At 31.9% G+C, this 72,089-nt stretch overlaps 3 protein-coding genes across 5 annotated transcripts; 2 read left to right on the top strand and 1 right to left on the bottom strand.

Moving 5' to 3' along the window:
* Positions 1–4,526: 4,526 nt before the first annotated feature.
* Positions 4,527–38,238, bottom strand: LOC127719896 (glycosyltransferase 8 domain-containing protein 1-like). Of its 2 annotated transcripts, none has more exons than XM_052226252.1 (9): positions 38,120–38,238; positions 21,413–21,511; positions 20,354–20,546; positions 15,798–15,915; positions 14,465–14,552; positions 12,857–12,957; positions 11,741–11,907; positions 10,044–10,156; positions 4,527–9,388 (listed from the first exon to the last, which is right to left on the bottom strand). In XM_052226252.1, the coding sequence occupies exons 1-9, from the start codon at positions 38,142–38,144 to the stop codon at positions 9,219–9,221; spliced, it is 1,074 nt and encodes a 357-aa protein (XP_052082212.1). In that variant the 5' UTR covers positions 38,145–38,238; the 3' UTR covers positions 4,527–9,218. The 2 variants fall into 2 exon arrangements, with proteins under 2 accessions (XP_052082212.1, XP_052082211.1); XM_052226251.1 differs by having other exon boundaries at positions 21,413–21,526.
* LOC127719895 (28S rRNA (cytosine-C(5))-methyltransferase-like) lies at positions 33,815–54,887 on the top strand. 2 transcript variants are annotated; one of them, XM_052226250.1, is made up of 8 exons: positions 33,815–33,939; positions 46,138–46,326; positions 46,782–46,881; positions 47,620–47,737; positions 48,355–48,496; positions 52,018–52,133; positions 53,119–53,297; positions 54,016–54,887. In XM_052226250.1, the coding sequence occupies exons 3-8, from the start codon at positions 46,788–46,790 to the stop codon at positions 54,879–54,881; spliced, it is 1,515 nt and encodes a 504-aa protein (XP_052082210.1). In that variant the 5' UTR covers positions 33,815–33,939; positions 46,138–46,326; positions 46,782–46,787; the 3' UTR covers positions 54,882–54,887. The 2 variants fall into 2 exon arrangements, with proteins under 2 accessions (XP_052082210.1, XP_052082209.1); XM_052226249.1 differs by lacking the exon at positions 33,815–33,939 and adding an exon at positions 38,276–38,398.
* Positions 54,888–61,378: 6,491 nt separating this feature from the next.
* LOC127719898 (uncharacterized) lies at positions 61,379–69,178 on the top strand. Its single transcript, XM_052226253.1, has 6 exons — positions 61,379–61,459; positions 63,284–63,386; positions 64,292–64,434; positions 65,521–65,651; positions 66,261–66,327; positions 67,276–69,178. The coding sequence occupies exons 2-6, from the start codon at positions 63,313–63,315 to the stop codon at positions 67,404–67,406; spliced, it is 546 nt and encodes a 181-aa protein (XP_052082213.1). The 5' UTR covers positions 61,379–61,459; positions 63,284–63,312; the 3' UTR covers positions 67,407–69,178.
* The last annotated feature ends 2,911 nt before the right edge of the window (positions 69,179–72,089 follow it).

The raw sequence follows: 72,089 nt of genomic DNA on the forward strand, positions 1-72,089 counted from the left end.
TGGACTGTCTTTTTCATTTGAAGTGGTGGGTTTACTATGTTCAGTTTTAGTAATCAAAATTTTGTAGAAAATGAAAACCTAAAGCAAGCATATCAACTGGTAACTCTTTCCAATCGTTTTCTTGTTTTAAAACAGCGTTATAACTTTCTGACAGATTGTTAGTGATACCAGAGTATGGGTCATATAAACCTTCAAATTGTTCTAAAACCCATTTTCCTGATCTCTCTAAAATATCAGTTTTTAGCTCTTTTTCAAAATATGACACAACTTCGGATGTCCATTTAGATGTCAGATCTTTAGAAAGCTCTAAGAACTCATTCTCAGAGTCACATTGTAGCATCTGTTTTAACTGATGATGATATAGCCTGATATTATCAGGAGAAACTTTATTTTGATTCAACCAGTACTTAAAATAGCACTAGTCTAATAACTTTTAATAATGAACATCTGTACTACTAAATAGAGTTTAATACTACTAAATAGAGTTTAATGGCGACTACCCTTGCGGATATTGCGCCAGATTACCTTATATAAAAACATTTCAAATAAATGTTTTAAAATTTATTATTATTTAGGAATTAACCTGTATTATATATTCATATTATAGTAAATTGTGAGTTTTTTTTTTTTTTTTTTTTCCCTTAAATTTAATCTTTATATTTAAATCTGAACTATGGTGTGTATTTTAATTATCTTAATTATCTTGTGGTTAATTTATAGTGAGAAGAAAAATTTTTGTGGACTTATTTTTCTGTTATTTGTAACTTAGCCTGCTTTATTTATACATATTAAATGATTTGGTAAGTAGGTGTGTTTGTTGTTTATACATGAGAACTGTAAGTATCAAATACTCTTGGATAGACATATCTGACTTTTCCAAATATGCAAATCCTAGAAGGGGTCTGACATATTCCCGTACATGGTATATACATTAATACAATTATACCGCGGCTCGTACGTCCTTGGTAAATTGTGATTCTCTGTATATTGAATTTGACTAAAGATAGCACCTTCACTTATATTATAAAAGATTCTTAAACTTACGTTCTAGAATAAAAATATAGTATTACCGTGTATGTATAATTAGGATCTATAAGATTAATGTATTGTTTTGACATTTTTGTGTGTAATAAATAGTAAGTGTTCATGTTTTGCAGTTATGTACAGTATAGATACCAGAGAGTGCTATCTTGGTAGTACTTGATTTAGTGTACTACTTTAAAAAAAAAAAAAAAAAAAAAACTTTCGTAAAAGTTTTAGTGTATATTGTCAAATTCAACGGGGTTATATTTCTAATATTTAGAAATCATAAACTGATAAATGATACCTTCCAGCTCTGTTACAACTATTAAAAAGCCAATATTTAGAAATAAAAAAACTAAAAAAGGTAAATATTAATATATATATCTACCAAATTATTTATGAACATCTGTATTAAAATGCAATCTATATATACCCAGAATGACACGTGCTCACATGTAATCACCGGATTAATTAAGTTGATTATCACACGCCTATACGTTCCAAGTTATCTTTGATTCTTGCGGTAAAATTGAGATCTAATCTAATTTTACTTTTAAATATACAATCAATTAGTGTTTCGATGTGTTTTGTTTTCAATTGTATTCCTAATAAATAATTAGAACATAAAAAACTAAATATCTTCTCATAGGTACTCATTACCACACGCTCGGTTTACGGTTGACATAACAGAATACACAAATACACTTACACCCCAGTTCTATTGTTATACTTCATAGTTTCTATTTCTGAAACATGTGTAAATTGAATAGATCTATTGTTATGAATAACAATGGATTTTGACCACAGGGTGTGACGAGCGGGGTTTCTGGAAACCCCTGCTTCTACATCCCGCAAACAAAGTCCATTGTTATTCGTAACAATAGAAATTGATTATTTTTTAAATAGCATGAACATAAGAAAATACTAATAGTGTTCACTACAAATTGTTTCATGATATTAAAAAAAAAACATTTTAGGAAATTCCAATAAGCATCTATATATATTCCAATAAGCATCTTATACATGGAATACAAAAATAATCCTTTAAATACTCTTTTGCTTGAAGGTAATTTTTTTTTCCCAGTCATATGTCTCTTATCTAAAGCATTGATCTTTTTAAAAAAATGGGGATTCTAACCCCCGGATCCCCCCCCCCCCCCCGGTTACCCAGTGGCCGATCCGGGGTTGGGGGTTCCGCGGGTTGGACCCGACTTTTATTTAAAATATCAATGCATTTGAATGGTTGGACCCCACCCCCCCCCCCCCCCCCCCACTTTTCTCTTGAGTTGGGAACCCCCGGGATCAGCCCCTGATTGCCCCCAAAAAGGGAGTACCTCTATATTAAATAGTGTATGTTGAGCGTGTCTGATAGTCGGGTTTTTAATGCAGACACCCCTATCCCTTAGTATGCTCGAATATGAATGTTTGTTTATTCTCGAGAAGAGGGGAAGGGGGCTTTCGTTTTTGATAAAATCGTAAGATATAAAATACAGTTATGATTACCTTAATTAAACTGATACAGGTAATTACTTTCGGTTATAATATTGTCTTTGTCTTTAGTCTCTTATACCAAATCCAACGCTTTCCACAAAATGTCGTACGTCTTATACCCGTCCATATTGACAACTGTATACCAGGAGTATGATGTATTTTTTGTTTGTAATAAGAATACACGAAACAGTCAACCTTGACCTGCTGATCCATATTAGCACATGGATTTAACGGGAATATGCAAAACAGCTTGACATTTGTAAAATATACTCACTTGTCAAAGTTTGAATGAAGATAGCCAAAGAAAGGTTACTAGTGGGGTTTCATGTAATAAAAAAAAATATTTTTATAAATCATTGTTTGATATTGTCAATAAATATGCTATCGTTTTTTTTTTCATTTGATAATCAATGTTAACAAATATGAGGTTTATAATGGGGTGTAAGTTAGTTATACACCTCGGGATATTTAACTTTATATTACGATTTTGAGGTAATTTCAACAAAATTTCTAACGTAATCGGCTACTGTCCTGGCAGATTTTTTTAACTTTAAAAATCGAAAATTATATTAAATTTTAGATCTTTAGAATGATTATTCCCTAAACTTTATAATCGTACAAAAATATTATGCCAGACAGTTGTTTTGGAGAAATAATTTCAATTATAAGTAAATTTTTCTCGGAAATTTCAGCCATTTTTTTCTTAAAAATTAACTGTCCTGGCAGATTTTTTTTAACTTATAAATTTTTTATTTTATTTTTTTTTACAGATAATGTAAGTAAATACCCTGTTCTTTATTATACAATTTAAATTTCAACAATATGTTGAGTAAAACAAAAGTAACAGATGAAAACGTATCAAAAATAACTGTCCTGGTTTTATCTGTCCTGTTTTTAGACCTTCCCCGATTTGGTGTGGGGCGATTTGCCAGTGGGGCGATTTGTCCTGCTTCCGTACTCACATGTGCAGGCAGAGAAGAGTGCTGAAATAATTTTAAATACAGTTAACCAGCCAGTGACAATACGGATTCGATTGCACATGCATCATCTTTACCCCAAAAATGATTAATGCCGTTTTGCCTACTTGTTTGACAAGAGATAATTTTTAAAAAGAAAAAGGATGACAAGCACAATGCCTCACATGGCGCAAAATGCCAGGCATGCGAAAAGCAGAAACTTCCAACTTTCCAGACCGAATGCAATTTGTATGGCATGAATTAAATACAGCTATGTCTAATGTATCTAACTAAGCATCCAGTAATGTCTAACTTATTTTAAATAGAACAATAAATGTAGCAAAAGATGTAGGTTCTGTGAAAAATCATAATTAGGATTCTAGACTCAGTTACTAGTACCACATATTCATTCTTTTCCAACATGCTGAATATATTCAATCAAAGTATTTAGAGGTGCTGAGGAGGGGGGAAAAGATCGCTTTATGAACTTTAAATAAAACATTGCCATTATATTAAGCAAAAAAAAAACATTAATGGGCATTATTGAACTTTATGCAATCCCCCTCCCCCTGCAATAAATGGCTTGTATTCTCAATGAAAAACTATCCAAGTTTGTAGCCAGCTAGTGTTTTTCTTCAGTGCATGTATAGTGATCAAAATCAAGTAAATAATCATACTTAACCCAGAGGATATCCTGAAATAGCAAGGAGGTGTGAGCTACCTGTAGAAGACCTCACTGTTCTTTAGACGAAGAGCAATAATAAAAGCATATTGCCTTTCCTTTAGTTTTGTTGAATGCATGTAAGGATTTTTATTATATTGTGTTTAACATTAACCTCTAATAGCCTTTGATCTAAATTCTTTTTAAGCTGATAAATCTATACAAAAAGTTGACGACAAAATTATATTTGCAATAGTTTTGTGTAAATTAAAAATGTTCTCTATCATGAAGAAGAATTTAGTTACTCAAAACATGTGCTTTCATATGAAGTGAGAAACAAACTGAATACATGTCTTCATAACTTGATGTATTTTGGGAATAAAATTAACAAGACATTTTAATTCATTGCTGCTTTACTTCCCTCAAATATTTTGGCACATATCTTTTTGTAAAATATAATATTGTTTGACAATACATGAAGTAATGTTAATGACAATTAATTACATGAACAACAGTTTATATTAATTTAACACACACAAGAATATTTACTGTGGATTCATTTTTTTTCATGGGTACCAATTTTTGTGGACCAAGGAAAACTTGCATTTTCATGGATATTTGATTTCGTGATTTTGCCAAAGTCTGCATAAATTCCTATAGAAAATAAGTAATTTGTTGGACATTGGAATTCGTGGTTCCCCGTTAACCACGAAATCCACGAAAATTGGTATCCAACGAATAATAATGAATACAGTATTTACAATAAAATGAACTACACATAATGTTTATAACACACAATACAGTTATCAAAATCTTTAAAGTGAGAGATTATATAATTGCTGATCAGACCTTTAAACACCGCATACATTTATCTGAACTAGAAATAAAACTTAATTCTGCTGATGAGGTAGTTTCTAATAACCTATGACCTTTGGATGGCATTGATTATCATGACACATGCTTTCATATTCTGCTTTAGTTATAATCCTAACTGTTATGGTAGCTGTGGACTTTAATATATATGTTTAAGTCTAAACAATATTGAATAATTATTTTCTTAAATGACAATAGAGTTATACTAAGGTATGAAAAGATACAACCAATAAGGATAAAGGAAGATTGGCACGAACAATATAAAACATTGACCTAACATGGCAAAAAAAACAAAAACAGAACTATAGGTCACTCTATGGCTTAGTTGCAAAGTGCTAAATCATCCAGTCACCAAATGTCATACCGGAGAAAACAACATGACTTAATACAGGTATATAAAGATGTGCTGGAGTCATAGACTATTATTATGATATCAACCCTCCCCTTATTATTTTAATCAAAGAAAGAATAAATGAAAGAGAGAAATAATAATAAAATCAAACTTGAAAAAGTATAATTATGTTTATTAGTTGTAGATTTGAAGTGAACACAAGGTGTTGTCTTAATCTTTTTTTTTTTTTCAATTTGGCAATGAAGGTTAAAAATTTAAAATGTAAAACTGTAACAGAAAGTCTTTCCTGTAGAAGATTCATAACTCTTACAAATAAATGACAAATAAAATGAAAAAGTTATCTTAGTAAAAATCTGTAAAAAACACTTCAATATTAAAGTGTTCTCCTCAGAAATTTCTGATATCATCCTGGTTAGCAGGAAATTATGAAATACCATCTTGTTTCTGGAAATTATAGCGTCACATCCATAACACTACCTATAAGAAACTTATTTCAGATAGCATCACATTACCATGATGCTAAAAGGCCCTGGGGAGAACACTATAATTTAATCATTTATTTAAAGAGAAGGAACAAGTTTTATTAGAATATATTCTTAAATTTAAAATGATATAATACATTACATATACTATTCTTAACAGATAAACAACTGTTATGTAAACAAATAAACATATTTGATCATTTTATAATATAGCACCGTTTTAACATTTATTTTTACTATGAATAATACTGAAAATTCTATTAAAACTATATATTCTAACAGGACTGGTCTTAAAAAAACATCCCACTTTAAGTGGGAAATACAAAGTTTCATATACTTTTCTTTTTATAACTATCTAATGTAATTGCTGCATGAATATCAAAATGAAGAGATATAAAGTATATAATATACACAGTTAAAACACACAACCAAAGCTTGCATGGTCTTAAATCTAATTGGAAACTCACACCATTATGAGGAGTTTAAGCCTGACCAATAAAATTAAAGGCAAAATACTTTATGAACCAGGCTTAAAATCATTTTTGATACTAAATAACTACCATTCTTCTAATTTCTCACTATAAAAAGACACTACTAAAAAGTTTACGTTAATGAAATCTACTTCTGGTATGATTATTCGAATTCAAATATTTTGCTGTTATTTTTATAATGCTTTAGCTTATGACTGAAACTAGATTTATTATATCTAATTTAACCATCATTATTTTTCCAAATCATTGCAAAATTTTAAACAGGAGTACATAAGTATTACCGGTAGGGAAAATATAAAATACTTAACAGAATAAGGGAGACTAATGTTCCTTTATTACATAAAATATAAGTCTACTTCTTCTCAAAACATTAGGCTTGCAGAAGTCATCATGAGATTTATTACCGGTATTCAAAAAACATATTCACGACTTCAATCGTAAATGAATTTGAGGACCATTTTTCAGATAATACATTATTTCCTTCATCAGCATTTAGACATCATATATGAAAAAAGACTAGTAGTTTAAATTTTCACACTAGAATACAATTGCAAGAAAGGTGTGGAGGTGAAATATGAACTTTTGGAGAGAAACTTCCTTAAATACACAAAATATTGCACAATATATGCCTTTTATACAAAAATTAAAAACAATAAATAACATATGTTTTGCCATTGTCACAGTTAATGAATAAGTGCTATACAAACCCAATTTCAATTTTACAATTATGACCATTTTATGCTAGCTGTGTATTCTCTACTGTGATTGCCTTTATATTGTCCCCACAGGAAAGTCAGTACAGTTTGTTATTGTTCATTTTTTCATTTAAATTATTTTATAGATATCATGTAGGGCTAGATGAAATCTTTGAAAACTCTAAGAATATAAATTGATACCATTCAGAAAGAAAATTGAAGCTCAAAATAGAGAATTATAAACATTTAAGATAATTTTTCAAATTTGTTTTTTGGTATTAAATAATCAAACTGCATTTTTGTAATTATAAAACTGATAAATGACCATGCTGATCAAATGAAACTGCATATTACTTTTCAATTCAAACTTGATCCAAACGTACATTTACATTGGGCATTTTCTTATAAAATACATCAAAAGTATGTGCAATAATGAAATTTTTGACACAGAAATAGGTCTCACTTTTAAGGGGAATACCATTTTACCATATTTAATCAGCTTATTGACCTTTGGACTCTTTTCAGAGGTGGTCAAACTGTTCATCTATTATATTTTTTTACAAACAATGGCATAATGAATGATCGACAAAGCTCAATGAAATTAAAAAATACAAGAGGCTCTCAAGAGCCTGAATCGCTCACCTGTATTTCAGAGGAGAAGATTTTTAAATGTTAGCAAACTTGATGAACAAATTGTGTAAAATTGTCTTTAAAGGGCAATTGACAATTTTGGTCATATTAACTTTTTTGTAGATCTTACTTTGCTAAACATTATTGCTGCTTACAGTTTATATATATCTATAATAATATTCAAAATAATAACAAAAAACTGCAAAATTTTGTTAAAACTACCAATTCGGTGGCAGCAACCCAACAATGGGTTGTTCGATTAGTCTGAAAATTTCAGAGCTGATAGATCTTGACCAATTGAACAATTTTATCCCTGTCAGATTTGCTCTAAAAGCTTTAGTTTTTGAGATATAAGCCAAAAACTGCATTTGACCCCTATGTTCTATTTTTAGCCATGGCGGCCATGTTTGTCAATGGATCAAAACTTCGGATACATTTTATAAACTAGATACCCTAAGGAACATTTAGTTAAAGTTTGAAGGTATTTTGCCCAGTAGTTTCAGAGGAGAAGATTTTTGAAATAGTTTACGACGACAGACAATGACACACGACAGACAACAACGACAGACGACGGACGACAACGGATGCCAAGTGATGGCATAAGCTCACATGGGGCCCTTCGGGCCCCGGTGAGCTAACAAGGATCAATTAATTTCCATATTAAATTTCTAATGTTGAATTTAAATACTGTAAATAAAGATATTTGTGTGATGATCTTAATAATGCATATATTTAACTGGATGTATATCACAATGATAAAAATTGGTACCGTTAAAGTTATAAAAGGCTAATTTCTATTATAACTAGTTATATTAACTACAGGAATTGAATACCACATTATATGGTCAGTGGTGGAAGATTGACAATAAGTGAATACTTTCTGATTTGAGTATTCTAATTTGTGAAAAGGGAGATAAATCATGCACACTTTTTTAAATGAATGATTAAAAACTATACTTTGTTGAAAAAAAATGTGCATTATGTAAATACATAATCATACACCCCTAAAAATCATTGAAGTAATTTAAAAAGAAAAGGACATATGTCTTTATTACAAACATAAACTAAGTAAAATATAGCTTGTACTAGACCATATCAGTTTGTAAAACTTAATTGATAATCTGTACTGTGTATGATCTTATAGAGTCAAACAAATATGGCTCATAATAAACACATCACTTAAATTAAACTCATATGATGAATGATATATGTGATATGAATGAAAACAAAGTCATATTTCTAACAATATGATTGACCAAGATATGGCACAAGTTACAAGACTGTAGGTATAAAAAAATTCATAACACAACATCCATCAACTACAAATTTCCCATGGAATTTCTTAAAAACTATGTAATAAATGAAAACCTGGGCTAAAATATCCAAGATATATGCACCTGACATGCTTTATAAAGTTGATATAAAATTCTGGAATTTTTTTATAATACTATTGTAATAAAAAATATTATACAGATGAAAGAATCAGCTCAACTATTCCATGGAGAGACATTATTTTCAAATGCAAATGAGATACTGGTACATTTCCAATTTTATCAAAACATGTTTAGTTTTTTCTTGCAGGTTTGAACTTTCCAGTTGGATCTTCTATGTAGTACTTGTTCCAAACATCTTTATGCTGTGAGACACGCCCCCATGGCTTAAATCGTCCATTCCAATGTAGTAACTTGGCCATTCGTATAAACTGTTTTGTGTAACTTGTTCCTGATGTCCAGCCTAAAATAGTACAAATATCAATGACAGTGAGAAAATATAATATTCTATTCAAGTCATCCATTTTGCTGGTAAAAATGGAGATGAGATTGATTCCAATTTAGAAGACCTCGATGTACTATGCAAGAGAATTGTCATAGTGAAATGTCATTGATTTCAGGAGGTTTTCTGAGCAATAGGCATACATTCCAATGCACAGAGGTAAACTATATAAACCTTCTTTTGTTATGATAGTGCATAAAAAAATCACTGATGTTTTTGAAGTACTTTATTTATTCATCTTTAGTTTACATGAAAACATGTTTTTTTAATTCCAAGAAAGCATTATTTTGATATAAGACAAAAATATATAAAACCATTTTATTGGAAAAAAACATCTTGTTATAAATTTATACAATAATTGTCTGTTCATAACATTAAAGAGCTTAACAATCTAGGTAAATACCTTTATTTAGCTGATAAGATTCATTATTCATAATATAGTGCTCATATTTCATAATTTATATAATTTGTTGTCATTCTCCGCCAATGATTCAATGATTCAAACTATTTGTAATTGTAAAACACATATGTAATTATTCACTGATGCTATTATATTTGTATATGTAAATTCTATAAGCTGTATTGCTTTTGAATAAAAGACTATTACAATTACTACCTAGATATCTAACATGCCATCCAGGATCTATATTGGTATATTTCTTATAAAAGACAATCATCATTGGAGGTTGTGAACCTCCTCCTCCTCTTTCATTCCCATAGATTTCCTCTCTGAAAAATAAATCAGCCTTTCTTCAAATAAGTGTTGTCAAATTTCTATTTATTAATTGTTGTTTTTCATCACAGTTCGGCTGCTAACTAAAAATGAAATTATTCTGTTGTTGTTTCTGATAAAAATGTAATGAAAAAATGTGTTGGACGGATGAACGCAGGTAATAGCTATGTAGCCCCCAGTCCTAGAGTGGGGGTATACCAAGGGTCTGGAAACGGTCATATATGCCAGTCATGTCCTAAGATGAAACTATTTGTCCTAAACGAGTAATAGGGATTTAGGACAAATTTTATTTTTTTAATGAAGTAATTTCGGTCATTTCATTGACTCAATGATTGAAATCGGATTTCTTAATCGCCATTTTGCACTGTCTTGTGTAAGTTGTGATCACTTGTTTTTGTTTATAATCCCTTTCCTGTAATGAAACTGCCACTCCAGTAGTTTGATAATCCTGAGGGCCCTCCTAATATCTATATCAATGCCTCCGGGAAACATTGGCTAATGATCGCTAATCACTTTTTACCTGTGGTTTTAATTCACACCTGACAGTGATCACAAGCTCAGAATAATATCTTAACAAAAATTGAAATTCCCTGACAAGTGTATTTATTATTTAATTACTTTTCAGCAAAGACAATCATCAAATCTGATTTAAAAATTAAACCTAAATTTACGGAGAAAAAAGTATTTTTTCATGTGCTTTATTTACTATATAATACGCATGCGTGAAATTGTCTTCAGCAAATTTAATGTTTAATCGTAAAATGCAAATTGATTTCATGCTAAATTAAACGAGTGCAACTATTATCTGTTACATTCAAACACTTTTAAAGGTAATAAAATAAAAAAGTCATAAAAAGCCGGTGATTTCCTGTCAATTTGATAAACAAAACAAATCCCGGAAAGGAATCAGGAATTATTCGTACTTTAACTTTATCGCAAACTTCCGGTTTTAACTTTTGTCAAATCGAAAGAAACGTAAGCAATGTCTGAGAGATTTACAATTTTGAATCATTAAAATCATTTCAATTTTAAACTATTGGCTTCCCTAAACTGTTCTTCATGGTAATGGTAAGACATTTACTTAGTAAATGCGATGAAACAGCAATACAAGTTCGTTGATGCGATGAATCTAGTCAAGTTGTCATCGACAATTTGGAAAGGGGCACCAACTTTTCTATCATCTCAAAATGACCGAAATTGTGTGGAAAAATTTCCGGATCCTTGGGGTATACCATAATACAATACCAAGGAATGCTCTCCTTTAAGCTTCAAGAACTTCAATAATATAATACATAAACAATAACGAACAATAACGAACACTACATGGTCTAGAAAAGCCTGTCTTGGCACAGGGACCAAATACAGTGTGATAAAACCAGTCAGCGTTGCAACAGCTGTTGGTTGAATACCACAGATAAAAAAAATAAAATTCAAATTTTGAATACTGCAATCTAGAGAACATTTTCAAATTTCTAGCTTTCTTATTTCCTAAATCACATCAAAACATATAAACCCTTTTTATGGTATTGAATACAATATATTTAAACCCATTTATCCTGTAGAAATCACCAAATACTTACTTTGTATTTAACTCCAACCAATGTTGTAACTGATTTGTTATATTGTATTTCCTCCAGAGGTTAAGGTCTGCTATAAATACACCAGTATTAAAGGCACACTCTGTTGGGTCAATCTTCATTTCTTTAATGTTTTTACTTTTAAAGTCAATATAATCAGCATAATTATTCTAAAACATAACATAGGGTAATCAATGACAGATTTAAGTATATATGTATATCGTATAATAATTATCTACGCTAAATTGATAAAAAGACAAAATTATGATGCAAACATGCAATGATATATTTTTTTTTATAAGAGTAACAATCTAATGCAAAGATCTATTTTGGGAACTTTTCAGTTTCATTTTGTTCGTATGACAAATTATGTCTTGTAATGTAGAAATAAAATATTTGCAGATGACGCTATCTTGTAACATTTTAGATCACAAGGTCACAGACAAAAGATAAGGCATGTTGCCCTTCCCCAAAATGTTTGTTTGGACTCTGGCCTTAAAGTGGTGCTTATGACATTAAATGAATCAATAGCTACATTTAACAATGCAATGGTGTCTTTTTTTTATTTGATTTTTTAATTCTTACAATTGCATGGCAATCTAATTAGTTGTTGATGGAGGATATATCTTTTTGATGTATTCAAGATGAAAAAATTGACCATCAGAAAGTATACTAGAAAATCAATGCCAAATCCTAAATTTTCTGGAAAAAAAGTGTTCGTTGCAGCATCATGATATAATCCACTCTTAAATTTCTGACAATGTAACTGGTTATTTCTGAATTCCATCAAATTAAAAGGTTCAATCCCTTATTCAGGAAATAAAGGTACTTCTGCCCCTCAGAAGATGAGGACAGAAGTGATCACTACAATTCAGACAAATAGTTGTTCGTTTATGAATTTTTAAATTATAAAGAAACTAAGGTTTCAACTCCCTCTGGCAAAGTTGGCCATAGATGGATTTGGCTATTTTCATGTCCTTTTTGGTTCTTATACATCCTTGGCTTTCGCATATTTGGTTTTGAGCGTTACTGATGAAAGTAAATCCAGAAAAGAGCTTCTGGCGCATAAAATTTATAATGTTGTTTTCATTTTTTGTTCAGTTTAATCCCACTTCTTACCTTCATAAGAGTTAGCCTCCTAGAAGCACTGCTACATTCACTGGAGAAGCCAACTGCATGGCCGGGTGATAATTTCATGTCATACAATTCTTTTATATCACCTATCAAAACACAAATACTGATTAGGTTCAGTGTAGGTCATATTTTATTATGAGAAGCATACAAAGCTGCTAATTTTTAGGTAAATATTTACCATGGTTTCAAGAAATGAAATAATAAATGTGGCAAAGTCGGTAAACTCAACCTCCCAAAATTGTTTGCAAACAGACGATGCATATACTCATCTGTGTTTAGATCTTAATGAGTCGAAGGTAACTTCTTGTACCTAAAACTAAATTAACCTGTTAATGTGTTTCTATTTATCGATTCCCTCTTCATGCATGCAGGTATTCATACATCCTCGGCATACAATTTTTTTTGTTTTAAGCATTCCAGATGAAGGTAAATCAAGAAAAGTGATTAGTTTTCTCATTTGAATTGTTTTACATTGTCATTTTGAGTCCTTTTATAGCTGACTATGCAGTGTGGGTTTTACTCATTGTTGAAGGCCGTACAGTGACCTATAGTTGTTAATTTGTGTATCATTTTAGTCTCTTGTGGAGAGTTGTCTCATTGGCATTCATACTACATCTTCTTTTTTTTATATTCAGATGCACCATTTTATAAAGTTTTCATTATCGATGCCTGTTACCTTTTAAAAGTGTAAAAACAGGGGGTCTATACTTAATTTATATGATTGTCCATCTCATTTCAATCAAGGAACCTTATTTCCATCTACGAGGCAGTTATCTGAAAGTCTATGTTAATCAATATACGTTTTTTTTTTTAGACTAGACATTTAGGAACTTGACATATCATTAAGACACCAGTCCATTGTAGAAGACTGCATGTCGACATCTACATGTTTTAGTTTTTGTTTTGTTGTGTTGCTGGCTTATTGACAATATAAGCTATATGTATCTCAATTTAACATAATAACATCTGATGTTTTCATATACCCTTGATCTATCTGGATCAGACAGAAAATAATTCAAAAGATTTATAACATAATTTGACCATCTGAGTGTTACTGATTCCATCTTCAAAATTATTCCTTGCAAAATGCTGGATTATTACTATAAGGTCTGATTAACATCACATTCACAATTTTCCAAAAAGGACAATTTAATGGTCATAACTTAATTCCAATTTTAATCCCTTTCCTATAATTTTACCAAGGTGCCCCTAAGACTTAATCTGAACTGAAGGCCGTACTTTGACCTATAATGGTTTACTTTTACAAATTGTGACTTGGATGGAGAGTTGTCTCATTGGCACTCATACCACATCTTCTTATATCTAAGGATAACATTGGTACTGTGGATTCCTTTTTGTTGTTGGGATACTGATACCAATTTTTGTTGATTTTGTGGGTTTAGGTAAACCACAAATTTAAATATTCAACAAAGAACAATTCTTTATAGACTTTTATACAAATTTTGGCAAAACCACAAGTTTAAAATATCCATGAAAATACAAATTTTTCTCTATCCACCAAAATTAGTACCCATAAAAGGTACCCATAAAAATAAACAAATCCATAGTAATAGCCAAATTTGTAAAACCAACCTTGTACTATACTATCATCGTCTATGAAGAGTACTCTACCCTTAATATCAGGGAACAGTTTTGGTAAGTAATACCTGGCATAATTCAACTGAAATAAAAAAACAATGTAATAAAGTACAGAGCATCTTGAAGTTTTAGTATGTTGTGCAAAATGTTTGAATCCAAATAAATTTTAGTGTGAATAAAATTTGGTCGTACGGTTCTGGGTTTTACCTTGCTGTCACTTCATGAACTTAGACTGACTGAAGATTGTAAATCTACTGTCCAATAGTAGGTAGCTTTATAGTGTTTCAGCAAAATTTCAAACCAAGTTTACTTGATGGCACGTGTAGTAGTCATTTAAACCTTATCCAAACAAATGTTTCAACAGGTTTTTTTTAAACAAAAAAATGGAAATTGGCAATCCAAAGTTATATGATGTACCGTAAGAGTTTCCTCATTCAGTAAACATTAAACAATAGAATTGGCTAAAATTCAATGAGAGAATTGCTTTCCATTGATAATTCTGAAATATCAAATAAAAAAAGGCGGTTACAGACCTTAATTTCTTGAAAAATAAAAAAAAACGGAAATTGTCCTATCAAGTCAGTATAATTATCTGCCCTTGATTTTAAAAGGATGTTTTCTCAAAATTTTAAAACACTTTACAACACTTAATTTTTTGATAGTTTAATCCTATAATTTCAAGTTTTAGATATATATTTGTTGTATATTGAATGATACCAGGTAAAATATTTTTAAAACAAAAAAGTTTTTTTGCAACATGCCTAGAAGGGATGCTCAGAAAAAGACAGTAAATCTACCTTAAGGTTGCATTTCTGTAAATATAGACGATGCAATTTCCCTTAGGAACTCCCTTTACGGCTAAAACGGCCACTTTTACTATTGAAGTTTCGTGAAAAATTATATCCTAGAATGGAAAGTTGATATGCACTACTATTTTATTCAAAGGTCAAAACATAGGGCTGTGGGCATATTTTCAACATTTATATGCCCGAACTTCTATGATTTAAAACTTATACTTAAATTCTGTACTACCCCTTCCCTTACTTTAAATATTTCTCAGAATTCAAAATTTGTTGCATCCTGTGTATATATACTGGTAACATTCAAAAGTTATGTCTCTATGAGATGAAACATAGAGATCATAGCTGGGAACCAGTACGTAATCAAAACAAAATATCTATGAATATTATATATCTCCCCAAAAGAGGCGTGGTTTGTGAAACAGCTGTACTTACAAAGTGCAACCTGTAGGCAGATTATCTTTTACAGATGACATAATAGGAAAAATAAAAAACAAGCAAATATTCCATGTATAATAAAATCTTACAGGTTTAGCTAGATCCTGACGTCCACCACGGACTTTAATCTTTCCTTTCACCCAACTTTCAGGAAATACTTTGATTTGGTAATGAATATCCTTCAGCTTGGTTGTTTCTATCCATATTCTGTTTAAAAGATGCATATTATAATTATAGTTTAACAGTTTGATCAATGACATATTGTTCATCCATTTCTGACCATTCCTTTACAAGTCTTATGTTATAAAAATTCCACTTTAATCTCCATGTTATATATGTTGATACCTGAACTCAAAAAGATTTTACTGTAAAACCAGAGAGGACAATGGACATATGACAGATGGAAACTTCAGAACAAAGGCATGATAATACATCTATATACTGTGAATTCATTATTATTCTTGGGATACCAATTTTCGTGGGTATGGGTTAATCACAAATCTAAATTTTTAATGAAGTACATTGTACAAATATTTTAAGACTTTGGGAAAACCACAAAATCAAATATCCATGAAAATACATTTTTTTTTCTCAATCCACCAAAATTGGTATTAACGAAAAGAAATGAATCCACAGTACAGGTCAAGGCATCTGTATACAAGGTATAAAGCATACAGGTCAAGGCATCTGTATAGAAGGTATGAAGCATACAGGTCAATGCATCTGTATACAAGTTATGAAGCATACAGGTCTTCTACCTAATGAAATATAAAGCTTTATACAAATCGTTTACACAATCACTGCTGATGCCTGATAGCATCCCTACAAAAATGTATGTCTGGTATTCTGCGACAGGCGAGAATACCAAAATTTTATAACCATATTTAACTTTAAGGAAGCCTCCTTCAGAGCTATGATAAAAATCATTTTGTCCATTTTTTCTAGTGCATGATAAATCCAAAACGCTAACACATTTAAAAAAAAATAAATGTGGATAGTGTCCACATGTGGACACAGATGATGCCCCTGCTTGTGTAAATGCTCTTTTGTTCCGACATTGGAAAGTTCCGGGCAGAAAGAACTAACTAGCCGAAAAGTTGATTACAAAAGTCAAATGGAACTTATCAACTAGCCACAAAGTTCCTCTTTGGCAAACAAGTCAAAACCGGAACTAACAAACTAGCCCAAAATTTCCAACGGAACTTATCAACCAGTCACAAAGTTCCATTTGGAGAATTGATGCAAAGAACCACATGAGGAGGGGGTATTCTTCCCTCTCTTGAGGGTACTATGAATACTAAATTTGCATGATAATGCAACTTATTTCGTTTTATGTGAGGCTTTGTGAGCTATGAAATACAACTTAAATTTTGCATATTTGTCCCCAAAGAAACCCCTTTCAGTGCATTGGATGTTCTTGTAAATTAATGATTTGCTCTTATATATACTGATACTCATTCTTCCCCCTCTTTCTTCAAAAAGGACGAAATATGGTATATTTGGAAGGATGTAACTAGTTGTTCTGTTCCGCCAGAACTATTCAACTAGCTACATTGTTCCGGGACTTTTCAACTAGCTACTTTTTTCCAGAACTTTTCGACTGCACTCGGAATAAAACAACTAGTTGGAAAGTTCCATCGGAATGAAATAACTAGTTGAAAAGTTCCGCCTAAACAAAGTAACTGACGGAACATAGTGGCTGTTACATTTGCATAGCATAGAGTTATAAAGGGACATAACTGAAGAACGGTAAAAGTGACGCTACTCAAATTTGAACTTGATCTGAGTTTTGTGGTAATAAGCATTGTGTGTAAGTCTCATAACATTTGGTTGAGGCTAACTTAAGCAGAGAACAGAAACTAAAAATTCAGCAATTTTTCTATTTGTAAACACGCATAACTCTAGAATGGTTGTGTTTAAGTTTTATGACATTTGGTTGAGACAAACTAAAGTTAGAGAATGGAAACGAAAAATTCAGCAATTTTTATGTTTATAAAGGGACATAACTCAAGAATGGTAAAAGTGTTCTCACCAAATTTCGTACTTAATCTGTATTATGTAGTAATAAGCATTGTGTATAAGTTTCATTACATTGGGTTAAGGCAAACTAAAGTTAGAAAAAGGAAAAAAAAAATTTGTACTTGATCTTAGTTTTGTGGTAATGAATATTGTGTATAGGTTTCATAATATTTGGTTGGGGCAAACTTAAGTTACAGAATGGAAACTAAAAATTTTGCAATCTTTCGATTTATAAAGGGGCATAACTCAATAATAGTTAAAGTGACACTACCCAAATTCAACTTGATCTGTGTTTTATCAGTGGAAGTCAAAATTAAACATTGCATTGTATAAAGCATTGATTGTAGTTGATTCAACTATAATCATGGACAAAGGAAGATAACTCCAATTTTAATAAAATGCTTAGCTGAGATCAGCTGGATACGACCGCAGAGGTCCAACCCTGAACAGTTGGGGCAAAAATGGACACAATATTCGCACTTGATACAGGTCTGAATTTGGATTGTAATTAAATATTTGACACATAATAGGTTTCTGACACAGAATAACTGTAGTCAAAGAACTTAGAATTGGTTATATGATTTGAATTTATATTCAATTTTTTGCTTTTGTGCAATACACCATGCTGTTGCGTATTGAAATTATTTTTCAAAAAAAAAAAAATATTTGAAGAAATTTTCTTTTTAATTTCTGAAATCTGAAATGAGAAAAAATTGCACCCCCCCACCAATTTTTTTTCACCTTCCCACCTTTTTCCAAAAAAAAATTCTTTCCCTCAAGATATGGTCATAATCTCAATTCAAATTTCCAATGGAGTTTGCAACCATAATTACCAATCTAAATACATCATAAAAGTCTTAAAATAGAAAATGACATACATAATCATGGCTAAAATCAATATTCCTTTAATAGTAACTTCTAAAAATTAATTGACAGCTAATCACCTCAAGACATCTTTATACATAATTTAAAAGCAATGTAAGGGAGGTAATCCAATTTTTTTTTTTAATACTTTAAATGTACCGTTAAAAGGCTTGTATAGTCCACGGTTTTATTCTCCAAAATTGAACCTGCCAGAAGGGGTGCGGACTATAGAGTACAATAAGCCAGAAATAAGAGAAAAAAATCTATTTCGCGAGGTGGTTTGTTTACGTTCCGCCATGTTTGTTATTGATATTGTAGAGGGCGCTCTTATCATTTTTCAAACCAATAATTTAGCCTAATCCATATTAATAAGTTATTCTTATTCAATATCAAATTAATACTGATAAATTTAAAAATTAAACGCTTCATTACAAATTTCTCGTTTCTTTTCAATGCATTCCTTAAAATAAACTGATATCTGCTTGAATGAAACGGTACAAAAAAAGTATAAAAGACAACCGTAAACCAGCTTACGATGTGTAAACTACAAAACGCAATCGGTTATTATTTGTTCCGTTTTGGTGTTTCATACTGACTAATATGTTTTGTATTAGCTTAAGACCATTCAAACATTGATGTGATCGATATAATAAATACTGTTTTACATAAGGATGAAACTGTTTTACTTTCAAAGTTGTATTATAGTGATATCTATTATGTACGGATTTCGACTCTCATCGTTTTTTTTCTTCTTTTACATGTGCTATTCAAACTTCCGGTTTAAACATACACAAGTTTCTAAATTGTTTTTTGTATGATTTAGACTTATTTTAACAATCATGAAGTGTTCTAGAATCATTTACAAGCAGTTTCAGCTTCTGTTTGATGATGGAAAACAGGTTTTTCCAAAAAAAATACCGCAAACGACCACACACGATGTGAAATTACCAGAGTTTCATTAGACCTTTCCTAACAGTTACAAAAAGTTTTTTTTCCTGAAATTTCGTGGGGAGAAGGGGGTGCGGACTATGTACCTGATTACGGTATTTGGATTACCTTCCTTACACTGCTTATAAATTGTCCATTAACCAGGAAACCCTTGTTTTCCCCTCTTTTTAGCCCCTAATTCCTAAACGGTTTGAGCCATAACCCCCCAAAGTCAATCCTAACCATCCCTTTGTGGTACAGAAACTTGTGGTATAATTTCAGAGCGATTCATACACCGTTCCACAAGTTATTGTCTGGAAACTATAAAAATGCTTATTTGGGCCCTTTTTTGGCCCCTAATTCCTTAACTGTACCATAACCCCCAAAATCAATCCTAACCTTCCTTTTGTGTTATTGATCCTTATTGTAAAATTTCATAGAGATCCATTCACTTAAACTAAAGTTATTGTGCGAAAACCAATGTGTCTTCTGACAACGACGACGCCAACGTCATACCAATATACGACCGCAAACATTTTTTGCGGTCGTATAATAATAACTTGATATTTAGAAGAAAATTAAAATTTTGCCTCTTTTTCCATTTATAAAGGGGCATAACTCTAGAACGGTTAAAGTGACACCACCAAAATTCAAACTTGATCTGTATTTTGTGGTAATAAGCATTGTGTAGAAGTTTCATAACATTTGGTTGAGGCAAACTCAAGTTAGAGAACGGAAACCAATTTTGGGACGTACGTACGTATGTACATACGTACAAGGGTAATCCTTAGTGCCCCCACCGCTACGGCGGGGGCATAAAAAAAAAGTTATCTACCTTAAGTGGTCTTGACTTTCTGCATCCACTACTAAATGAAAGAAAACATGGTGTTTTGTGTTGCTATAGATACTGTTGATCAGGGCAACCATTCCACCAATCGTATTTTTATCTGATGTTATACACACATGGACGGCATCTTTGTGTAAACTGGAATTACTTTTGTAATCATCAGCCTCTTGACGATAAATACCTGTAAATAAATGTTAATTCAGGTGGTACTGGTATATGACTTTGAAAAAATAATAATGAATTCTATGTTATCATTTTGTTACTTCCAAACTTTCAATTTCAGTTGAATAAATAACACTTGTGTTTTATCAAAAGAATGAATAATTATTTTTCCTTCGCCACTTATTTTGTAAAAAAAACGGTTCATTGAAGATTTCCATTTAAAAGTTATATACTCTTGAGATGGCTGACTGCAGTCACTACTATGAAGCTTTTCATCACTTTGATGATTTTATTTACAGTACAGCAGTAAATTATTTGATTTTGTACGGAAGTAGTCAGGTTATAATAATAATAGTCCTGAGATATGTTCCTAACTTCTTGATCTTTTTTATTTGTTGTTTTTTTTTCATTCCCTTTTTCATGTTTTTTTTTCTCTTTCTGTCAAATACATTTTAATGCACATTTATAGTGATGTTTGGAGATTAAACATTCCAAATGATCCATTTTTGTACATTTTTAATGTAGGTATTTTCAAGTAAAATACAGTATACCTGTAATAGTACTGACATCCATAGATAGAATGGCACCAATATTTGTTGATCATTTTGATTTGGTAAACTTTCCAAATGAAGTTATTATATATATATATATATATTTACAATTATAACTGACTATACAGTATGAGTTTTGCTCAATGTTGAAGGCCGTACTGGGGTGAATAGTTGTCTCATTGGCAATCGTACCACATCTCCTTAATTTTGTCTTTAAAATCAGTCTGTAATAAATAAAAAGTGTGGAGAAATGTAGAAGAGTTGTGTGAATCAAGTCTGGGTTATAACAAATTGTTTTTAAGACATCATGTCAGAAGCAAACGTAAATATTTACCTTTATCTATAGCTCTTTTAGATTTCAAATGAGGTAACAGTTCAGGGAACCAAATGACCACCATAAATCCTAACCATACACATACAGTCAGCAGGATAACTGAAAAACAAAAATCTACATAGATTTATTAACAGGCATAACAAAGTACTAGATCAGAGAACCAAATAAATAAAACCTTAAAAATATCTACACTTTCAGGCATGGTCGCCTTTTTTCATGACGTCACAATAAGAAATTCAGAGGAAAGCAAGAAAAGGAGTAAGTTCGTTAAGGGCCATATTTGGCCCTGATTATAAAGTTCAATGTTACAAGATAAAAAATGTTTTAAGTTGACTTAAAGACATGTGAGAAAGTTACATAGAACTATTTGTGTCAAAGTTTTATTCTAAAGCGTTGATTTTTACATCCCAAAAAGGTCAAGATAAGAGATTTTGGCGAAATTTGACAAAATCGGCTGAATTTCAACCAAATTTAGGACCAGGAAACAGAGTGCATGCGTCGACAAACTAAATATTCAAGTTAGACATGTAAAATGTCTTTACAAACATTATTTTAAAAGATCTTATTTGTCGACGTATGCGCTCTATGTTTCCTGTCCAATAATCAATGGAAATTTACCCATTTTCATTTATTTTTTCGTGGAAAATCAAAATGAGTACTATTTGTGACGTCATGAATAAAACGCAGATACGTAAATTTTCAAAAAAAGGCTTATTTCCTATCTAGTCACTGTATTAGCTATGATTCAATGTGATATTGGTCAATAAATCCTAATTTGAAATTTAAGCTAAAAAAAGGGGCCATTTTAGGGCCTTATCAAACCTACTCCTTTGATGTAATAATCGAATTTTGATCAATGAAGAACATGTTGTTTGAATAGAGAATATCATATAATGGTTTTTTCAATATCACATCCGTATCAACCCGAGACACCAATATAATCCTATTCCCTCTGCTCGAGGGATTATATTGGTTGAGGGTTGATACAGTATGTGATATTGAAAAAGCCATATCATATATATAGAGAATATTATATGGCTTTTTCAATATCACATCCGTATCAACCCGAGACACCAATATAATGCCAAGAGCTCTGCTCGAGGGATTATATTGGTTGAGGGTTGATACGGTGTGTGATATTGGAAAAGCCATATCATATACACTTTATTATATACATATACCTCACGTAGATGTTTTTTTATGTGACATGACGTCATACAGGTAAGGAGGTTTGAAATGACGTCATACAGATTATAGATTTGACATGACGTCATACAGATTAGGGGTTTGATAAAGCCTTTGCAACAGTGACTGCAATCGATGACGTGACGTCATACAGCTTAAAGGTGTGATAAAGCCTTTGCAACCGTGCTGAAATCGATATCATCACGGGTGGCTGATACAGCACGCTTGCCAATGATTGTATTACACATACAATTTATCTGTATTTACTACTAAGTATATAATAAATATATATATCTCACATAGATGTTTTTCATGTGACATTACGTCTTACACGATACAGATTATGGATTTGACATGACGTCATACAAATTAGAGGTTTGACATGACGTCATACAGATTAGGGGTTTGATAAAGCCTTTGCAATAGTGACTGAAATCGATGATGTGACATCATAAAGATTAGGTGAGATAAAGCCTTTTCAACCGTGACTGATATCGATATCATCATGAATAGCTGATACAGCACGATTGCAGTTGACCGTATTACATATGCAATTTATCTGTATTTACTACTAAGTATATAATAAATAAATGGGGAATGTGTCCATGGGACACAGATGATGCCCCCACTTGCATATCATATAAAGTTATAAAGGGACACAACTGAAGAATGGTAAATGTGACGCTACCCAAATTCGTACTTGATCTGAGTTTTGTGGTAATAAGTATTGTGTATAAGTCTCATAACATTAGGTTGAGGCTAACTTAAGTTAGAGAACAGAAACGAAAATTCAGCAATTTTTCCATTTGCAAACAGGCATAACTCTAGAACGGTAAAAGTGACACCACCAAATTCAAACTTGATCTGTGTTTTGTGGTAATAAGCATTGTGTATAAGTTTGATAACATTTGATTGAGGCAAACTAAAGTTATTGAACGGAAACGTAAAATTCAGCAATTTTTATGCTTATAAAGGGGCATAACTCAAGAAGGGTAAAAGTGATGCCACCCAATTTCAAACTCAATCTGGGGAGAGTCTTTTTACCACAGAACACCACAGAATACCACAGAACACTAAAAATATACCACAGAACTCCTAAATAGTAACAATTCAGACATTATAGTTGTTGTTATTGCTAATTATGTCTATAATATGACTTTTATTATTCAAATAAATTAAAATTTTCAATCTAGTGTCGACTCACTACATGTATCATTACGCCCCCAATTGACTTGGCCTTTAATTGGGTCCATACTAAAAATTAATGTAAGACCAATCATTGAGAAAACCAAAGAATTTTACCACTATAATGTTTTAAATAACCTATAAATTATAGATTACATGTATTTGTATTTAATTGTTGAAAATTGAAGTTCGAAGACTGATTTCCGTTTGTGTGTGTGTGTGTGTATCTTCCTCAAATTTCAAGTGTAAAATTCAAGAAACAAGTGTAGATAAACTTTGTCTGTGGTCAAATATCAATAATAAGAGAGATAAAATTTAAGTGGAAAATTTTAATTTGATAACATCAATAACAAAACAATTCAATAAATACATGGTTAAGGTGATTAATGTCTTTTTTCGGCTCTTTCTGTTCTTGGTCTCTTTCTCTGCATAGGTTTCCTGGCTACTGACTTAGCCTTGTTGACAACAGAATAAAGTCCATCTGAGGAAGTTATGATATTATCATGTTTTCTTTTCTTACTGTCCTGTAGGAAATTAGTGAAGAGCTTTCATTTTTCCTCATCTGATTTGGTTTTCCAGATGGCATCAGCTAAAGTATACTGTTTGTATGAATGAACAAGCATGTAGTCCCCAGAATGATGAAGGGCCGACCGAAGATTAATGAACTGGAAGTCCACCATGTCAAATAGTTTATCAACCAAATCTGGGGCATGTTTGGGCTTCCAGTTGACTGCCACTTTCATCACCTGGTTCATGGATTCTGCATTGTTGTTCGTCCACAATTGTTTGGTGCCCAAACGTCTATTAGGTGCATTAACGAATTCTTGAACTCTAGACTTAAAACTTTGTTCGTAATACTTCAGGAACTGAGGATAATTTGCACATAAGTCCTTGAGTTCTGAATCTGCCCTTGCAAATTGCAATGTGTCGTCTGCACTTGCAATTCCGTGATCTCCAAAGATTGTGTTGATGATGTTTTTTCTTTCTTGGGTGCTGACACCAACACGATCTTGAAGGTAATGTTGTACATTGTCTTTTAAATGTTTCGTACACAATCTTCGTTTGGCGGTTAGGAATGCCTTTTCTATCGCCTTGGTCATCGCCTTTTCATCATCACTGCCGAACTCTATATTTTCATGGAGACGAAGTTCTACATCATTAATGGCTAGTTCCAGTGTGGCAGAAATGTGTGAAAAGAAGGCTCCGTATGTTGTGTATGAAGCATCCTTGTGTAGAAGCATTGGTCCTGCAAAGATTGGATGGTCTTTGGTTTCTTTTCTATTTAGAGTGGTAATAAGCATTGTGTATAAGTTTCATAACATTTGGTTGAGGCAAACTAAAGTTAGAGAACAGAAACCAACTTTGGGATCTACTAGTGGATACTGGAATTCCAATTAATACTAGGAGGATTCTGGATCTTACAGAATTATAAATTGTATTGTAACTGTCTAACAGTTACACTGGGTAACAAGAGTAACAAATTAGAATCCAATAAAATGCTTCGCTGGGCGCAGCTTGATACGACCGCAGAGGTCGAACCCTGAACAGTTGGGGCAAGTATGGACACAACATTCAAGCTTGATACAGCTCTGAATTTGGATTGTGATTAAATATTTGACACAGCATAGGTTTCTGACACAGAAAGAATGTGGTCTAAGAACTTGAATTTTTTTAATTTACCTATTATGGTCCAATGTCCAAAATCAAAATACATTATTTCAATATAATTTGAAATGATTTGTACTTTCAAATTGAAGTTCGAAGACTGATTTCCGTTTGTGTGTGTGTGTGTGTATCTTCCTCAAATTTCAAGTGTAAAATTCAAGAAACAAGTGTAGATAAACTTTGTCTGTGGTCAAATATCAATAATAAGAGAGATAAAATTTAAGTGGAAAATTTTATTTGATAACATCAATAACAAAACAATTCAATAAATACATGGTTAAGGTGATTAATGTCTTTTTTCGGCTCTTTCTGTTCTTGGTCTCTTTCTCTGCATAGGTTTCCTGGCTATTGATCACTTAGCCTTGTTGACAACAGAATAAAGTCCATCTGAGGAAGTTATGATATTATCATGTTTTCTTTTCTTACTGTCCTGTAGGAAATTAGTGAAGAGCTTTCGTTTTTCCTCATCTGATTTGGTTTTCCAGATGGCATCAGCTATAGTATACTGTTTGTATGAATGAACAAGCATGTAGTCCCCAGAATGATGAAGGGCCGACCGAAGATTAATGAACTGGAAGTCCACCATGTCAAATAGTTTATCAACCAAATCTGGGGCATGTTTGGGCTTCCAGTTGACTGCCACTTTCATCACCTGGTTCATGGATTCTGCATTGTTGTTCGTCCACAATTGTTTGGTGCCCAAACGTCTATTAGGTGCAACAACGAATTCTTGAAATCTAGGCTTAAAACTTTGTTCGTAATACTTCAGGAACTGAGGATAATTTGCGCATAAGTCCTTGAGTTCTGAATCTGCCCTTGCAAATTGCAATGTGTCGTCTGCACTTGCAATTCCGTGATCTCCAAAGATTGTGTTGATGATGTTTTTTCTTTCTTGGGTGCTGACACCAACACGATCTTGAAGGTAATGTTGTACATTGTCTTTTAAATGTTTCGTACACAATCTTCGTTTGGCGGTTGGGAATGCCTTTTCTATCGCCTTGGTCATCGCCTTTTCATCATCACTGCCGAACTCTATATTTTCATGGAGACGAAGTTCTACATCATTAATGGCTAGTTCCAGTGTGGCAGAAATGTGTGAAAAGAAGGCTCTGTATGTTGTGTATGACGCATCCTTGTGTAGAAGCATTGGTCCTGCAAAGATTGGATGGTCTTTGGTTTCTTTTCTATTTAGAGTGGTAATAAGCATTGTGTATAAGTTTCATAACATTTGGTTGAGGCAAACTAAAGTTAGAGAACAGAAACCAACTTTGGGATCTACTAGTGGATACTGGAATTCCAATTAATACTAGGAGGATTCTGGATCTTACAGAATTATAATTTGTATTGTAACTGTCTAACAGTTACACTGGGTAACAACAGTAACAAATTAGAATCCAAAAATGACAGATGGGCTCACAGGCTCATTCCAGGAGCCTCTAGTCTTTATATATATACATTATTTTTTCCCCTTTTTTGATTGGTTTTGTTGATAACATTTCTTTAAATGCTGTATATGCAAAATATTTGCCGCATGTATACAGTATACACTAGAGCAGATCTGAAAAAGTTTGCTCAAGATATACTTTAAAAATCTTCTTTTGGACATTTGGAGTAAAGTTCTCGAGCTAGGTTTGCTAAAACAGTCTAATTCTAAATACTTGTATAGTTTTTTATTTTTTCCTAATGACAGTATAAATAATATCAACAGTGGCCGAACCAGAAACTTTCATAAGGGGGGCCCACTGACTGCCTAAGAGGGGGCTCGCTCCAGTCATGCTTCAGTGATTCCCTAAATAATAAACCAAATTTTTCCCACAAAAAGGGGGGCCTAGGCAACCTGCCCCCCCCCCCCCCCCCCCCCCCCCCAAATCCGCCTCTGATCAAGTTGAAAAATATTGAGGACTTGAATAAATATGATTCCAGTATTTATAATCCAGTTCTATCTATTTAATTTATAATTTTCTTAAACTGTAGAAATTACTTTGAATTCAGTGTGAACAGTTTTTACTTAAATCTACAATTTAACATAGTGTGAACATGTTTCATATGTCATTAATATTCATGATTTACCAAATATGGTAAGGGTTATCAAGTTTTGTAAGTACGCACATATTTTGGACTTCATAAATATTCATGATTAACCAAATATGGTTATATTGAACAAGTTTAATAAGAAAGGCTACAGAGTTCTTCTCACTCAATTCCAGATAGATCTTGATTTATATATCTTGTATTTAGGTAGACAACTTTAATTGATATTTTATACTGAAGAGAGATGTTGGGTTTTCAAATTTTGTGGCAGCCAGTTTTCCTTTCAACCAAGTAAGTACCTTTATTGGGAGATATTTGCTACATTTGAATGAATTCTTTTTTCAATTTATGTACTTGATTTATAATAGACTGATATTTCTTTGTTCTTGGATAATATAGTCATTCAATTAATCAGCATCATTCAGTCATTTGTACATTGCCAAATATTGATCAGGTAATTCTTGTTCTTATTTTCACATATCTTATTATTAATAAAATGCTTCGCTGGGGCGCAGCTTGATACGACCACAGAGGTCGAACCCTGAACAGTTGGGGCAAGTATGGACACAAAATTCAAGCTTGATACAGCTATGACTTTGGATTGTCATTAAATATTTGACACAGCATAGGTTTCTGACACAGGATGAATGTGGTGTAAGAACTGGAAAAAATTTAATTTACCTATTATGGTGGAATATCCATAAACTAAATTGTTTGTTAATTTCAATATATCAAAGAATATGTAGAATTCAATGTTTGATGTAATGTAATAAAGTTGAAATTTGGACCGTTTTTGTTTAATGTGGACCAATTTGGTAACATGTATAAATAATCAAAAATCTAAATACATGGGAGCCCATTTAAATACATCATAAAGGTATTAAAATAGAAAGTGACATCATAGTCATGGCTAAAAATAAACAAAAATCCTTAATCAGCAACATTTAAAGTAATATCTAAAAATAAAATTCCTTTGTAACCATAAAAGCCCATTTAAATACATTATAAAGATATTAAAATAGAAAATGACATCATAGTCATGGCTAAACATAGCAAAAAACCCTTAATCAGCATCATTTAACAGTAATATCTAAAAATGGAAATTACATCATAAAGGTATTAAAATAGAAAATGACATCATAGTCATGGCTAAAAATAAACAAAATCCTTAATCAGCATCAGCAACATTTTATAGTAATATCTAAAAATAAAATTCCTTTGTAACCATAAAAGCCCATTTAAATACATCATAACAGATATTAAAATAGAAAATGACATCATAGTCATGGCTAAACATAGCAAAAACCTTAATCAGCATCATTTAACAGTAATATCTAAAAATAAAAATTTCTTTGCAACCATAAAAGTAAAATAGAAAATGACATCATAATCATAGCTAAAAATAAACAAAAATTTTTTTTATTGGCAAATTTTAAATGGAGTTTATTATACTAAAACAATAAATTTGCAACCATAAACATGATAAAACCCCATTTAAACACATCATAAAAGTATTAAATAATTCAACTACATCATAAGGCTATAAAAATAGAAAATGACTTCATAGTCAAGGCTAAAGGTAAACAAAAAACCTTCATCAGCAAAATTTTATATTGGCAAATTTCCAATGAAGTTTATTACACTAAAATTGTTGGCAAATTTCCAATGCATTTATTAACAATAAAGTTATTGGAAAATTTCCAATTTACATAATTTAAAAGCAGTGTAGATGAGATATTTAAATGAGTTTGAATTACCAACCTTACACTGCTTTTAAATAATGTTCTTTACTCAATTATTTGTCTATTAAAATGGAAACCCTTGTTTTTTAACCTTTTTTCCCCTTATTCCTTAAACATTGGAGCCATTAGATTCATCATCCCCCACCTCAATCACAACCTTCAATTTGTGGTATGGTACATTGCAATACAATTTCACAGAGATCCATACACTTGAACACAAGTTTTTGTTGCAAACTAAAAAAATCCTTATTTTTGACCAATATTTGGCCCCTTATTCATAAATGTTTGAGCAATTAACCCCAAAACTCAATTCCTACTTTCTCTTCGTGATAAAAAATAACTAACTTAAAATGTAAATTTTAAACAAAAAAAAAAGGAAAAAAAAAAATTACCCCTTTTTTGACCCCCGCCCCCCTTATGATTCATCACCTCCACCCCCCTTTCCCCCCCAAACCAAGCTCAATAACAGCCTTGCCTTTGTGGTATGGTACCTTGTAATACAATTTTAGAGAGATCCATACACTTGAACACAAGTTATTGTCTAGAAACTAAAAAATGCTTATTTTAAACCCCTTTTTAGGCCCCTTATTACTAAACGTTTTGGGCAATTACCACAACACTCAATTCCAGCTTTCCCTTTGTGAAATGGAACCTTGTAGTAAAATTTCAGAAAGATCCATACACTTACACACAAGTTATTGTCATGAAACTAGAAAAATGCTTGTTTTTTGCCCCCTTTTGGCCCCTTATTCCTAAAATTTTGAGGCAATTAACCCCAAAATCAATCCCAGCATTGACCCTTTGTGATATGGAATCTTGTGGTACAATGTCAAAGAGATCCAAATGCTCACACACAAGTTATGTCTGGAAGTTACAAAAATGCTTATTTTTGGCCCCTTTTTGGCCCCTAATTCCTTAACTGTTGGTACCATAACCCCCAAAATCAATCCCCACCTTCCTATTGTGGTATTGAACCTTATGGTAAAATTTCATAGAGATCCATTCACTTAAACTAAAGTAAGAGTGCGAAAACCATTATGTATTCGGACGACGACAACGACGACGACGATGACGCCAACGTCATACCAATATACGACCTCAAAATTTTTTTGCGGTCGTATAAAAACTGATGTGTTTAAAATGCATTGTGATAATTGTATGTTTACAATGGTTTATGCTGTTGCTTGCATTTATTCATATTTGATACCATATTTTGGTCTATGTCTGACTTCAGGGAGCAACCATTTAACTTCAAGAAGGGGGGCTATGGTTTTTTGTCTGAGTCAGAATTTTTTTTTCATGCAAAGCGTGAAATTTTTTTTAAAGTTTCATACGCTATAAATCAAATTATTTTTTTTTCAAAATTTAACACTATAACTTATGGGGAAAATCTGGATTCAGAATAATTTTTTTGTCATATGCTTGCTTGACCATAATATTTTTTTTCATCAAATTGGGGATCAGAATATCTTTTTACGAAAAAACCATAACCCCCCCCCCCCCCCCCCCCCCCCCCCCGCTTGAAGTTAAATGGTCGTTCCTATAGTTTGATGTGAAAAATTATTCAAAATCTTAAAAAAAAAACTTTAGCACGTAAAGATATTATACAACACTTAACTCATTTGAAATAAAATGATGAGCAATCGAAGACAACTAACAACACATGATAGCTTGTATGTGCAAACAATCAGTTCATCTTTTTCTATCAATATGGTATAATTTCAATGATTGGACAAAACCTGAAAAACGAATCAAAAGATTGGAAAATATATAAGATAGCCTCAGTCAGTTCATTTCAAAATTATTGTCTACATTTAGCTATTTTATGGCTTATAATTTTGGTTCTTGTATCTTTATATCTATAGCTACCAACAACCTGATTTATCAAAGTTCAAGTGATTAGTTACAGATATAAATTTTGGATTTTTATTATCCTTCAATTTTCACATGATTATAACATGTATAACATTTTTTTTTTAATTTTTGAAGAGAGTATATAATGGTTACTCAAGTTTAATGCACAGAAGACAGTAAAACACCTAGAAATGAAATATGACGGCAGATGTCTGACTTATATGGAGAAGCAGTTTGGAAATTTGTCTGTTCTAAAGCGAGCTAATACTGCTGAAAACAAATCCAAAACATATACGGGTAGGAGACTATGCAATATAAATGTATTTACTCTCAACACAATACAAGATCCATCTTATTCCAGTAATATTATTTCCATGATACTTTTTTGTATTTTCAAATTTCAAAACATAAACATATCTTACGGGTTATGTTCTTCTCATATATGTTATGATGGTATGATACTAAACCCCTAACGGGAAGGATTGTGCCTGATATTCATATGATGAAGACATAATCTTTCAATCAGTTTAATTGAAGTCTGGAGCTGGCATGTCAGTTAACTGCTAGTAGTCTGTTGTTATTTATGTATTATTGTCATTTTGTTTATTTTCTTTGGTTACATCTTCTGACATCAGACTCGGACTTCTCTTGAACTGAATTTTAATGTGCGTATTGTTATGCGTTTACTTTTCTACATTGGCTAGAGGTATAGGGGGAGGGTTGAGATCTCATAAACATGTTTAACCCCGCCGCATTTTTGCGCCTGTCCCAAGTCAGGAGCCTCTAGCCTTTGTCAGTCTTGTATTATTTTTAATTTTAGTTTCTTGTGTACAATTTGGAGTTAATTATGGCGTTCGTTATCACTGAACTAGTATATATATTTGTTTAGGGGCCAGCTGAAGGACGCCTCCGGGTGCGGGAATTTCTCGCTGCATTGAAGACCTGTTGGTGACCTTCTGCTGTTGTCTGTTCTATGGTCGGGTTGTTGTCTCTTTGACACATTCCCCATTTCCATTCTCAATTTTATTAAATGAGAAGACCTCATTTTGTGTGTCGCTTCTCTTCCTTCCACAATAAATTAATCATCATGCCTCTGTGTCCTATAGGTACCATGCATAGTCGCATTTGCCATCCTCGCTTATGATTATTCCGTTTGGGTTATTTTGGGAAGAAAACGAAAATAAAGGCGTACGGATATTGTTTCCATCATCGGACAGACTTTTAAGTCATAGTGCACAAGACTTCCGTTTAGGACTGTTTGAAATTACACATAATTTTCATAGGTACTTAAGGGACAGGACAATTATTTTCGCTTTTTCTGTATTCTATGAACATACATATACTATAAATAAAGTGTATTTGCTTTTTACTATCAATTCCAAGTTTACTATCAACGGCAGTCATATATTATATATATATAGATTATAGTATATGTCTGTTCTTAGTATACAGAAAAACGCGAAAATTATTGAAATTAATAGAAAAGAAAAAAATAACGGATTTTGAAAAAAAGGGGGAGGGCTAAAAAAATTGTCCTGTCCCCAGTTACCTATGACTTTTGATACCTTTCCTGAAATTTTCCAGTCATAAAATGTTTTACAAAAATAAATCCTACAAAGAGTTTACATACTTTCAACCACGCTCTAAATGCCCGCGATTTCACGGGTGCGTTCTAGTAAGCTTTAAATTAAAAAAAGACTTTTGATAAGAAATTTTTGTTCAAATATATGAAAATGGCTGAAACCAGATGTTTCCATTACCTGTTATGAATAAAATACTGGCTAACAACTTATAGATTAATCATTTAATTGATTGCTGTTTGCTTTATGTTCAGTAGCAAATATTTCATGTAAATTCAGGACGATCCAGCAACTTAGAGACCAGTTTTATTTTGGGTGAATTCACAGGGCCAAATAAACCACAAAATGTACATAATGTCCTTTGCAAATTTTTAGTTTACATGTTTTTTTATTTTTGTCATTTAACAGTGCATCCACCTATGACATGAATGATAAGTAACTACTGTCTTAAATTTCACAGGTTAACAGCCTTTCTTGTTACTGTTTATGTGCTGCTTATATATAAACATTGTAGCACTTCTCAGTAGCTAGATAGAGTTGTAGCTTTTCATCAAATTAAGCAGCAGCTTCTTTACAGTCTATTTTAGAATGATGCCAAGTGCTGATAGCCTGATTCTTCTGTGCTTGTCTTTGAAGTTGAAAAAAAATTCTTATCTTTCTATAAACTGAACTAATAATTGCACATGATTAAGCTGTTAATTTCTCGTTTAGTCTTTTTCAAGCTGGTTATATTCAGATCATTGTGAACTCTCTCATTTAGTCTTTTCAATCTCGTTATATCATGTAATAGTATACTAATATATTGGTTATATCAAGATTGCTGTGAACCCTCTCTTTCAAGTCACTGAAGATGCAACATGAATAACCTTTGGTGGTGTTAACAATTTTGTCTATAGATTTATTTTCAGAAGATAAGATAAAGGAAATCCATTTTGTATATGCAGATGCCTAATGATCCGAAGTAGTTCCATTGCACTTGACCTTATTTTCATGGTTCAATGCACTCTACCACTCTTTTCATTCAGGAAATAGGTCAGCTATATTTGGTTGATAAAACATGTCTATCAGATAGGAATTACCCGACCTTGACCTCATATTAACAGTAAACTGCTCCTTTATTCAACTTCACTTTTGTGACACATATGCATGTAATAAGAATTTGATATCAAGATTGTCTGTAGTAACTGACTATGTAGAGAAGATCTATTTGTTTATGTCTCATTGATTTGCTTAAAGAAACAAGAAAGAAGAGTACGTGGTAGGATAAGATACAAGTGTAAACTATGTAAGTACAATCTGTATATTTTAAAGTTGTATGCAATATGACACATAATGCACAGGATAAACTATTGACTTAAAAGTCAAGTACAAGAAGTAGTTGGATACTATTCATGATACGTATGGCGAAGTTAAGCCGCTCTCTGTGTTTAGGGTTCACAGATGCTATACCTCCTTTTAGGTATAGTAACGTCCCCTAGTACCATACGTATCAAGTATCTGCTACTACTGGTACAGACTGAGAATGAGGAGGCTCAGTCTTAGCCTAGCTTGGAGGCTCTGTTCAAGCGCTGGCTAGGTCAAAAAAAATATTTATCTACATTTTAATTGGGAAAAAAGGGATATTTTATCTATTTTTTTTATCCATTTGGGAATGGGGGTCAAAGGGGATATTTTAACTTTTTTTATGACCAAATTTTTAAATTGTACATAAGACTGTTTTTATATATTTTTCAATTTTATCTCAGTTAAGTTTAAGCCCCCCAAGTCAAATCGGAGACTTAAAAACTGGTACTCCAAAAGGAAAAGATAAGTGTCTTACTGGGGCATTTTTCTTGGTGAACTAGCACCTTAAAGTCCAGCTAACCCACAGGCCCGCTGGCTAGTACAAGCAGACAGGTATTTTTAATACCATTTGGCATTTTTAAACTTTGGCATTTTTTCATTTGGCTTTTTGCTTTATATGTTTTTTTAATTATTTGGATTTTTATACCATTTGGCATTTTTTATTTTATGTTTTTTTCATTTTTTGCAACATATTTTTTCATCAACACACCCAAAACACTAGTTCAAAATTAAAAGTTAAATATACACTTTTGGCATTCATAATGTTTATCAATCAAAATAGCATTCTATTTTTCAAATTTACATTACACAATTTGGCTTTCTATATCTTTGGCTGTTAATCTTTTGTACAAATGCTATGATGACCATTATGTGTAGAAAATAAGACTACATTTCTATAAGTGACTCAGTATCATATATTTATGTTTGATGTCATTGAGTTCTAAATTTTCTTCATATTTCTAAAATGTATGTTCTTCCATATCTGGTACATCTTATAATATCATATTCATCTACTAACCCAATTTTCTCATAGGGACTTAACACCAAGCAGAAGGGGTATAGGTGGTAGGTGGTTAAGGGTGTTATGAAAGGGTGAAAGGGTGAGAAAGGGAGGGAGAAAAATAGAATGATGGAGAGGGTTAGGGTATATGATTGTGAGTGGAATGTAGAGAGGGAGGGAATGTGTGAGAGAATGTGATTTCATAGTAAGGGCAGGATGTACTGGTCTAATATTAATGGAAGTGCAGTTTTCTGTTTTGTCTCATGTAGTTTTTGTTTTCTTCATCAACCTAATAACTATAATTATTGAAATTGCTGTCGTCTAAAAGTTCACAGGTTAACAGCCTTTCTTGTTACTGTTTATGTGCTGCTTATATATAAACATTGTAGCACTTCTCAGTGACTAGATAGAGTTGTAGCTTTTCATCAATTTTAGCAGCAGCTTCTATTGTCTATTTCCGATTGACACCAGGTGATGATACTCCAAAATATTTCTTTTGATATAGAAAAATTTTGTTTTCTTTCCATAATCTGAATTAGAACTTCATATTTAGCTGTTACCTAAGTTTCTCTTTTCTTGACAGGCTGATCATGATTACATGTACATGATGTATGTACAAATTTGATAACATGATACATATATCCCACTGTATCAGAAATAAATGGTTTTGTATTGTTACTTTAGTTTCATGTCACTATATATGACTAATTGAAATTTTTTGTTTTTGAAAAAATTAAGATCGAGAATTTATTAAATCTGAGTATCATATTCATGATATTTAAATGGAATGATAGTCAAATGATAGTTGTAAAGATGGTAGATAAAGGAAAGGGAACTGAATATGTGTCTATTGATTCTGGAGAAGAAAAATCAAGGTTCAAGGTCTCTAGTATCTTTTTGGAAAAGGTTGGTTTCTTATAAATGTAATCTTTATTTTTAACAAAATTATTATCATAATATATATATAATTAATCTATTGGTCAAGGATCCTGTTCCAATAGTTAGCTTATGGTCTAACGATCTTATGTGCTACAGAATAGAATTTTTTTTTTTTAATTAAAATTCAAAATAAATAATGGAGAAAAATGGGCAAAAAATGAAGAAGAGAGAATAATGGGTGCTTAAATATATACAGAACAGAGAAAAATTTAAAAAAAAAAAAAAACAGCATACAGGAAATGATGACCAAAAGCCTCCCCCAATCCCCTAACAAGACCTCTTTGAAATTTTGTACCTTATGAACTAAACCTATAAGATCTAAAGTCAGAAGTATGTAGGCATATTTTTAGAAGGAAATTTAAATGCTTAGGAATTAAGGAAAAATTGTAAATGAGTTATCTTTCTTGTATCTGAATGCTGTGAAATTTAATTTTTATTATTAAAACTGATGAAGCTTTTCTTCCTTGGAAACTTCTTGCAATGTAAATGTGTACACGGTGATCACAATTTTTACAATTCCGACATACAGACATGAAAGAGGAATATAACTCAAAAGTTCCAAACAAGTTCAAATTTTTGTATGTTTAAAATGCCCCATTAATCAGATGAATTTTAACGTAATCAAGAGAAAGAAAGACTTTTTAGTGTAGATTTTCAATGTTATCACATTAATACTCAATGCAAGGGCTCATTTAATTGGAGAGTGACTGTCATTGGCAGTAAAACCTCATCTCCCATGAAACGAGCCCCTGTGGCTTTACTTATGATGGTATATTAGTAGCACCAAGGAAGTTCTAATTATTTAGTAAAATTAATTGGGTAAAACAATGCATTTTTTATATTTATAATCAGATATAAATATAAGCTTCAGAGCTTATGTGTGTAATTGTATTGCTATACCGACTCTAAATAGAGGGTGGTAATGGGAGAACATTCATGACGAATAACGGTAAAAATTCTTGCCAAATGGCGTTAACGGTAATTTTTGGTGCATGACGATAAAATGTACACTTTCTTTTAGACAATAAAAAAAAATCAACTGATTTTGACGAATCACGTTAAATTTTTTACAAAAATAACGATAACGATCGATAATTATTTGAGACCTCTGACTAAACACAATAAGGATATTTTGACGAATCACAGTAAAATTTTAATCAATTTGACGCTAATGGTAGCCGAAAAATGACTGTTTGATGCCTGACAGTAAAGGGCATTCCTACCCTCTAAATAAAGCTAGGATGAACAATTTTGTCCTGTATTTTTTTTTAGTTGTAATCTCTGTCCTGCCTTTACTTCACTTTATTCGGTCCTGCATTTTTTTTATAACAGTAGTGTCTGGTAATTAAGCCTGTCCGGTAAACCCGCCCACTCCCATTTCTTCCGTAATCATGGTAATTGTCAATTCCGTGAATATTTCGTCTGCTATTTTATTCATAGGAAATGTACTTATCATCACTGCATGTCAAATTTTAAAGAATAATCCTTTATTACGAAAATATAAAGCTAACGATAATCATATTATTGCTTACAAAACTCATTTCTGACTAGAAATTTTTTTTGGATTATCTGGAATCTCTTTATAAGTGGTCTAGCTATTAATAAATAGATCACCTTTTACTTTCATAAATTTGTGATTAATGTGCCCTCCATACATATTTACTGTGCATGGGTGGATTTACAGGACAAACACATTTCCGATAAAACACGGATGACCCACTTGTTTTGAGGATTTTAAAAATTTCAGACATTTTTGGGGAAATGAGATAAACTAGTCAAAGTTGATTTGTCAGTGAATAGATTTAAATTTGATACAATTTGTATATAATTAAGCAGAAATACATACGATCAAAGCATTAAGTGGTCGGATTTACCGGACTGCATCGTAGTTTAACCTAGTCCCAGTCCAAATAATTATGGACTAAGTTTAACCCGATTTTTTTTACATAAATTGTCATCCTGCTTTTTTTTTTTTGCCAAGTTGTTCATCCTGCCTTTTTTTTTTTTTTTTTTTTTTTTACTAAAAACTCCTTTCCAGCCTTTTTTTCAAATTTCATCCTAGCCCCCATTAATAAATTGGCATTAAAATCAAATCAAATGGTACATGTAGCTCCCTTAAGTCTAAGTTAGCTTTGTCTGCTTGCAACAATTGTATCCTAGTCTAAAGAAATTGCAGATTTACCTTTCTTCGTGGAACAAAGTGCCATATTTATGTAAAACAGTGATTGAAGCACACACTTTTGGATAACAGACTATAAAAAATTATTGACACGTACTAAACTACTGGAGGCTGACATCTTGAAAATGCCCGTATGTAAATAATAAATTCAGGGGAAACTACTCCACCAAGCACGTGTAGTTGTTCAAGATGAACCTTTACATTGAGGGAGCAAAAGTCTTAAATGCTGTAAAGCAAAAGAAATCATCTGTTAAGACTCTAGTTTATTTGTCTCAATATGATGTAATATCATTTTAAAGAAGCTTCTTTTTCTATATTTACATTTTCTCCTCATAATTTAAATGCACTAGTCTATAATTGCCACTATTTCTCAATACGACAATAGAGCTTATGTTTTCAGTATAATGATTTCGTCTATAAATAAAGCTTTTGAACTTAAACTTGATCTGGCACTAACTCAGTAACTGTCTAAGTTCACTGGTACATACTTTGTAACAATGTTCAACAAGATTCACAGTGGGTTGTACAAAACCTCTCAGTCTTAAGATTAATATGCTTTGTTGCAAAATAATTATTTTCTTATTTTGCACGCTTGAGTTTTATTTAGGCAACAGAAATGATTAATCTGATTGGCTGCGGAACCATAGCTCTTAGGTCGTTATGATATTTTTTTTACTATTTGCGGACCACAATAGTAAAAAAATATCATAAGGACCTAAGACCTACGGTTCCATAGCTACTATCAGATGTGCTGAGAAGTAGATACTTAACTCCCATCATGATATCTCGAGGGGTATAGACTAGCTAGTCCAAATAATTATGAAGTCTTGAAAGGCTAATTATTTGGACTAGAGGGGTATTTAGACCTTACAGATGTAGGAAGGCACAAAATAAAAAAATAACCGTTCAATAAAAGATCAAGACGTCACATTCATTTGGACTAACATTTAAGGTTGGGAATTAAGTACTTCTTTAGCTCAGTCGGAATAGAGCGCTGCATTCACAGGTGTCCCAGGTTTGATTCCCAGAGGCAACAATGTAATTTTCTAATGAGAATTATGCTTTCCGTTTACACGGATGAGAGGAGATTGCTCAACATGCTCAAAGCTAGTCTTATTAGGCCAAGCAAAAAAGATAATTGGTTTCCCCTAACCCTGCCAGGTCTGTTTTTACGGGTATACAACAAAACATTCCTTGGCCAACTTGTACTCAATCAACTTGTGACATTATTATATAAGTCCAAATAATTATGACATCTTAAAAGGCTATATTAATTTTTTTCTGTGATGCCTTCTTACGACCGTCGTAGGAAGCCATCAGAGAATAAATTTAAAATAGCCTTTTAAAACATCATAATTATTTGGACTATATTTTTAACAACTCGTATATCTACAAACTCGTACCCACTAATTCATTATTATTTATATACATTATAGTTGTTATTTTCTTTCTAACTACACCTTATGTAAGAATCCTGGGTTTTGATTGGTTGATAGCCAGTGTATTTTTCACCAATTTACTGTTATCATATGAATATCGTTCATTTTTTAACGCCGCCGGGGTATATGCAAAAAGGATATGCCTTTTTTACCCTCTCTGCCGTGGTTTTTGCCAAAAAATACTCTATCTGACTGGACGCTTGTAACGTCACGATCATCAATGCGTTTTTGAACGTTAACATTCGGTGTAATTAAACAGATATAGCATGTTCTTGAGGGGTATTTGCGAAAAATACCAGTCTTGGGAATGAATTTTCTCGCCTTACGGCTCGCGAAATTTAACATTCTCTCGACTGGTATTTTTCGCAAATACCCCTCCTAAACATGATATATCTGTTCAATATATCATGATAATATACATGATATAGCAACATATAAATAGAATAAAATATAACTTTGATTGGTAATATGATGTAATAAAAAAAGTGTTTCAAACCAAAGCTAATTTGCTAATCATTATATTTATAGTTACAATGTATTAAAATTTTTGATTATATGAAATTGTTTGAACAGAAATTTATTTGATATGCATATTAAATAATTATAATGATACAATATACTAATCAGTGATCATTAGTGGATAATATAGACCTTTAAAAATAGAATGGGTTTGTTTAGATAAGAAATGAACATAGAGCGGTATATAGAAATACAAATTTTGGTATAAATGTGGACTTTGAACCTCAAAGTCTGTTGAATCATACTAAAAGTCTTGTACAATCAACATCCTCACTGAAAAGAAAATGCATGGCTTTAACGTATACATAATCACGAAAAACTCAAATGTCCAACATAAAAAACAGTAAAAAATATCCTTTTCCAATATTCTATGGCAATGTATGGATTGTTCAAGCTTGAGATGATGTTCTATGTATTCTTATTTACCAACAAAGGTTTAAACTAATGAGTTCATCACTTCACAATTAACGACTTATGCTGCATTGAAAAAAAACATCTTAAAAAAAACCAATAAAAAAAACTTTTCATTAGATCAATTTCAAAATAAGAAGAGCAATTAAAATTATCAATATATAACCAAATAGCCTTTCATCATGTTCATAGCCGCCTATACCGTATTGATTATTCTCATGGTTGAGGGCCTTACAGTTGCCTATAATTGCTTACATCCACTTGATTTTATACTTACCGATATTACATTGTAAATGGAAACAGACTGAGAGATGTGTCAAATTAGGTATGCCTACTCGCTCCAACATTTACAATAATATATGGCCTTACATTACCAATTTGAAACAGTTTGAAAATAAAGATTGAAAATCTTCTTATATCTTATAACAAAAATGTAAAAATATTTAAATAATTTCAAAATGATAAAATGAACAATTGTACAGAAACTGAAGTTGTATTTAAAAGAGAAAACTGCAATTGAGACTATAAATTTCTTTCCTTTTTCTTTAAATCTTGAAACTAAATAATATTGTTAAATATTAATTGTGTTGATCACAAATTGTTTTCTTAGTAGAAAATTATTATAATTTAATACACTTGATAACAGATCAAAGATACCTGTTTTTTATTTCTATTTTTTAAACAATGAATGAGTTGTTTATTTTGTCTGATACAATATTAGATTATACCTTCTTTGTCTTAATAATGCATTATTTGATTAATTCCACAAGAGTGCACACGCTGAAATGTTACTATATTAGTCCCAGACAAACCACAATCATGCTAAAAGAATATTGGGTATGAGTTGGTAAAAATAGGGTACGAGCTGGTAAAAATAGGGTATGAGTTGACATGTATCCTGTTTTTACCCTCCCAGGTCAATTTTGTTTTTTATCAAGAAAAAAAAAGAGCAAGACTATCTTTCAAGACAATCATGACAATTGTCAATGTTACTTTGATTTACAGCTAATGTCAAATTATAGATGAAAATATAATGTCAAACAAAATTTTTTGTCAAGAATTTTCTGTCAGTGGTTTAAGAAAAAAATCTCTATAGAGTGAAACTGCATGTGCTTGGTTTGATTTTTCACGAACAAAAAATGAAATAAAAATAAAAAGTATTTTCTAACTGACGACCATATAAAGTTTTCTTATCTTAGGGGAAACCAACAATTAATTTTCAATGGAAAACATAGGAATTTTCATTTTCCTTTACACTTTCTATGTTTTAGACTAATTCTTCTGTTTTTTTGAAATGCAAAGTTGGATATGGCTATTTTCCTACAGCACTTAGTTCCCCCAATACTTCAGGATGGAAAGAAAATGACACATAATATCTACCAGAAACACAGTATTTAGTGTTATTTGTACATTAGTTGGATGATTGCAAGATAAATCTATTCCCCTGAATAGCAGGATGAATATTTATGAAACTTTACTGAGTTGTAGAATACTACATGAGTAAGTGCATGAAGGATTATAATCTCAGTTTAACAGCTGATCATAAAATGTGTTGTGATGGGGTATCCTTTTTTATACGACCGCAAAAAAATTTTGTGGTCGTATATTGGTATGACGTTGGCGTCGTCGTCGTCGTCGTCGTCGTCCGGCGTCGTCGTCCGAATACACAATGGTTTTCGCACTCTAACTTTAGTTTAAGTGAATGGATCTCTATGAAATTTTACCATAAGGTTCAATACCACAATAGGAAGGTGGGGATTGATTTTGGGGGTTATGGTACCAACAGTTAAATAATTAGGGGCCAAAAAGGGGCCGAAAATAAGCATTTTTGTAACTTCCAGACATAACTTGTGTGTTATTGTATGGATCTCTTTGACATTGTACTACAAGATTCCATATCACAAAGGGTCGATGATGGGATTGATTTTGGGGTTAATTTCCTCGAAATTTTAGGAATAAGGGGCCAAAAGGGGGCAAAAAACAAGCATTTTTCTAGTTTCATGACAATAACTTGTGTGTAAGTGTATGGATCTTTCTGAAATTTTACTACAAGGTTCCATTTCGCAAAGGGAAAGCTGGAATTGAGTTTTGTGGTAATTGCCCAAAAAGTTTAGTAATAAGGGGCCTAAAAAGGGGTGAAAAATAAGCATTTTTTAGTTTCTAGACAATAACTTGTGTTCAAGTGTATGGATCTCTCTAAAATTGTATTACAAGGTACCATACCACAAAGGCAAGGCTGTTATTGAGCTTGGTTTGGGGGGGAAGGGGGGGGGTGATGAATCATAAGGGGGGGGGGGTCAAAAAAGGGGTAATTATTTTTTTTCGTTTAAGGAATAAGGGGAAAAAAGGTTAAAAAACTAGGGTTTCCATTTTAATAGACAAATAATTGAGTAAAGAACATTATTTAAAAGCAGTGTAAGGTTGGTAATTCAAACTCATTTAAATATCTCACCTGCACTATGTTTGAATTATGTAAATTGGAAATTTGCCAATATAAAATTTTGCTGATGAAGGTTTTTTGTTTACCTTTAGTCTGACTATGATGTCATTTTCTATTTTAATAGCCTTATGATGTAGTTAAATTTTTTTTAATACTTTTATGATGTATTTTAATGCGCTTTTATGGTTGCAAATTTATTGTTTTAATATAATAAACTCCATTGGAAATTTACCAATAGTTTGTTTATTTTTAGCTATGACTATGATGTCATTTTCTATTTAATTTTAAGGTTACAAATTAATTTCAGTTTTAAATATTATTGTAAAATGTTTGCCCAAAACATTTATTAATAAGTGGCCAAAAAAGGGGGCAAAAATAAGCATTTTTTTAGTTTCCAGACATTAACTTGTGTTCAAGTGTATGGATTTCTCTGAAATTGTACTTAAAGGTACCATACCACAAAGGGAAGTGGGTCAAAAAATTTTGGGGGGGGGGATTTTTTTTCCTTTTTTTTTTCTTTAAAATTTTCCATTTTAAGTTGGTTAATTCTGATCACAAAGAGAAAGTTGGAATTGAGTTTGGGGGATAATTGCTCAAATGTTTAGGAATAAGGGGCTAAAAAAGGGGTTAAAAATAAGCATTTTTTTTTAGTTTCCAACAATTAATTGTGTTTAAGTAATTGGATCTCTGTGAAATTGTACTGCAAGGTACCATACCACAAACTGAAGGCTGGGATTGAGTTTGGGGGGGCGTGATGTGTGAAAATTTTCCACTTAAAGTTGGTTAATTATTTCTGATTTAGATATAAAAGCAAATAATAATGATGTGGTTTGATTTTATCAAAAACTTAAATTGAAGTTATGTATATTGTAAATTTAGGTTACATTGGAATTTAAGAATTGGCTTTTGGGTAGGGTTATGGCTCAAACCTTTAAATAATAAGGGGAAAAAAGGTGAAAAAACAAGGGTTTCCAGGTTAATAGACAAATAAGTACAAAACATTATTTAAAAGCAGTGTAAGGTTGGTAATTCAAACTCATTTAAATATCTCACTTACACTGCTTTTAAATTATGTAAATTGGAAATTTGCTAATAACTTTATTGTTAATAAATGCATTGGAAATTTGCCAACAATTTTAGTATAATAAACTTCATTGGAAATTTGCCAATATAAAATTTTGCTGATGAAGGTTTTTTGTTTACCTTTAGCCTTGACTATGAAGTCATTTTCTATTTTTATAGCCTTATGATGTAGTTGAATTATTTAATACTTTTATGATGTGTTTAAATGGGGTTTTATGGTTGCAAATTTATTGTTTTAGTTTAATAAACTCCATTTAAAATTTGGTAATAAACAAAATTTTTGTTTATTTTTAGCTATGATTATGATGTCATTTTCTATTTTACTTTTATGGTTGCAAAGAAATTTTTATTTTTAGATATTACTGTTAAATGATGCTGATTAAGGTTTTTGCTATGTTTAGCCATGACTATGATGTCATTTTCTATTTTAATATCTGTCATGATGTATTTAAATGGGCTTTTATGGTTACAAAGGAATTTTATTTTTAGATATTACTGTAAAATGTTGCTGATTAAGGATTTTGTTTATTTTTAGCCATGACTATGATGTCATTTTCTATTTTAATACCTTTATTATGTAATTTCCATTTTTAGATATTACTGTTAAATGATGCTGATTGAGGGTTTGAATGCTGGGATTGATTTTGGGGGTAATTGCCTCCAAATTTTAGGAATTAGGGGGCAAAAAACAAGCATTTTTCTAGTTTCATGACAATAACTTGTGTGTAAGTGTATGGATATTTATGAAATTGTACTACAAGGTTCCATATCACAAAGGGAAAGCTGGAATTGAGTTTGGGGGTACTTGCCCAAAACGTTTAGGAATAAGGGGCCAAAAATAAGCATTTTTCTAGTTTCCAGACAATAACTTGTGTTCAAGTGTATGGATCTCTCTGAAATTGTACTGCAAGGTACCATACCACAAAGGGAAGGCTGGGATTGTTTTTGGGGGTAATTGTCTCAAAATGTTAGGAATTAGGGGCCATAAAGGGGCAAAAAAACAAGCATTTTTCTAGTTTCATGACAATAACTTGTGTGTAAGTGTATGGATCTTTATGACATTGTACTGCAAGGTTCCATATCACAAAGGGAAAGCTTGGTTTGAGTTTGGGGGTAATTGCCCTAAACTTTTAGGAATTTGGGGCCAAAAAGGTGCAAAAAACCCAAGCATTTTTCTAGTTTCCAGACAATAATTTGTGTTCAAGTGTATGGATCTCTCTGAAATTGTACTGCAAGGTACCATACCACAAAGGGAAGGCTGGGATTGAGTTTGGGGGTGATGAATCATAAGGGAGTTTCAAAAAATTTGGGGGGGGGGATTTTTTTTTCCTTTTTTTCTTTAAAATTTTCCATTTTAAATTGGTTATTTCTGATTTATATATAAAAGCAAATAATAATGATATGGTTTGAATAGGTAAATTAAAAAATTTTAAGTTCTTAGACTACTTTCATTCTGTGTGAGAAACCTATGCTGTGTCAAATATTTAATTACAATCCAAATTCAGTGCTGTATCAAGCTTGAATGTTGTGTCCATACTTGCCCCAACTGTTCAGGGTTCGACCTCTGCGGTCGTATCAAGCTGCGCCCCAGCGGAGCATTTTATTGAATTCTGTAGTTAAGCTTAGATCCTGTCTTGTCTTTAAAACTTAAAAAAATAATGATGTCATAAAACAATATGTCATGTTTCCATAGCCTGTCTCCTCTCAACTTATTCAAAATCAGAAAGTAGAAATTTAGTATTTTGTTGTACCTATTGTAAAGGAATGAAATAGACTTTAGTTAATTGAAACAAGATCTGAACAATGTCTAACTTGTCAGGTGAATTTACCATTGATTACCAAAGGTACCGTCTGGGTGCATTTAACATGAAGAAAAACTCATAATTCATCAGATGCTTCATATCACACCAGGTATCCCGATATGAAACAGCAGAGGGTTTTGAAACCCTTGGAGCAATTACTGAAAAGTTTGTAATGTTGGTTAAATAAAATATGGCTCCAATTCCCATGGAGGAATGATGCATTATTCAAATATATCAATTAAAAAGATAAAAATATTTGTGGCTTTCCATTTTTCTCATATATGAGAAATCACACCATGGTCATGAAAGTAAATTTTATATTTTTAGAACAAGAAACAGTTGCTTGCTTTGGTTTGCGAAACATTGAGATATGGTAGTTATCTATCAGATATAGCAGACCAAGTAGACCTACTGAAGACAGAGCATCTCCTGAAATATGACAACAGTTTAGCAGAGGCATTACTGTTTGATTTCCTTATTGGAAAAAAAGGCCTGGTTAGAGCAGGAAGACTTAAGGTAATCATTCGTAATCTTAATAAGAAATAGTAAAATATCTAGTTGAGGTTCTAAATTTCTGTTGGTATTAGTAACTGTCATTTACAGTCTTCCTGTCTTCTGGCATGTCAGTAACTGCTAGTAGTCTGTTGTTATTTATGTATTATTGTCATTTTGTTTTATTTTCTTTTGTTTCCTATTCTGACATCGGACTCTGACTTCTCTTAAACTGAGTTTTACTGTGCGTACTGTTGTACGTTTGTTTTTTCTACATTGGCTATCTAAGAGGTATAGGGGGAGGCTTGAGATCTCAAAAAACATGTTTAACCCCGCCGCATTTTTGCGCCTGTCCCAAATCAAGAGCCTCTGGCCTTTGTTAGTCTTGTATCATTTTTAATTTTAGTTTCTTGTGTATAATTTGGAGTTTAGTATGACGTCCATTATCACTGAACTAAAGTATTTATGATAAATTTCAGCAAACAATGACCAGACACAAGACAGATATACAGAAAGCATACCAGAAGATATGTGAAGAAGCTGGTGTTACTAGTTTGTCTGAAGTCATGGATGATCAGGGTTTGTACATTATCAAAATGAGACTGGTTCCTTAAAAAATATATGTACATCTTGGTATTTGTTAATTCTATTTTCTATAAAAGGCTTTAGAATAATTTCCATCACTACTGCACTTTATGTCAACAGAAAATAAAAAACCTGGGACATCAATATAAATAAATGAACTTGTTGATTATACATGTACATCGAAAAATTAACAACCCATAAAAAAAGATGAATAGAAAAGTTGTGTAGGTTTATATTTTTGTATAGCAAGTTGATTTAAGAATTGATCAGTGATATTTAAATTGGGTAAATTTCACCAAATTTTTATTTTATGTATTTAAACCAATCTGATTGAAATACAAATTATCTTATGTCCTTGCTTGGCTATAATAATCTGAAAATTCTCCTTTAAGCTTTCTGTTTTAAAGACCTTAGGGATCTTCTGGTTTTGTTGTAACTACACACATCTTTGAAAATTTGAAGGCTGAAATTAACTAATATAATAATTACCAAAACAGAAAGTAGAACGGAGTGTTGTCAGATCCTTGTAAGCAAAGCTTGGATGTGTAAAGTAAGCAGATTTTATTTTAGCAGGTTTTTTACACAATTAGAAATCATTCATGTGTTATTTCAAAAGATTCATAGTCATGTCTAAGTGGACATTTTGTTTTTGATAGCTTTAATGTTTTAATGATCATTTAAGATTAAGAAATATTATTTGAATGACCTTTATATATTGATGATTGTTTACAGACATATCATTGCCAAGGTATGTAAGAGTAAACCTTATCAAGACTACAGTGGAGGCAGTTATATCAACATTAGAATCAGAATGGGAATATGTGGTCTCACCCGCTACCAACATGAAAAGGTAAGATTATAGAATCAGAATGGGGATATGTGGTCTCACCAGCTACCAACATGAAAAGGTAAGATTATAGAATCAGAATGGGAATATGTGGTCTCAAATGCTACCAACATGAAAAGTAAGATTATAGAATCTAAATACATGCGATCCCAGTGAATCAGATGAGAGCCCTTATGAGTTGTACACAAATGTGAGTACATTTAAATATTACACCAGTGAGAGTATAATTGATAAATCTTACAACAGTGAAAGTGTACTTTGCTAGTTTGACAGCAGGAAAGGTGATTCAAGGAATACTAAGTTTTTGAGTGTGAAGTCTTATCTAATTGGATAATAATATTTCTTAATACTGCAAAATTATAAATAAATGTGTGCATTTATTATTACAAATTGTTGAAACCTGGCAAAAATGCTAAATCTAATTGATGATTGCAAAAATTTTGTAAAGGAAACTATGAATGCAAGTTTTTATTATTGAAAATCTGATACTGTCACATTTTTCACATTTATAAAAAACATGGCAATGATTTCTGAATTTAGGATATGCTTGTGATATTTGCTGCTGGACATTTAGCATCAATCAAAACTTTAACATTCTGCAAACAAACATGTGTTTTCAGGTTTAGAAAAACTATAAAAGAGTTTGAGAAGCACCATTTTACAAGAGATCTCCATTTACCTGATGTTTTGGTTTTTCCACCTGGGACTGATTTTCATGACCATGAACTAATGTTAAAAGGGGAGATAATTCTGCAAGATAAGGTGAGAATAATAATAGAAAAATGTAGATATTATTTGCTGATTTCTTATCTTGAGAATAGTAAAAACAAAATATATAGTAATTAGAATAAAAAAGAGATGTACAGTCAAACAAATAAAGAGTCAAATAAATAAAAAAGATGCAGGGTATACCTCAATGAGACCTAGGGCTTGATGCAGGGTATACCTCAATGAGACCTAAGGCTTGATGCAGGGTATACCTCAATGAGACCTAAGGCTTGATGCAGGGTATACCTCAATGAGACCTAGGGCTTGATGCAGGGTATACCTCAATGAGACCTAAGGCTTGATGCAGGGTATACCTCAATGAGACCTAAGGCTTGATGCAGGGTATACCTCAATGAGACCTAAGGCTTGATGCAGGGTATACCTCATTGAGACCTAAGGCTTGATGCAGGGTATACCTCAATGAGACCTAAGGCTTGATGCAGGGTATACCTCAATGAGACCTAGGGCTTAGGTGGCAGAGTTGTCTAAGTAGTTTATAAACAGTCACTGTCAACACTGCAGTGTTGAGTTCAAACTGTGCTTGTGATAGGATTTCTTGATTCTGATCTTAATTTACTAGGATTGCCAGTTTTCCTATTGAAGGTCATAGTTTTCTCCCTGTAACTGTCTGGTTTCCTCCACCAATAAAAACTGCATGATGTAACCAAGAATGCAGAAAAGTGGCATCAATACCAACAATCAATCAATTGATCAATGAGACGTCAAGCCTAAAATTCAGTTAAACTATAAAAGTGTATTGTGATTGCTGCAGAACAGTTATTTCACATATCATATGCTGTCCGTTGTTAGTCTTGTTAAGAACAAGGTTTACTAAGGGCAAAATATGGCTTGATTTCATCTTTATCATAAAATATCATAAGGGCCACAATTTGCATCCATGTCCAGTGCGCAATGTAAAAACAATATTGTCGACATCGCGATATTTACGATGTTAACACGATATCGTGTCAACATCGTTTACATTGTATGAACTCTTATATACTGTTTACATCGTTGACATTGTTAACATCGCGATGTAAACAATGTTGTAAAGATGTCGTGTTTACATCGTTTACATGGCAATATCAACAATGTTAACACGATATTGTGTCAACATCGTTTACATTGTAACAACTGTTATATACTGTTTACAACGTTTACATCGTATACATCGCAATGTATACAATGTAGTAACGATATAGTGTTTACATCGTTTACATTGCGTTATAAACAGTGTTAACAAGATATCGTGTCAACATCGTTTACATTGTAACAACTCTTATATACTATTTACATCGTTGACATCGTTAACATCGCAATGTATACAATGTATTATCAATATCGTGTTTACATCGTTTGCATTATAGTGTGCACTATATGGTGTCAACATTATTTATATTATTTGAACTGTTATTTGATGTTTACATATAATTATAAATAAAATACTATACGAATCACAAAAATAGCAACTTTTTTTAAGTAAACTCACACACTAATTTGACTAAGAAATAAGTAACAACTAGACTTAGAGAATAAAACTTGATGGTGTATATAAATTTTTCGGCTCTAACAAGCTACGAGTTGACGATTAGAATGATGTTAACACAAAGACATTCACTCAGTTTACAAGATAAACGCTATTGTCATCATCTCAATGTTAACATAAAGGTATAGCCTTGGTATACATCATAAACACGCTGTTGACGATGTAAACACAATATTGTCAACATCACGATGTAAACGATATAAACACAAAGGTATAGACTTGGTATACAACATACACATGGTGTCGACGATGTGAACGATGTAAACACAATATTGTCAACATCGCAATGTCTACGATGTGAACAATGTAAACACAAAGATATAGACTTTGTATTCAATATAAACACGATGTTGATGATGTGAACGATGTAAACACAATAGTGTCAACATCGCAATGTCTACGATGTTAACGATGTGATCACAAAGGTATAGACTTTGTATACAATATAAACACGATATTGACACGATATCGTGAATATTGCGATGTATATGATGTGAACGATGTAAACAGAAAGGTATAGAATTTATATACAACATAAACACGATGTGGACACGATATTGTCAACATCACAATGCATACGATGTGACCGATGTAAACAGAAAGGTATAGACTTAGTATACAATATAAACACGAGGTTGATTCGCTATTGTTAACATCGCAATGTCTACATTGTGAACGATGCAAACACAAAGGTATATTATTGACTAAATAAATGTTATACGATATAAACACGATGTTGACTCGCTATTGTCAACATCGTAGTGTTTACTATGTAATAAATGTACAGACAGGGTATAGATAGGATACAATGTAAACACAATAATGACACGATAAAGTAGACATTGCGATGTTGACAATATCGATAAAACATCGTGCACTGGACATACATTCTTAAATTGATCTATTTCAAAAGCTTAAATGATGGTTAAAACAAATTTCTTCATAATGGTACATTATAGGCTTCAAAGTCAGCACATTTTGGAGAAATTGTCAAAATAAGATAATCTGATGCATTTTTGGAACGTAAAGCTGAAGGAAAAACTTTGCCGCAGCCTACGATCCAAAGTATGCTGTAACCAAAAGGTGCCAAGGTTGATATTGAATCCCTAGACACATTCATTTTCTGGATTAGGGATCAGGGCCAAAGTAAATTATGATAAAAATTGCTATGAATTAAGGAAAATTGAACCAAAACTGATTATACAAAACAACTAATGCATTATCAAGGGTTCATAATTTATAATGTGAGGTGCTTGAAAGAAGTTATTTTGTATAAATAATAATATCACAACCATTTCTATGTGAAATTGTAGTATTTGGCCTGATTAGATAAAAAAACATGAAAGTCTTACGGCCAATATTAGCCCTTCTTGAACTTATTAAAAATAATATTTCCAAGGGGCATAACTCTTTTAGAAAGATTTGATCTGCACTGATTTTCGAAATTGTCTGAGACATTGCTGTCATAAACCTTTGTTATAAATTTGATAGAAATCTTGAAAATTTGTACACATGACAATGCAATTTTCCATATCATTAATATTTCCAAGGGCATAACTCTTTTAAAAATAATTGATTGGAACTCATTTAAAAACATGTTAAAGACATTGCTGATATGAACCTATGATATAAGTTTCTTAAAATTAAATTGCATTGTATTTGCTCTCAAGCCTTCATTTCTCTAAGATATTTGTAAAAAAATTTAAAGAATAAAAAATGATTTTGTTAAGTTATTGCCCTTGGATAGATAAATATGTGCAACATGGGGAACATTGGAACTCTGTTCTTTTATAAGTCTAGTTGGAGATTTGCTTTGCTTAGAAACTGATGTTTCCTTTAATTTTCTATGGGAAACACCTACATTAGTTCAGGAATGAAACTGTTTTTATCCACTTAATATGCCAGTTTAAGCCAGGGATTTTGAGGCTTACGACTTTTTGAAATTTCCTGTTTTTATTTTATTGAACAGGCAAGTTGTTTTCCTGCCCACATCTTAAATCCAACTGAAGGAAGTGTTGTCATTGACTGTTGTGCTGCCCCTGGCAACAAGACCAGTCATGTGGCTAGTTTAATGAAAAATCAAGGGTAAGTTATACATTTCCAGACATGATTTGCTGCAGTTTAAAAGCTGAATTCTAATTTTACATCATTATGGTATAAAGATATAAAAAAATATAATTCATACCCATATTAGAATGAGCAAAAGAATTATTTTGATAATACTTGATTATATTGTTGTAAATGTGATTTCATTATTTTGATAATACTTGATTATGTTGTTGTGAATGTGATTTCATTATTTTGATAATACTTGATTATATTGTTGTAAATGTGATTTCAATCACCTCATTCATTCTGTTCGGAATTTAACAAAAATAGAGGAATCATAGGCAAAAAAATAAATATAATATACTTTGGTGGAAAACTTTGAAAATCTGTATTCAATTCATTTATTTACAGAAATTATGAAAGAATATATAAACATATCAAAAAAGAAAAACAATAAACATTGCCATCTGTTCCTGTACATGTTGCCATTTTCAAATCTATTCTATTATGTACCAGGTAATAGTTTTAAAGAAAAATGCAAATAAAAGAAATTGCTTCAAGGGGATATAACTCTCAAAGGGGATGATGAAATCCTTCACAGCCTCATATGGTAATACATCATGATGAGATCTACCTTTTGTCCAAATAAGGTCATGATATCTTTAAAAACAATGAGGGGGGGGGGGGGCATGTTGAAAAAAAAAGAAAAAAGGGAGATAACTTCTAAATTGGATGATGAAATACTACACAGGGTCATCTGGTAGTACTTCATGATGAGGTCTATCGATGGTCCAAATTTGGTCTTGATAACTGCAATAGAAACGGGGAAGGGGGGGAGTTCATGTCAAAATAATGTTGGGGAAAAAAAGAAAAAGAAAAAAAAACATTAGAAAAACAATAAGGTCTTTCCTCATGTAGGGAAAAGACCTTAATGATAAAAAATTAAGTTTAACAATACAATTTGGTACCTCAGTTAACCTTGCATTTTCTAAGCTTTCTCATCAATGGTATATTTCTACAGAAAGATATTTGCATTTGACAAAGATGGAAGAAGAATGGCAACACTCCAGAAGCTTACATCTGTAGCTGGTGTAACCTGTGTCATCACCAGGTGTCAGGACTTTCTAAGAGTCAATCCTGATGATGAGAAGTACAAAGATGTTGAATATATTCTAGTTGATCCTTCTTGTAGTGGTTCAGGTAAATAACTTTTGATTTAAATTTCTCACTTGAAAAAAACAAACAAACAAAAGACATGTTAACATTATAAGTTATAGGGATATTTATAGCCCCATGCTTCATTGATGAGCGTATAATGTTTTTGACCTGATCGCCATCATTTTGTTGTCTCCATGCTAGCAGTTTTTGTTTTGTTTAATACCCTTCAAATTTTTATAAAGGTTTGTACTTATCAAAACCATTAATAAGTTCAATATTCAGAAAAATTTGGAATGGGTGACCATTATTTTGGGAAGGGGGTGGGGGGGTGATAAAAAATATAACCATATTCATTGTTTTCACCATGCCAGCACCATCATTTCTTGCAAAATTCTTTGCAAATTTGGAAAGGTTTCCATATATCAAAACCATTATTGTGGTAGATAATCAGTAAAATCTTAATCAGGGCCATGCACTTTTACCAGAGCAGGACTTGTAATACAAACAATTTAAATCTTGTTGCCATGTTAGTTTATTTTTATAAATCAACTAAACTGGCACTGTGTGCCATATGTGCTTTTGCTATTACTTGGGAGTTTGTCATCATTGTCATGATTTTTGTCTGTCATCTTTGTGGTTTTTTACTTCATAAACTTAAAATAATTCTATTCGTCTGAAACCAAGTGCACTGGGCCAATTTCAACCAAACTTGGACTGAATGATCCTTATGATAACTTATATGTTTTTGGTTTGTTTTTAGGAATAGTGAGCAGAATGAATAAGTTCACAGATGATGATGACTCCTCTGCTGCTGATCGTTTAGAGAGCCTTTCAAATTTTCAGGCACTAATTTTGGAACAAGCCATGAAGTTCCCAAATGTTCAAACAATCGTTTATTCAACTTGTTCAATACATTCCCAAGAAAATGAAGAAGTTGTTGAAAATGTATACGAAAAATACCAAGAAATGTTTGATTTGTGTAACATCATGCCTGATTGGCCGATAAGAGGGATAGAAGGCTATGAGCATTCAGATCATTTTCTAAGAATGACACCAGAAACGTCTTTAACAAATGGATTCTTTATTGCTTGCTTTAAAAGAAAAGATAATGTTAAATCCAACAGAAAAAATGATGTGGATTTAAACGCTGAGGAGGAGTCTGACATGGCATCTAAGGCTAAAAAGTCAAAGAAACACAAAAAGTCCAAATTAAAAGAAGAGGAATCCAATGTGCAAGATGATGATGATGGAATAGTCAGTTTGAAGAAGAAAAAGAAAAAGAAGAAACATAAGAAAAAAGAAGAAGAATGTGATTCTGATAAAAGTTTCAATGAGGCAGTTGTTTGTGAAGAAAATGAGGAACTATCGTCTACTAAAAAACATAAAAAATCTAAACACAAGAAAAATAAACATACAGATGTAGATGAAATTGATTACAATGATTCACACATTGGTGCAAAAGTAGAAAATGACACTGATCTTTGTGTAGATGTGGAAGGTGTGAAGAAAGTAAAAAAACATAAAAGAAAACATGAAGAGGACAATGAGAACAAGACAACAGTTAATGATTGTCATCTTCCATCTAAAAAGCACAAACACAAACATGAAAATAAAAATGATTCATAAGAATAACAGTTGTTTATTTGATATTGAGGATTTTGTAGTCAGTGTTATAGAACAGTGAAATTTTAAAAGTTTGTGCAAACTCTTAAACTACTTATTTCAAAACCTACAATATTAAGTGCAGTCTGTAAAGGGGTGCAGATTTGCAATATAGCAGTATAAAATAAGTAGATGTGGTATGATTGTCAATGAGACAACTATCCACCAGAGACTAAATGATGTAGATTTTAGAAACTAAAGGTTGCCTTATAGCCTTCAGCAATGAGCAAAACCCACACCACATAGCAAGCTATAAAAGGCCCTGACAACAAAATGAAAAACAATTCAAATGAGAAAACCAATGACTTCATTTATGTACAAAACAATTAGCAATGAAAAAAAAAAATTGTATACAGTAAAAAACTATTTTAATCAACCGAATGTGTTTAGTTTAAACAATATTTTATTCAAAATACATTGATTTGGATTTATTTTTTTCCATCCAAATCATGGTGAATGAAATCGATATGATTTAAGTACGGACCACAATGAGGACCCCAAATTGAAGTGTTATGTAATCACATCACTTTATGAAGGTCAAAGCATACTTTGGTGAAAATATAGCTATACCAAATATGTGGAATAACCTTCTTGAAACCTATTGAATCAGCTAGAACTATAATGATAATATGGTGCAGAGCCCAACCAATATGTCTGTCGTTATAAACTTTAGATAAAGGAACCAAAATTGAAAGTTTCCATATCTTGTTCAAACAATATTTTTTTAAAACTTTTATGCTACTTTACCCAACACATCATGATTGTTTTAGTTCTAAATTTTTATCTATTAAAAATACAGCTGACTCTCATTATCTCAAACTCTTATTTCAAAATTCATCTTATCTCAAAGCAAAAAGTCTGCCTTAATTTACATATTTGTACATATGTATTATAATATTAGTCCTGATGTCTTAAATTTCCTGTCATCTAAAATTATTTTTGCCAGTTCCATTATATTTGAGATGGTAAAAGTTGACTAATTTAGAAAATATTAATCTTTATTGACGAAGAACCTGTTGAAACCATATTTTACGCAAGGGTTCTTTATAAGCTTTCAAAAAAGAGTTTTGTGACTGTTGTTAAAACTATCAACAAGGGAATTATAAATAAAGCCCTGTGAAAATATGTAGAATGTAGAAAATCTTTTAAGAACTGCTAACCCTGTTCACCAATATGGATAAAAGGCAAATTGGTCAAATAGTTATGAATGCTTGCAGATTGGGGGCTTTCTTATACATGTTATACATTGACAAAATATGTTTAGAATTTCTTGGAACAATAAAATTGGAAATGTCTGGAAAATGTGTCATGTTTACACTTTTCATTGGTTATTGTTACATGATAAATGGGAAGAAGTATTTCAAGTTACTTTACTGTTGTCACACAATTTATATCTTCTACCACATAGCTGCCTCAAATTGATGTTGTACATTAAAATATAGAAAGCCTTTTCATAGCAATAATTTCATTGTGTGTGTTGGGAGTTCAGTGGCAGATCCTGGAATGGTGGGGTTCTGGGGGTTGGAACCGCCCCTTTTTTGGAAAATCAATGCATTTGAATGCATATTTGGTATGTTTTGTAAAAAATCCCTCAAGGTTTAAAGCAATGTTTGCAAGTTGTTTTTGTTTTCTTCTGGTCTTTGTGTTTTTGCTAGTCTTGCACCCTTTTTTCAAGCTTGCTATGAATTTCTATTTCTTTAATGTTTCAACATTTTGGCTCCAAGACTCAGGCAAGAGGTCCTTTGGTAAAGAATAGATTATTTTTGTTTTAAGCACTTTTGAAACAGCTCATTCAGCTTTTTAAGCAGTTCTTGCTCCACACGCAACACCCGTCATGCTACTTTAAAACATGTTGATCAATATCAAGTGAGCAAATCCTGCTCCACAAAGTTCAAGGTCATATAATATCTATGAAAGAAGCTTGTACACAGTGCACGATAAAGATTGAGTTTTCTTAAAATTGTGTGAACTTCTAATAGAATTAGGTGTCGACAGTTAATTTGGAAGCCCCCCAAGACAACATCAACAAAAATAAGTCGATATGATGTAAAGGAATTCCTTATCGATTACGGGACTGTATTGTGTTCTTTTAAGATTTTAACTGTTAGAGATGACTTGGAGCTGGAACTTCCCTCAATCTACTGGATATCTATACACGACCTTCCTTGCAAGTAACGATGTATTGCTGGGTCTGCCAAATGTATCCATGAGACATCTTTCCAGTTGGATCATGTACATTTTGTTTGCAATCAAGAAATAATAACTGTTGATGACTTGTTGCCGAATTTTTCCTTTTATGTGTAGATGTTTCAAAAGAAGATTTAAAGTACGCTAGCATTAACATTTGACTTAATGCACAATACGATACAAATACGAACGCGTTATTAAGATTCGGAATAGTTACAAACTGTAAAACATATATCATTAAATTTTAAATATTAAATAAATGATGTCCTTTCACTGTATAATTCAAACTATGGGGATAATTTGTTCATCCTTTTTATTTTGAGGTACAGACTAGTAGAGATGATTTTATAGCAAAATAGCACAATATCAGTTGTAATGTAATTTTAATACATTATAACCAATGGAATGGAAGGGACCTAGTTATCACATAGTCACACACTCAGTTTATCTGGTTCTACTCTTACGTATATCCTGTGTGCTATTTATCCAAGAGATCATTAAATTGTCGTGAATTTAGTCAGATTATCTGTGTCACATGGTCATGGTCATGAATAACGCTGGCCTCCGTCCTAACGAAACCATGAATGCAGTCCTTGTTAATTTCGACTCAGTCAATATAATACAAAATATGTTATAATTGCTGCCTCTCCGTCAGGCAAAGGACATTTGAGGATCTCTTAGAGTAAGCCAAACAAAATATAGTTCAGTTTCCTGCCTCCATATCTACTCTTAATACACATGGTTAAACAACACATTTGTGGATATTTTGAAGTCTGTCAAATTTTGGTTTAAGCACTGCTTATATAGTCTTCAAAATAAAACTATTTTGCCTACCAACTCTGTTTTTTTCTCACAGAAGACAGAAGACGACTTCATTTTAGTTTTGCCTAAACACAAGACTTAATATCTGTTTGAAGTGATGCAGAATAATGTTTCCAGTCAGCTAACTATGATTGGATGGCATATGTTTTCTCACAGAATGTTACCATGTGAGGTTTTGCATTATTAAAGTTAATAAATGTATTTGAAAAAAAGAAATCATCAGTGTTACAGTTAGCTACATTTTTTGGCCAAATCAATTTTCCACGGTTTTCCCAAACAAGTGTTTTATAGTGTAAATTATATTTTGATTGATTGGTGTTTAACACCTTTTTTTTTGTGCTAATTCGTGGCGGTCAGTTTTTATTGATGGCGGGAGCCGGAGTGCTCGGAGAGAACCACCAACATTCGGTAGGAAAACTGACAATCCTCCTAGTCAATAAAGATTGGAGTCGAGCGCACCTGCCACGTGCGGGATTCGAACTCAATTATATTGCATATCATCTAGTATAATAATTTAGAATTAATACAATATCTCTGCATGGACTACTTAGACCACTCGGCCACCGAGGCCCCTCTGTGTAAATTATAATGCATTATGTTAGTTGCACAACAATATATAATTTAGCACTTCTCACAGTTGCAAAATAGAAGTAAAAGTCCTCAAATATTTTTTCCAATGTCGAGCATCGTAAGCCAAATTCATTGAAATGTAGTGTCTATAAGATGTGAGGATAATTGAAAAGGGACTAGTCTACGTTAGCACAAACTCGAGAAAGATTTACAAAAGAAAGCAATTAGAAATTATTTAGTATAAAACAAATCTGATTTATAGATATTCAATGAAATAATACGTGTCTGGTCCAAATAACAGTTTTAGACTAGATTGGTCCCGGATAGTTTTGTTTCGAAATATGTCGAACAGCAAACATTTATAGTGAATTTTGATTTCGTCAAAGAAATTAAAAAAAAATTTTTCAAGTAATAAAGAAGAATTGATTAGTTGCTGCTTTTTAGAATATAATTAACTGTACAACTTTAGTGAAAGAAAAGTATGAAATATAATTTCCCCGACTATTTTCTCCTGTTACGTCGTATTTCTATTGCATAAATTATACTATCATGCCTGGTAAACCATCAAATCTCAACCAAAAGGTTAAGCGAGAAAAAAGTTAACTGGCACTTCCTGTTGAGCTTTTCTGGTACAAAATATCAAAAATATAGATAGGGTAGGTCTACTTTTCACCAATTTATTGTCAATCTGTAAATATTTTAGGAGAATGTCATGCCATAGATAACTGAATGAGAGCTTGTCTCGTTCATTACTCGGACAAATGTGATTTAAAATGACATCGGAATGACTTTTCTCCCGCAGGTCAGTGCGGACAGCTCAGTGACTTTTTGACAAAATGACAATGAGTTCATCAATACGTAACAATACGTTACATCTTCAATAAGTCGACTTACCCTATCCATATTTTTGATATTTTGTACCAGGAAAGCTCAACGGGAAGTGCCAGTAAACTTTTTTCTCGCTTAACCTTTTGGTTGAGATCTGATGGTTTACCAGGCATGACTATATACTATACAAGTATAATTTATGCAACAGAAATAATTTCAGAAAAAAACACTTTCTTCTATGAAAAAAAAACCAGGCATTCCATGTATAACAGACAACAAGATGTAGACACAAGTAAACCAATGCTACAAATGCTTCGTTTTAGATTTCACACAGCAACTTGTACTGCATGACAGTCTTCACATCCAATCTTTTATGGTAATATTCTTTACAAAGCACAAAAATGTCGGCATTCACCTCAAAAGCTAACAAAACCTTTAAACACTTATTAAGGAGGGATATAGTTACGATACTGTTGTCAGGTCACTAAAGATGGCATATTTTGGCTTTAATATTGAGTCACTTATAGGGTCGTTGCATCGGAAATAAACACATTTATTCTAAAACCAGTTGTTGGCATGATACGGGTTATGTTCTTCTCATATATTTTATGATGGTATGATACTAAACCCCTAACGGGAGGGATTCTGCTTGATATTCATATGATGAAGACATAATCTTTCAATCAGGTTAATTGAGGTCTGGAGCTGGCATGTCAGTAACTGCTAGTAGTCCTTTGTTAATGTATGTATCATTGTCGTTTTGTTAAGTTTCTTTTGTTACCTATTCTGACATCTGACTCGGGCTTCTTTTAAACTGAGTTTTACTGTGCGTATTGCTGTGTGTTTGTTTTTTCTACATTGGCTAGATGTATAGGGGGAGGGTTGAGATCTCAAAAATCATGTCTAACCCCGCCGAATTTTTGCGCCTGTCCCAAGTCAGGAGCCTCTGGCCTTTGTTAGTCTTGTATGATTTTTAATTTTAAGTTTCTTTTATATATTTCGGAGTTTAGTATGACGTCCATTATTACTGAACTAGTACATATTTTTGTTTAGGTGCCAGCTGAAGCACGCCTCCAGATGCGAGATTTTCTCGCTGTATTGAAGACCTATTGGTGGCCTTCGGCTGTTTTCTGCTCTTTGGTCGGGTTGTGTCTTTGACACATTCCCCATTTCCATTCTCAATTTTATTCAATACGAAAAAAACCCGATGTATTTTAGCAGTGTTTCAAACTATAGATTAGGGAAACAATCAGAGCTCTGGGGACTGATATTACTAATATGTGGCACTGCAAAGAATGGTCGTCAAGTGAAACAATTAACATATATATCCTGAGACATGTGCCTGTGTATATATCGTTAGATATACTGTTCCCAGGTTTGCTTAAATTAAATTTCAGTATGATAAATCTGGATAAATTGATAAAGATAAGTAAACATTTGAATTCACATTATACACTTTTTTTTATTATGTTATGCAAATTCAGCAACATAATAATAATAATATTGTCAGGTAAAATATAACATTTACTGATTTATAATGGGGCCTCGGTGGCCGAGTGGTCTAAGTAGTTACTACTGTAATCACTAGCCAGTCAACACTGAGGTTGTGAGTTCGAACCCCGCTCGTGCGGGTGCACTCGACTCCAATCTTAATTGACTAGGATTGTCAGTTTTCCTATCGAAGGTCGGTGGTTTTCTCCGGGCACTCCGGCTTCCCCCACCAATAAAAACTGGCCGCCACGAAATAGTCCAAAAGCAATGCTTAAAAGTGGCGTTAAAACACCAAAAATCAAAATCAATCTGATTTATAATAATCTGAGACTACTATAACACATACTGACTGTGTTATAGTAGTTTCAGTAATAATTTATATCATGAATAAAGTTCAAATCCTTTTTTAATACTTTGTCTGAGTTGTCATCATAGACCGAATTGACTTTAAAGACGGTCCGAGTTGATTTATAGACGGACCGAGTTGATTTATATGTCGGTCCGATTTGACTCGGTCCGAGTTGTCTCCGGACCGAGTTGTCCCGCATTCTTAATTGGAGTTGTCTTTCTTGTCAGCGGCCATTTGTAAACAAGTGCTTGCCAACAATTTTCGAAAAATTTTCATAAAATTGATCAAGAGTATGGTAAGCTTGATGTTTGCGACCTTTAACGACATGAAAAACATGTAAACTACCACAATTATGTTTCGACAGTAACACCCAAATTGTATTTAAATCTTAAGTACAGTGCACAAAATCTTAATAAATTTAGCAAAAATATTGAAAACATTTGTGTAGCCAACTTTAGGTCAAAAGTAACCAACTATTCCAGAAAATGAATAATTAAGTTGCTAGATTGTTTCCTAATAAAAAGCATCTTCAAACTCAATAACAACCAGGAGTCCAGAGTGATTTTCAGCCTTAGTGGGTGGTCAAATTAGAAAAATTGATATGGACACAGAATCCCATAGGGTGTTAAGTGTATTTATATCCCATTTGGGGAATTATATTTTGAGTTGGATATTATAAGTCATTTGGGAGATTGGTCCAAACTGGGTCACTAATAGAGCTCTATCCCTCTGACTCATGTTCAGTTCAGTTTCTTGTGTGTTCCTCCATTAATTGTGGAGCACTACCCATAGGGTATAATTTTAGCAACTATATACACCTGAAGACATGAAAGTATATACATGTATGGTGGTGATGAAATATAAACCAAATTCATTTGATAAAACTGAATACATGAAAATACACTTATCTTAATCCCTGATTTATATATATGATTGTACAATGTAATCAAAGATAAAAAGATAATACACACATGAAAATTAAATTGAATACTATTCAATTACTACAGCAATTTCAATACATGTACTTATGGAAAAAGCAAGAATATCTTTTTTCAAGAATAAAAAAAACCCAAAACAGTTGGACTAAACAATCCCTCTTAATTCATTGAGAGAAAGTTTTGATCTACTCTGATCCTTTCAAACTTTTACACATAAACTACAAAATGTATATGGGCCAAATTTATTAAACAAATCCTAGAGATACATGATTGCAAAACCTTTAATGATGACAGTAGAGCAAAGCTATTCAGACTCCCCTAAGAACAAACCTGATCATCATTCCTCTATTAAATATTTGGATAATTTGGTCAAGTCTGAAAATACCTTAATTAGCACATGATTACCTTAAGGCAACTGGGAAAAAAAAGCCTAGGGTTATCAATATTGTTTCATGTCTTTCAAAAACTTGGATTCCCCTTCTTAGCCAAGAAATCAAATTTTACTCATTAACCCTTTTAAATCAATTACATCAGTGCATTGTACATTGTAGATCAAAACCTACAAGAGCAAAATTCTAAAAAATTTTATTCTGAAAAATTTCGTAACATTTTGATGATAGGCAAATGTAAACCTTATGTTGATCAACTTACTTTGAAATCTGACAACTCTATGGTAGCAAAAATGAGACTAAGTGCTCAAACATGTAACCTCGAAATTGAAAGAGGGAGATATAATAAAATTACTAGAAATGAAATATTTGTAAATTATGTATGCAAAATAAAAGTGAAGACGAATACCACTTCATGTGGCATTGTCAAATTATAAAAGGGAAAGAGAAACTCTTTAGACAAAAAATATCTAAAACTATTTAAATTTTAAAACTATACATATATATATCAACAAGGATCATTAGTGTTAAAATAGCATTATTATTAAACAGTGAGTCTATACAGATAGTAAAGATGTGTTCTTTTTACATTTTTGAAATGTCTAAAGTTAGATGATTTACATAACATTCAGTTAACTTGCAATTGTATACAACCTATAATGTATTGATATTAGAGTTGCCATTCATAAAAAAATTAATGTATGCTAACACAATGTACTTTGAATTGAGCCTTTACCGATTGTTATAATTGTCTATTGTCTGTTAATTCAGTTATTCATTTATTTTTTTCAGTGTAAACATCCAAAGAGCTATTAGCAGAAATGTGGCAATATTTTTGGCCCCACTTTGTTTACCATCTAATGAGATGGTTTCCAAGAGACAACAGAAAGAAAATGTAAGTGGCTAATAACGCTTATGTATGGACTTATAGATTCAAGGATGGTAGTTGACATTACAAAAAAACTTAGAAAACTTGTCTGTTATTTCTCTGGAAAGACTTTTAAAATCTTAGGATATACCAATTTTATAGTATTTTCATTCAAGAAAAAACATATGATTTGCATTATGTTTTGAGTCTGGCTTTTATGAAATTTTAACCCTTATTGTATATTAAGTTAATGTACTTTATACTTCATGTACATGATAAGAAATCTAAGCATGCATGGCATTTAGCATGCTACAGCTAAACTTAAGCTACATGAAGCTTATTTTCAATATTCAAATTTTCATTTCAAACATATATTTGTTATGAATTGCAACAATAAGTTTATTGATGAGGAGACCAAGTGTGTTATTTACATGTATTGATACCATGTCCATGTTTCATTAACATTTTGCCTACATGTAGAAATTAAGAGTAGTACAATGGATATTTAAGGAACATCTGAAAACAAAAAAGCACAGGAAACAAAGCAAGTGAAGATCAAGATTAATTCATAAAAATGCACACTTCTCCCCAGAAAAAGGTCCATGAATGTGATGTCTGGTTTTAGATCATTTTAAAAATTTCATGAATTTTCATGCTTTTCTGTTGTTCTAATCATAAGAAAATGTACACAATATATTTATATTTTCTAGCTTTGAAAAGTTTTTATGATGACTATTTGAATCATTTATTCATTGACATACACACAGATTTGAAGTTTAGTACATCTGTCATAAATTATTTAAGTGATAGCCTACTCTTGATAAATCAATAAAGAATTGATTTCTTCCTAAAAATTGGTATATTTGACATGTTAAAGATTCATGTGTTATGATTTTCTAAATACTGATTTTTTTATAATATTTTCGTTCCAGATTTATATTGTTGGCCATCTTTTCCTTGGCCTTACTGGTACCCCAGTTTTATGTACTGGTCCTTAAGAAGACAACAAGATGGTGTATCCAGCCATTGTTTCAACTTCTTATTGTATCCATAGTCTTCACCATTGTTGCAATAGGTGAGGTTATATAACAAAATCTTTTACAAGCAGTTCAACTTCCTAAATAATGGTTTTATGATAGTAGTTCAGTCACTTTGTTGTGTATAATCTATGTTAGAGTGTTTGGAAAATAAATTGATATGGTTTAGTTTATGGATAAATTGTGTTTTTTAAGCTACAATTTGATGTCAATTAGTCTTATTGGTATTTAAAACCAGATAACATACAGAAAAGCACAGACCTTATATATAAGGTAATAAGTTATACATGTATTACTACTATAATATACATGTAGCAGGTCAAATTCCCAATGTTTTTTTATGATATCTTAGCAATATTAAAATAAGGAGATGTGGTCTGATTGCCAATGAGACAACTATCCACCGGAGTTCAAATGACATCAATGTAAGCAATTATACATTATGGTAAATCTAATTATCTTTACTTAAATATATATTTCTACAGAAGAGGGAATGCATGGAACTATCAGATAATTATCAGCTTAATAGAAAAAAAAGGATATGGGGTGTCCATCCACGACACAAAATCAGTACATGCAAGCAAAAAAACACAAAAAAGCAAAGGAACAGCGCTTTTATTACTGTCCTTCATCTCAAAGTCACAGTGAGAGGTTCAACATGGAGCAAAAAAACTCTCACCTCACTGCAAGTTTAAGACGGCCCCTAGCACCGGCATGAGCGGAATAAAAAATGGCTTTGTGTGCCTCTTAATTTGGTTTTGGCTCTTATGCATTTTGAGATTTCCTATGTTCCACATACATTTGTAGGAGGAGTTAGCCATTTTTTATCATTAACTTTTGAATTTCCAAGGTTAACTACTGACTTTGCTGTATTGAAACAAATATTGGAATAGGAATAGGAATTTGAGAGCTTGACTACAGTTTTTCTAATACCAGTTTACTATAAAAAAAGAATTTTAGTCAGATTTGTTGGAAACGTTAAAATTATAATAGATAAGAATGTATTTGCATGTTTATGGATGTATGTGTTCCTTTATTTCATGCTTTTGTCATTGATAAAGCTGCTGAGCACTTGGTGAACATGCCTTAATTATAATACATAATGTAAGGGACTTTTATTTCAGGTTTCACATTACTGTTCATGTTGATGAACCCAGTACCAAGACTGATCAAATTTGTCTTCCATATTTTTGGCGTTATTTGTTTCATAGAAGGTTTGGTACATATTGGGCTGACATCACAAGCTGCAGAATGTGTAAGTTTTTTTTCAAGGAATTTTTTTAAACTTTTTTAGGAATTTTTATTGTAAATTTTCATATATATCAAAATTTTGGTTGTTCTCCTTTGGCGATAGTAAAATCTTCAAATTTTAAGCAATCTTATAAATTCTATTCATGAAAGCTAGCTTCATGCATGGATTTGATGTTGATCATCCCAATCATCAAATACTTCTTTCTAAAATTGATTTTCAGCTTTTACAAGAGCCAAGAAACTGCATTTCCAAAATATTCAATTGTTCTGATAAGAGTAGTTTCACAAGTTTTGAATTATCTCTATTAATTCTTCTTATCCAAGTTAGTTTTAAACCTTTTATTTTTTAGACCTCCTGTGAAGTATGGTTGGAAAGAAAATGCTTTTCAGGAAAACTATAGATAGTTTGAGAATATATGTGTAAAGTAATAGAAAAAAGAAATCAGCTTTATCATGAAATGCACAGAACTTTAGCATTAAGTTTGAACATGTAAATTAAAAACTAGCTTCAAAGATGGAAATAATTAATTTTACTTGAAGTACAAAACAGGTGATTAAATTAAAATATGATATATACATGTTTCCATTCTCGACTCTATGTATGCTTTTACAGAAAAATACAACAGATGAATTATACCAGATATGTTACGGGTACAGCTGGGTGTGTGCTATTAGCATTAGTAAGTTTCATATATAAATTCACAATTAGTTCATCAATTAAGGGCCAAATGATTAATTAGTGAACTTTTCAGCATGTATGTATAGAGTAGACTTTAAGTGAGACTTCAATTGTTACATTTAAAAGTACTGGGTTTCAAGCATTTCTCAGGCTACAGGTTGAAACAAACTCTCTTATATAGTAAGGATTATATGTGTTTATTGGGAAAACACAAAATGAAGATAAAAGGAAGTTTAAGATAACATTTTGTGATAATGTTTGAAGGTACAGCTTCTGTTACAAGAGAAGTTGTCTTGAAACATTAACCCTCTGGACCAAAATGTCTTAATTGTACACACTATTTATATAATTACACAGGATTTATACTCCAGTTTAGAAGTCGTACAAAGAATTACATTGTGTACCAACTGTTTCTGCAGAAAAAGTGTCCTTTCTGTAAAATTCGGCCACTAAATTCAGAAACCTAGATAGTTTAAACAGTAACAAAAGGTGGCTATGATGGAAAATTGATTTCCATTGAAAATTATAAGATTTTTTGTGTTACAAAATCTGAAAAATCGAGTAAATTTTATCAATGCATATATGTTTGGATGATGCTGACAAATTTTAAGTTTTTTAATGATTAAGTTATGCCAGTTGACCAAAGGTCACTCTACGTAAATCACTTCATTGGACTCTTTTCTGTGAAGTAATATCTAAAGCATTGTGCATCAGAAATGTACAATGAAATGGCGAATGAAAATTATGGCGTCTATTTAAATGCAATGAATTTATGATGCAAAATATAGTGTCAGTAGAACAAACAAGAAAACATGTAATAATTGATTAAACAAGCTTGACGTATTGCAGATTTGTATACAATATAATTGAATTTATAGACTGGACATTCTTTTTCCTATAGTTTTAAGAGCATATTAAATTTTAATATTAAAATGATATTTTATTTCAGTTTTCTTCTTTTTGATGTTACCATTCTGGGTTATTAACGTGGTGAAGAGAGACAGCGTGTTAGATAACAGAATGAGAACAGGAGTATGTTATGAACCAGTGAGTTGTTGTTCCTGTTTGTGGCATGTCTAGATGACAAGATTGACGAAAAATAACAGCGTGAGAGTCATTTAAGTCAGCCTAATTTTCACAGAATTTTGTACTTATAATTTAAGATATCTGTTTAATAATGTTTTACAAGATTTGGAGTAAATTTAAGGAAAATCACAAAGTTTAGTATAGCCATCATGATATAAGAATATATATAACTATACCAGCATTTTAAGGCATCTTTTATGCACTTTGTGAAAATGTATTAACATTGGTTTTCAAACATTCTTTTGTATTTGCAAGTACATTGTAATTAATTGAGGGCGGGCATATAAGAACTAACCAGATCATTTGCCATAGTAATATATAATCAACAGGTCTCTTTTAATGTTCAAGTGGTTCTTGTATTATGATCAGTGCTCTAGCTCAGAAATCTGTAAAAATGTAACAGATTTGTATATGTGTGAAACTAAAGAGATTTTCTGTTTTTTTTCTCTCTCGAAGATGTAAGTGAATATTTAAAGTATTTCAAAGACTTTTCAGTTCAGACTTTGAACATAACAATCTTTTCAGTTCAGACTTTGAACATAACAATCTTTTCAGTTCAGACTTTGAACATAACAATCTTTTCAAATCAAAATTCTTTTGAATTTTTAATATTTCATCTAATATATATATTTAGCATTTCATTATATAACCATATTCAGTATAAGCAATTATTGCTGCCTTGCATTTGTTCATTTTGTTGTCATTGTATGACTTGTTTTAATTTAAAACATAATTGACAAATTAACATTCTGTTACTTTACATTTTATTGCAGTCTAACTTAGTGTCCTATTATGTGCTTATTGAGCATCCATTGTACATTGATTTTCTGTCTTATAATACTCTATTTTTGAATAAGTTAATTTTTTAAAAATATTTGTGCAATGCTAATCAATGTCATCTAAGGTTTTGCCCTTTACTTTAGATATATATCAAAAACCTTCATTCCTGAATCAGAGGAAGATAAAAAAAGTCAATGTGTCTCACAGGACACCATGCTTGCTTACGCTATCACATTTGTATGTTCAGTTAACCACATAGTCTAGATCAAAACCATAATTTGGCATACATAGTAAACTACCTAAAACCAATCCTTAACCTTGATGTGGGACAGACAAATGGAGGGGCAGAAGGATGTTTGTACCTTAAATTATAATTCTCCTTCTATCATAGGTGGGTCATTGATAAGGAATGATAACAATTTAGTTAGTCAGTATTTCTTTTAAAGTCCAACAAAGTAGAGAATAATGGGCCAAAAAATAAAGAATACAAAAAATGTGTGCCCAAAATTGAAGAAAAGGAAATTAAGGGGATGCTGATTTAAGAGAGAGATTAAATAACAGAGAATGATGGACAAAAAAGAAATCAATAGAAATGGCTTTTCATAACTACATCCATGTTCCAATAATTTTTTTTGTAGAAGGTCCAATTTTTAAGATCCGTCTAGTATCTGTTTTAAGTAATACTGTAGTATCTGTTGTCTGTTCAATGCTACAATGTCTCTATGTAAATTGTTTGTCTTTAGTTTGATGTTTATCTCACAAATTGCAATATTTATTCAACACGTTCTTTCTGTTTTCCCACAATTATCAGGATTGTGATTTGAGATGATAATGTAACATTCAATATTCATGTGTGTAAAGTTATTCAATGACATTCTGTTACATTTTGATATATATTTGTTATTAACTGTAGATTACAATACCTCCAGCTGGACTGGAGATTTATCTATTAGAATTTATCAATAAAATGAATTTATATGAACTGATATTGCTTTTTAGTTCTTATTTCTCATTTAACTTCACAAAGGGCATGCATACTTAAGGGTTAGATATGATGTTAGTGGCCATGTTGAAACCTTTCCATAATTCACTATACCAGACAGTTGAAAAAAGAGGGGAAAAAGATAGCAGAGGGACATTCAAACTCACAGATCAAAAATAAACTGACAATGCCATGGCTAAAAAAGAAAAGAAAAACAGAAAAACAATAGTACATAAGACACAACATAGAAACTAAAGACTAAGCAACACGAACCCCACCAAAACTGGGGGTGATCTCGCGTTTCTAGAGTGGTAAGCAGATCCTGCTCCACATGTGGCAGTTAAAAGTTAATGTAAGAATAAACCAACACAAAATTATTTGGAAAGACTTATGAAGACAAGTCCATTTATTTTATAAACCTGAATCTTGACACAGAACAGGAAAGTAACAATAGTATTGGATTATTCCTTTAAAAAAGCAGAAATCATGTTGACAATTTTATAAAACATTTCAAAAGTAAATTTATTCGAAAATAATTCTGCTAAAACAAAGTCAATACCTAAGAGTCAATTAGAATCTCCTAGAAAGATTTGTGATAGTACCAGTGACCAAGAAATAATATCACAATAATACAGCTATGCCTTTTACCAGTATCGAACAAAAGCTTGAACATAAACATGCAGAACCAAATACAATGAAAGTCCCAACTATGTATTGGCTTCTGAAGCTACACAAAACACCTTACAAATATAGATTCATTTCGTCTTCAAGCCATTGTTCCACTACTAAATTGTCTATTCTTCTTACCAGTACACTTGGTACAATCAAAAACCTGATAATAAATTGTTCAAATAAGGCCTTCGAAAATAGTGGAATTAATTACTTTTGGAGTGTCAAGAACTCGTTGGAAGTACTTGATAAATTACATGCATATATTGGTGATTTTGAATCTGTTCAAAGTTTTGATTTTTCTACCCTATATACCACATTGCCTCACATTCTCATGAAGAAAAAATTCACACACCTAATTAAATGGGCATTTAAAAAGTCAGAAGTGAATATATATGTTCAAACTCTTTTAGGTCATTTTTTAGTAGCAATAAACAAAAAAACTATGTCAATTGGACATGCTTTGATACTATATATGCCCTTGAATTTTTACTAGATAACATTTTTGTTCGCTTTGGAGATTCCGTATATTGTCAGGTTATCGGAATTCCAATGGGGACTAACTGTGCACCACTTATTGCGGACCTTTTTTTGTATTGCTATGAGTTACAATTTATGACAAAAATCAGCAAAGACCCATCGAAACAACATCTGATACACAAATTTAATAATACTTTTAGATATTTGGATGATATTTTGGCTCTTAATAATGACGACTTCAGTATGTATACTAAAGAAATTTATCCTGTTGAACTTACTTTAAATAAAGCTAATACTAACAATGACCACTGCCCTTTCCTCGATCTTGATATCTATATCATTAATGGAAAGCTTAATACTAAAATATATGATAAAAGAGATGATTTTTCATTTCCTATCGTTAATTATCCATTTTAGATGGTGACGTTCCCTTGTCACCATCTTACGGTGTTTATATATCTCAACTTGTACGATTCGCTCGTGTATGTAAAAATGTTTTAGATTTTAACGAGAGAAATTTATGTATTACTGAAACATTATTACACCAGGGTTTTCGATATCACAAACTAGTCAAAACATTTACTAAATTTTATCATCGGTATAAGGACATCATTCGTAAATATAGCTCAACATGCAGACTTCTTATACGTTCAGGTATTTCACATCCATTTTTTTATGGAAATATTCTTTATAAAGCACAAAAATGTCAGTATTCACCTCTGAAGCTAACAAAACATTTAAATAGACTTATTAAGAAGGGATATAGCTACGATACTGTTGTCAGGTCATTAAAGATTGCATATTTTGGCGTTAATATTGATTCACTTATAGGGTCTTTGCATCGGCACTTAACACATTTATTTAAAAACCAGTTGTTGGCATGACACGGGTTATGTTCTTCTCATATATGTTATGATGGTATGATACTAAACCCCTAACGGGAAGGATTGTGCCTGATATTCATATGATGAAGACATAATCTTTCAATCAGTTTAATTGAAGTCTGGAGCTGGCATGTCAGTTAACAGTAGTAGTCTGTTGTTATTTATGTATTATTGTCATTTTGTTTATTTTCTTTGGTTACATCTTCTGACATCAGATTCGGACTTCTCTTGAACTGAATTTTCATGTGCGTATTGTTATGCGTTTACTTTTCTACATTGGCTAGAGGTATAGGGGGAGGGTTGAGATCTCATAAACATGTTTAACCCCGCCGCATTTTTGCGCCTGTCCCAAGTCAGGAGCCTCTAGCCTTTGTTAGTCTTGTATTATTTTTAATTTTAGTTTCTTGTGTACAATTTGGAGTTTAGTATGGCGTTCATTATCACTGAACTAGTATATATATATTTGTTTAGGGGCCAGCTGATTGACGCCTCCGGGTGCGGGAATTTCTCGCTGCATTGAAGACCTGTTGGTGACCTTCTGCTGTTGTCTGTTCTATGGTCGGGTTGTTGTCTCTTTGACACATTCCCCATTTCCATTCTCAATTTTATCAATAACAAATAAACATGAAGCTGCTATTGATCACAGGGTTCTCACTCTGTATTTACTTTAATTACACAATAAAAAAATTATTCATTTTATTGAATATCTGCACTTGGTATATGCTAGACAAGATACATTCCTTTTACGGTCAGTTTTATTGTCATCTGAACAAAATCGAAATATGAGGCTTATGCATGCCAGGTGCTAGAACTGGCACATCTCATTTCCATTGAGATTGTTTGGCCCTCCTTTCAGTTATCGTCATTTGACTTTGAAATTCT

Source organism: Mytilus californianus, unplaced genomic scaffold (genome assembly GCF_021869535.1).
Source record: "Mytilus californianus isolate M0D057914Y unplaced genomic scaffold, xbMytCali1.0.p SCAF_11, whole genome shotgun sequence".
Taxonomy (NCBI): domain Eukaryota; kingdom Metazoa; phylum Mollusca; class Bivalvia; order Mytilida; family Mytilidae; genus Mytilus; species Mytilus californianus.

What these genes read in the sequence shown, in the direction of transcription:
- LOC127719896 (XM_052226251.1), bottom strand. Translation starts at nt 38,144, where the DNA reads ATGGCACTTTGTTCCACGAAGAAAG. An exon ending in GTCAGGATCTAGCTAAACCT is followed by an intron (nt 14,553 to 15,797) that starts GTAAGATTTTAT and finishes TTTTTATTTCAG; the next exon opens with TTGAATTATGCCAGGTATTA. An exon ending in ATGGCATGTTAGATATCTAG is followed by an intron (nt 9,389 to 10,043) that starts GTAGTAATTGTA and finishes GTACTATTTTAG; the next exon opens with GCTGGACATCAGGAACAAGT.
- LOC127719895 (XM_052226249.1), top strand. Translation starts at nt 38,306, where the DNA reads ATGAACCTTTACATTGAGGGAGCAAAAGTCTTAAATGCTGTAAAGCAA. An exon ending in TTTATTTGTCTCAATATGAT is followed by an intron (nt 38,399 to 46,137) that starts GTAATATCATTT and finishes TTATATTTTTAG; the next exon opens with AACAAGAAACAGTTGCTTGC. An exon ending in TGAAGTCATGGATGATCAGG is followed by an intron (nt 46,882 to 47,619) that starts GTTTGTACATTA and finishes GATTGTTTACAG; the next exon opens with ACATATCATTGCCAAGGTAT.
- LOC127719898 (XM_052226253.1), top strand. Translation starts at nt 63,313, where the DNA reads ATGTGGCAATATTTTTGGCCCCACTTTGTTTACCATCTAATGAGATGG. An exon ending in CATCACAAGCTGCAGAATGT is followed by an intron (nt 65,652 to 66,260) that starts GTAAGTTTTTTT and finishes ATGCTTTTACAG; the next exon opens with AAAAATACAACAGATGAATT. An exon ending in GGTGTGTGCTATTAGCATTA is followed by an intron (nt 66,328 to 67,275) that starts GTAAGTTTCATA and finishes ATTTTATTTCAG; the next exon opens with TTTTCTTCTTTTTGATGTTA.